The sequence below is a fragment of the Gouania willdenowi genome, chromosome 16 (assembly GCF_900634775.1).
Source record: "Gouania willdenowi chromosome 16, fGouWil2.1, whole genome shotgun sequence".
Classification (NCBI taxonomy): Eukaryota; Metazoa; Chordata; class Actinopteri; order Blenniiformes; family Gobiesocidae; genus Gouania; species Gouania willdenowi.
In genome coordinates, this window is record NC_041059.1 from 18798350 (window position 1) to 18870438 (window position 72089).

The window sequence follows — 72089 nt, forward strand, 5'->3', positions numbered from 1 at the left end:
GTGGTGGTAAGCTACTAATGTAGCCACAGCTACCCTTGGGCAAGCTGGCGGAAGCAAGGCTGCCTCAGGGCAGTTATGGCTACAATTGTTATTTATTTATTTATTTATATCATTCAGTGTGTGTGTGTGTGTGTGTGTGTGTGTGTGTGTGTGTGTGTGTGCGCGTGTGTGTGTGCAAGTACAAAGATAAAGCATTAAAAAATATACTGAATGATATAAGTAAATTAAATAAATAAATAAACTCGATGGGAAGCTGAGCCATACACCGTTATGTGCTTCCCATACCCCAACTATGATGCATGCTGGGTAGTGGAGTCCTCAAACAAAAGGAGGATCCTCGTGTGTAGCATCCACCGAGCCCCTGCAGCTTCCGCCGGGAACTACCAGTTCCAAGATGCCCAGCTCGAAATGGTTTCCGGTAAACGGTTTAGGCTGGTGGGCGCTGGGAGAGAGGGAAGTGTGAGGTGAGGCTCACGGTAATATTACGTACGGCCAGAGACTGGACTAACGGGAGGCTGACAGACACGGACCGTGTGTGTGTATGTGCTGAGTCTGACCCCGGGAGAGAGCGGACACTAGCCGCGGTGAGTGAGGACAGCTCGGCTCTTTCACAACACAATGCCTGCAAGTTGTGCTCCAACTTGGGACCAAAAAAATATATATCCGCAAATTCAAGTGTGTGTGTTGTGTGTGTGTGTGTGTGTGTGTGTGTGTGTGTGTGTGTGTGTGTGTGTGTGTGTGTGTGTGTGTGTGTGTGTGTGTGTGTGTGTGTGCAGAACTCCTTTGTTGGAGGAACTGTGTTTATACTGAAACATTCTGCTGCTGATGATGATTCTCCGCCCAAAACTCCGCGGTTTAGTGATGCTCAACAACAAAGGATGCAGCGTGATCGACAGGCTGTGTGTGTGTGTGTGTGTGTGTGTGTGTGTGTGTGTGTGTGTGTGTGTGTGTGTGTGTGTGTGTGTGTGTGTGTGTTGCACACCTCGACCCCATGGATGCTGCACAGCGCAGCCTCAGCATGTTGATCATGTATATTATATACAGGCTGTTGGTGTTGGTGTGGAACTAACAAATTAGTCAGATACAGAAATACATAGACACTGAAATAATGTACATAATCACACCTCTTTAAACTGCAAGATTAGTTTAAAGTGAAATATTATAATAAACTGGGACGCACATAACTTTGTTGGTCTGGGGCTCAAGGGAGAATTGTAGTTTACTTTTTAAACACATTTTTTGCTACTCACCTTAAAGGAAGAACAGAATAAAGCAGGAGTTTCAAACTCAAGGCCCACCATAGCTTCCACTTCGGCCCACGGGAGGATTTTGTTTGTATTTTCATAAACTATGTTTTGTCGATCGTGACATGGGATTTTTTATTTTAATTTTAACTTAAAATGAAGAGAAGCAGCATAACAACATACATGTTAAAACCTGAGAATATGAAGCTTTGTAATTAAATGATTGAAAACTAATTGTACAAATATCTGAAAACCAAACGAAATGAAAGCTTTTGAAACACTTCCAACAGTTACTATTTTAAAGCGCTGAATGTTCTTTTATCCAACAGAAAGTCACCATCACCACCACCAACCTCCTCCTGACTGTTTTCCTTTTATTTCCTAAACAGTAGATGTGGATGTACAAGGCCTTTCTCCTCTGATTAGCTGTCTCCTTTGCGTGTATTATAGAGCGCTCTGCAGTGCACATGCATTTCAAAAGATGGACCAGGTTTTGAAGCTGTCTGTAGTCCCTCCCGTCTCCACACCTCAGTTCAGAGCAGACGTCACACTCTACATATTGAACAATCAAAGCTGAAAATCAGAAACTAATCAGCTTCCAATCAGGAGCTGGCTCCTGTATTTCACTATTATCATCCCCAAAACACGCGTAACAACAGTTCATCGGCCATAAATCTTACCTTTTGGTAACATGCACCTGCACACCGCTTTTGTGCTGTCTTGATTATACTTAGGCTTTGAATGTAAACTTTTATCTTTAAATCAAGGTTTTGACATTGAAATCGCAATTAAGACGTCACAGGGTTACCATCAAAAGTGAATAAATGTTTTTTTTGGCCAAATACAGATCTTACACCATGGAAGATTCCATTAAACTTTGGAGGGGATCCAGATCAATATACTGATTCTGGATCAGTTTTAGAAATAGAAAAAGGCAGTGGCTATCCGTACGGTTGCCGTATCATTATACCAACATTCTGTCCATACGCAAAACCCATCATTGGCCACTTAGATTAAACCTAATCCTAAAACGCTACGTATGTGTACTTCAGTAAACGTACCAATAGCTACGGGGGTTGTCCGTATGGCAACCGTACAAATAGACAGTTTCATAGAAAAATCTCTATCTGTCATCATTGGCCAAATTACAACTAGGGGTGGGAACCTCTGGGTACCTCACGATACGATACACCGCTCGCGATAACGATTATCTCACGATATGACGATACTGTGATTATTGATATATTGGTCAGAAATCAATCTACGATAATTTTTGACATGACAAGAAAAAAAAGATTAAGTGAAAAAAATAAAATTTTTATTTTCTCTGAAAGACAATAAATTGAAAAAGTGTCCTATGAGTAGTGACACTATTTTAGTGCAACATTTCTGTAAATAAATGTCAACATACCAATGTAAACAAATAAGTATCTCCAATAGTGCTTTTTGTAAACGAAAAATAGGGTCTTTCTTACCAGTGACACCATTATAGTGCAATATTCCAGTAAACAAAATATTGGTTCCTTCAACAAACGTTTCTGTGAAGACGTATCTGCACATTTTAGTGAAAAATTAGAAAAGGTTTTTGAAAGAAAAAAAAAAATCGACAGCACGAGCATATCGTCACACTACTAATTACAACAACAAAAAATAATAATATCTCAGTTCATCATTGATGGATCTTTATGAAATCTGACTCAGTTACAGTATGTCGGGTTGGTTCCTCAATTACCACTCTGAGTTTCATCCTGTTCGGATCCTGATTGTGCATTGCATTGCGATTATTTTTGAAAAAATGGGGGTGTACATTGGGGAATTGTTTTTTTTCCCATGCCTTTAAAATGTGAATAATCACTGATCCAGGTAACTACCGATATCTGGCAAAGAGAAGATTTGGTTCTTGCCGACGGTTTGATTTCTCTGAGTGCTCTTGTTGGATTAATAAATCTAATAAAATAATAATGTTTGTGCGTCCCACACTCCCACAGTAGTTCCTCCCAGCCGACCATATATTGTGGCGCAACTCTGCTAGAGTTTACATTTGTTTTTTTTTTTTTATTATTATTATTATTTCTTATTCATCAGGTTGCTCTTGCATGTTAAGTAAGAGTAACAAATGATTTGACCCATATATTTATGTAATGCTGATTTGATTTGATTATTATTATTTTTTTAGCACTTTGCCCTTCCCTTTTATTACATCCTCTCAGTGACACACACCACATTATAGTTTACTATTTGGACTAGTAATTGTTTAATGTGTGTAAAATTTGTATACAGTGTTATAAATTGGCTATATAGTTAGTTACTTATTATCTAAATTGATAACTTAACTGCTTACCCTGCACTTCATTACGGTTGCATGTACCCGTGGTTCGGTTTTTACCTCAAACTGTTTTTCCCAAACGTGTCATGTCCCAAGTTAGATTTCAAACAAAGATACAAATAAATATTGCAGAATGCAGGCGTGTCTCACCCGTGGGGGATGCGACACCCACACTTTCATAAAAGCAAAAATTTGTCCCCCTTACTTTTGACACTGGGATTCTTTGTTGAAAACGTATTGGTCCAGTTAGATTGACTGAATGATGATCAAGCCAATCACAGGCAGCCATTGGAACAAAGAGTTAACAGCAGTGAGTCAAGTGTAAGTGAAGTGACAAAACATGACAGGTGGCAAAAATGGTCCCAAAGTGAGCAAAAAAGAGGAAATGGGTGGTATGTAATGGCAAAAGGAAGCTTATATGAGCAAAATGTGGCAAACAATGGTGAAAAAGGAGAAAAATGTGGAACAAAAAGAGGCAAAATGCAGGGGAAAAGGAAACAAGTGTTATTGATTGGGCAAAATGTAGCTTATTTGGATGAGAAATGGCAAAAAATGGTTAAAGAATCGACAAAAAATGGATAAAAGTGTTAAAAAGAACTTGCAAAAATTGACAAAAATAAGAAAAAAGGAATATTTATTGGCAAAAGGAAGCTAAAATGGGAAAAGAGGCAAAAATGGGACTAAGGAAGTTGCAAAATGGGCAAAGAAAAAGGTACCAGCCTGTCATTGCCTGATCTCATTAGATCTCAAAAGCTAAGCAGGTCTGGGCCTGGTTAGTAGTTGGATGGGAAACCACTGAATTCCAGGTGCCACAGTGGGCGACAGTCGCTCCTGTGGTATCTGTCATGTATCCTTGGGCAAGGCACTTCACCCACATTGCCGAGCATGAATGTAGTGTATGAGTGAGTGTTGGTGGTGGTTGGAGGGGCCGATGGCGCACTATGGCAGCCTCGCTTCCGTCAGTCTGCCCCAGGGCAGCTGTGGCTACAATAGTAGCTTACCACCACTAAGTTTATTTGTTTATTAGGGGATCCCCATTAGCTAGTGCCATGGCAACCAGCTAGTCTTCCTGGGGTCCAAATAGCAAACATGCCACAGAAACCATTTACGAATACAAAATTTGATTCAAATGGCAAAAAAATTTGATTAAAATGGCATTACTCAATCACAAAATCATACATATTACAATACATTACATTTGCAAGGATAAAACATAGCTAAACATAGCTAATAATACAAAGCATCTCACAGTATCAAATGGAGTTTTAGATTCTTTTTAAAAGTAAATTTACTGTCAATGCAGCAGAGGCTTGGAGGCAGGTTATTCCAAAGTGACAATGACCTGTAAATAAAAGATCTCTTTAAAGCATTGGTTTTTGGGCAAGGTAAAGCAAGCTGGCCATTACTGGAACCTCTAGTGTTGTGTTCATGAACAGTATTACTAAAAACTATTTGTGTATGTATAGAAACTGGAGATTTACTGCTCATGACTGACTTGAACAGCATAAGTGTATTAAAAGACAACCTATTGGCAACAGTAAGCCATGAGAGGCAGGCATGCATATGGATCACATTAGATCTTAGTGGGCAACCCAGTACTAACAGTGCTGCCCTGTTCTGGACAACCTGGAGCTTCCAGAGTTCACCACTGACAGCAGATGACCACACCGTATGAGCAATAGTCCAGATGACATAAGGCTAAGCTTTGAGCTATTTGACATAAAAGGTGACGAGCCACAAAAGAGCAACATTTCCTCGCAATACCAATTGCTCTTCCCATTTTCAAAACAATATAATTAATGTGGTTACACCAAGACAGAGAGCGGTCCACCATTACGCCAAGGAGTTTAGTACTTTCAACTTGTTGAACTACTGAATTGCACAAGTTTAACTCAAGCTTTGGGCTTTTGGATAACCTGCGCCTTGTACCAAGCACCATGCATTTAGTCTTGGAAATGTTGAGAGCAAGTCTATTACATAAAACCCAGTCATGCACAATTTTTAGTTCTCTGCTCAAGACCTTGTTTAATACATTGCATGACGGTGCAGCATAATACAATGTCGAATCATCTGCATAGAGAACCGTTTTAGCCACTTTTGTAGCCCAAGATAGATCATTTGTAAAGATTGAGAAGAGTAAGGGTCCTAAGCAGCTACCCTGTTGAACTCCACAGTCCAGACCTCTGCTACTGGACAGGCTGCCATTCAAATACACCTTCTGTGATCTGGAGGACAGGTAGCTTTTGATCCACTTTAATGCTGAATAATTAAAACCATAACATTTAAGTTTCTCAACCAGTAAAGAATGGTCAAGAACATCAAAAGCAGCACTAAAATCCAAAAACACAGCACCCACCATCATAGAATTATCAATGACTTTTAGCCAATCATCAGTCATTTGTATCATTGCAGTAGAGGTAGAGTGGGCAGCTCTGAAGGCATGTTGTGAGTTTGATAAAAGCTTGTTAGTAACAAAATAATCCTGAACTTGTGCATACACCAATTTTTCCATGATTTTGCTCAAAACAGGTAGAATACTTATAGGTCTAGAGTTCACCTCGTCAAAAGCACATTTAGTATCCTTAGGTAAAGGAATAACTTCAGCCTCCTTCCAGGTCCTTGGACATAGGCCCAAATGCAAACATTAAAAATGTGACAGATAGGAGATGCTATAACACCAGCAGTCATTCTCAGCCGTTTACTGTCCAGGTTTATCTAGTCCAGCTAATTTACTATAAGGGAGAGATTGGAGCAAGCACTCCACCTCATTCACTTCAACTTGATGAAATATAAATTCACGACTTTTGTCATTCATTATAACATTCTTAATACAGTCATTTGATTTAATATTGTCTGAAGTATACATAGCCTGCCTCAGTTTAGATACTTTACCCACATAATAGTCGTTAAAGTGATTTGCAATATCACCTGGCTTAGTGATAACCAGTGAAAGAAGTGAAAGAATAATGCCTCAATTCTGTAAAGCGCTTAGAGTGTGTATGATAAAACGCTATATAAAATCCAATGCATTATTATTCTTATTATTATAAAAAGGGGTTAAAAAATGTCCCCCCTTTAATTTTTTCTTGGGGAATATTAATTATAATTAAGACATAAAGAGCCACATGTTGAGTATCACTGACTTAATAACAGCTTTATCATGGCTTTAGTAAATTCATTTCATAAACTAAAGTAGGAGTGGACGGTTGCCCTGCCCTTAGAACACCATAACTTTTAAAATTGCTGCTCCACTCCTGGCAGAATATTGGCCAAATAATAAAAACGTGGCAGTGCTGAGATGCATTATGTATCTTTAATCTTCCAGCACACTTTGGACTCGTTGCGCACTGAGCGTCTCTCCGTGTATTAACCGTGCTCTTACTTTGAAGTGTCCGTCAGGAGCCTTCGGTGCTCACTGCCTCCGCTTTGCCTCCACTCTCTCCATCACTCGGTGCTCTGGTGACGGAGTCGTGATGGAGGCGGAGGCAGGTCCAGGACGGACACATGCACAGGACTCCGGTCTCTGCTCCTGCCCGCGGTAACGGCTCCAACTGTGGATGGATTTTACGCGACGAACCGCTGGCTGGTCCTCTCAGCAGGTAACCAGCAGCTGTACGGTCCTTTACTGGAACACTCAGCGCTCCGTTCCCAGTGACTCCCATCATACGGTGGGAACGAGATATGTGGCCTGAGAATGCGTTTTTAATCCTTTATGGCCATTTTAGACACTAATATCACTTAATGGACCAGTGAATTAGTCAGATTACCAGTGCAGGCGTTCACACTTCCCTCTCCTGTGTGTGTGTGTGTGTGTGTGTGTGTGTGTGTGCGCGCGCGCGCGCGTGTGTGTGTTAATATTTGCCTGCACCTTGTGGTCTGATTCTTGGGCTACATCTGCCATGACTTCTTGAAGTTGATTTTTTTTTTTTCTTCTTCTGAGAATATTGCTGCCTCATAGTGTTGTACTTCGTTTCACATCCCATTGAAGCCTCCCCCCTCCCACCACCTCTCCCACTTAATGGGCCATTAAAAGGAAACCACAATAGTTAAGCTGTCATCCAGGTCTGATTGATTTGGTTAGACCACAGATGCTGTGAGATTCCTCCACAGCTCTCTGCTGACTAGAGCTGGATATCATGGCCAATTTCCTGAATCGATTCGATTAATATGGTTTTGAATCATCGATTAATCACGATTTGATTTCAATTCAGCATTGATCTTTCAGATTTTACTTGGATATTATTAAGATGGTTCTTTAACCAACCAAGCTTCTTGTTATGTTTGCACTGAAATGAATGCAGGCGCAGTAGTCGACTTTGCTAACACCAGACGATAGTGCAAGACTGCTGGGGTTTTGGTTAAAAAAATTAAAAAAAAAATGATTTCAGCACCTATGAATTGATTTTGGAAAATGTTAATGAAATTGATTTAAGATCGATTAAATCTATTTTTTCCACTCGGCTCTACTGCTGTCTGTCCTCACTCTACTGTAAAGCAGCAGCAGAGGTGAGGGCTCAGCTTCTATAGCCTGAGTGTGTGTAGGAGGCATGGTCCTCCAGCTGTAGTGCAACCTATAGACAAGTGGAGGAAGACTGAGAACACAGAAGTTTAGTAAAACCATGGGGCGTTCAGTGCTCCTTGTAAAAGTAGGCCACCAGTCCCTGTGGTGAGTGGTGCTTTTTTTGAAGCAGCCTTGGTGATGACGTTCAATCATGTCAGATAAGGAGCCTGTCCATGCTTGGCAGCAGAAGGGTGCAAGAGGAACGATTGGATCAAAGTGACTTTTAGACTCTTTACTTCAGTCATTATTAGGTATGCTTCCTTTTTCCTATTTCCGTCTTATTCTTCTTGTCCTTCTTCTTCGTGCTTTTGCTAAATTTTTTGCCCTGCGTTGTTTGCCTGTGGTGTTTTTCTCCTCAAAGTCTGAGGCTTTTTGTACCCCAAAAAGCACTTGGGTGAGAAGCAAACAGCCATTTAAAGAAGGCTCAACCCATCCAGCTGCTTCCATTTCCGCTCACATCATAATTGAATCAGTTATTGTAGAGTGCGCCTGAGGGTGTGTGCACTCCATGGAAGATTACATGGTCAGGACCTCTAGGCTGTCTGTAAAAACGGATGCTCGCACATACCTGATTGTGTGAAAGGGAAGACGTTTCCACAGATTTTTGGTTTGGTTTGTTTGTGAAGGTAAGTTAGCATCATTTCTCTACCCCATAATGAGGCTGTAAGTCAAAGTTTGTCTTTAATTTGTCTAGTTTGATCTCCTAAAGACTCTGGAGTGTATCTTTAATGAGAGGGCAGATTTTTCACTCTCTTTGGATCCGTTCTCAATGACTGAGAGCATGGATAGAGTTAACAACTCAAAAAGGGAAGTAGGCCAACGTTAGCATCCCTTTTTTTTAATTTGGAAACTGAGCCTGAGAGGAAGAGTGACTGAAACGGTGTTTGATCAAGGATGCATCACTTCAACCCTCCTTTGTGTTTGTGTTGACACTATTACGCAACCATTTATGAAAAACTGTGCTTGATTGCAAGGATAGTGTCTGTATATTATTCCCCTTTAATTTATCTTCACTATTGCAGAGAAGTTTCTGCTCAGTTATTCTCAGTTCTTTAGCTAAGTATAAAACGTATCTTTGACCACGAATACATCTGTGTCATCTCAGCAGTGCATGACATGTGATGATTATCGGTAATGAATCCGAGAGGATTCTGCTTTTGAATGAGGCTCACTTTTCACCCTCAAGGTAAATTAGCAGGAAGAGGAATTAAGAGGGAGAAAAATTGTGGTCGTTACAGTGTTAAAGTCCATTTTTAATTAGTGTTCAATATTGACCCGATGGAGTCTACTGTGTACTCTGCATTTATTTCATCACAACCTTTGCACATTTTTAGAAAGCTATTTACAAAAACCAAATGAAGTAATACCACTTGTAGACATAGGAGGCAGTGTGGTTCACTCTATGATTAGGTTTTGTGACGGGGAACCTTTTAAAGAAAGGTTGTGTGAACTCTTTAGAAACTTGTATCATCTTGATTCTTTATGTTTGTGGCCTTAAACTGTTTTAAAAAAAAAAGAAATATTCGTTAACGTGTTTTATGTTGGCTGGTTTCCATAAACTCCAGACTTCAAACCAGGTTTGGGGTCAATTACATTTTTCAGTTACAATTATGTTTTCAATTACCCGCGTTCAATTACAATTACAATAAAAGTTAATCTTCTTGTTTTAGCTTTCTGTTAGCATTACTTATGATAACGGGTCCTAAATCAGCTGTAAAATACACTAAAAACAAATATCCATTATCGAATTTCTTTCTCATCTATTGGCTACCTTGTAAAGCCTGGTTTGTGCTTGACGGGCGCAGGACGTTGCAAGGTGCGCGAGCCAAAAAGGATGTCACCGCGCACCCCACGCTATAAGCGGGCTGTCGCGTTGCCTTGTCGCGCACCTCCAGTATTTTGAAACTTGTCGCGTGCGGTGCTCAGTCATTTTAAAAAATTGACCCAGTTCAGATTCTTGAGGTGCAGTTTCAAGTGCACAGGGTGCTTTTAGAGTAGGGGTGTGAAAAAAAAATTGATTTCATAATATGTCGCAATTTTTTGGGTGCCGATTTTAAATCGATTCTTTTTTAATTTAAAAAATCAATTTAAAAAAAAAATAAAAAATTCTGATATTTAATCAATATTTTTATGTAATTGTGCAATATTTCAGTGGTGGTTACAATGCTTTCAATATGTTGCAATGGTTATTTGATGCACTTCATTTTATGATGGCAGTGTGTAATGCCTGCAATATTAATGTATGCACAGACATTTTATTTTCATATAATCTGTTCAGATCAGTGTTTAATCTGATACAATAAGTATTATCAGTAACTCAGGGTGATTTATCCTTAATGTTCTCACTTACAGTTGTTACAATGCCGTCATTATGTTGTCATGATTACTTTGAGACTTCTACACAGTAGTTTCAGTGAAAAGAAACTTGTTGCACTTTAGTTTATGATGGCAGTGTGTAACAATTTTTTCAGTGAAAATGTGCAAAAACACTAATAATAAATATGATGTTTTGAAGCAAATAGTTTTGACTCAATTTGTCCTCTGAATGATCAATATCTTCTGATGAACATATACAGCAACTTGATTTTTCATCTCTTCGTTTAATTTTGATATTAACTGGGTAGAATATCGCAATCATATCATATCGTGATACGTATCGTATTACAACATCCTTGCCAATGCTCATCCCTATTTTAGAGGCACTCAAAACACATTCAAAGAACTCCTAAATAGTTACTGTTTGTAACATGATGCTTGTTTTTTTTATTGCTTTCTTTTTTTATTGACTTTGCTTGTTTCTTAGTTTTGTAGTTGTGTGCTGTGCTGTTTGTATTTTATTAAAAAAGAAAGAAAAAAAAAATCAATCGAAACAGTGTACTCAAGTTTGGTGATTCTATTAATCATTTGACCTTCTGAGCAGGACGTTAGTTTAGTTTCAACACCCTCTCCTAATCACTGTGTCCTGCCAGGGAACAAAACCCCTCGATGTCATGAAATAAGTTTTCAGGTCATGTCTCACAGCACGAGCAGCCCGGATCGCTCTTGCTGTTGATAGTCATCCAGCTGGCTGTGCTCTCCATGCAGATGCCTCTTTGCATGGAACCAGCACACAAACCATCTTCTTTTACGAGGGGGCTTTTGTCTGGTCAATAACCATAAACATAGCAATTCCTGCTCCCTCCTGACTTGCTGCTGCCATCCTTGTTGTTTGTTTACTTTTTTCCGCGGGATTTTCTTCTTTAGTACAGAGCTGCACTGCTACTACTCCCTGTAGAATCTTCTCTACCGCCCCCTGTCTTGACTGTGGGTATTGTATCGCGCGGTCCGCAAAAATTTAACCAGTCCTTTAGGCGTCCTAATCAATGAAAATATAGGTATTAATATTTTTGGTGTGGGCGTCTGAGCCTTTATTCTGTCAGTATACCCCTAGATTTTTTTAATGTGGGAAAGCTTGATATGAAATGTATTTTAATAATTGTTAATTACGTATGTGTAGAACTGTAACATGGTTCCCCAGTTTTGCATTAAATTATAAGTGACAATTTTTTGAGTTTTCATGACAATTACAAAGTAAATTATCTGAACTTGATTACAGTTTAATTACGATTAAGACAGAAAAATATTTTAAAATTAACTTTAAAATTATAATTATGCCATAATTGTAATTAATTCTCAATTACGCAATTACAGTTATTATTGACCTCAACCCTGCTTCAAGCTGCCCCAATATGTCTAAGTTGTCTAAGATTTATGCCAATGTAAAGAACATACTCTATGTGTCATGGTGGCTTAGTATGAATGATTATTTGAGCGTCTGCAATCCTTGGCTACTCTTGGCTTTCAGTTTAAAGTAAACTCCTAGACTAAAATCCATGGCTTGAAACGCAGCTATGCAGAGAATCAATTTGGTTTTTATCCTCCACTGTGTAATTGTAGACCTCGCTCAGTAAAATGCAGAGTGTGTGCCTTGTGATTTAAAGCCAACATCCTTTATTTGACTGGAATGTGCAGTTATTTAGAATAGGTGACGTAGAGATGGAGCAGTTTTTATCATGCTGCTAAAATCCCCACCTACTTTAAGCGCACTAAGGGGTTCATCTGGTTTGTTGTGTAGCATTCAGTTGGTTAATGTGTTTATTTGCATAACTAATGTGTTTGGACTTTTTTTATTACACATGATTTGGGCAGAGTACATGAATAAGCATGACATAGAGATAAAAAAAGAATGCTCATTTTAGTCAACTGGTCTGAGAATATGTGCAGTATTTATTCCATCTGACTGGAGTCAGTGGAGGTCATCCGCATTAGGATTGGCTACGATGTGTGTTTTGGACGTGTCGAGAGTTTATGCAGTTGTTCTGCTTCCCCTTTTCTCTATGACACACTCTACATAATAAATGTTTCTTTAACTGTAAGGATGAATCAGATTGTTTCATAATTCTCTTTCCTTTTATGGACTTGCACATATATCTTCTCTGAGGAAATGTTCAATGCCACTTGCCTGAATTTGAAGCAAGCACACATCATGTTTTTGGAAAAGCAGACTCTTGTCCTTGCCTTTTGTTGTGTTGGCACAGCCAGAGATTACGTTCAGTAATACATTAGTGATGTGGGTGAGACATGCGTAAGTTTCTGGGAATTCACTAGGCTCCATTAAACTTTAATCTCCTTTCTTTCTCGGTTTTACATCTTATTGGCAGTATTGATGTCATTTGTTTTGTTTTCAGAGGGGTTCAAAGATGGATGAAGCAGACAAAGTCATCATCCTGGAGACTTAAAGACGTTCTTAGGATCTGCTGTGAGGATCTCCACCACCCCAACCCCACCCATGACTTTCTACAGTGTATGTCTGCATCATAGTCACACTAATATTAATGCATTGAAGGGTGTTATTAATCTTAAAAAGTAGTGTTGTTGTCTTTGTGAAGGCATTACCTGCAGTGTGTTTGCTAGCTCATCTGTAGAAGTTCAGTACAGTGTGTTATGCATTGATTTAAACCATAAAGTGTAGAAAATTAGCTTTTGACATTTTTGTTTTCTAAATGTATGAAAATGAAAATACAGTGCAATATTTTAGCAACTAGTAGACTGCTAAGTTTATCCCATCCCATTCTATCACGATACTTTCTTAAAGCTGCAGTTTGTAGAATCCTCTCTCCGCTCCGTTTGAAACCGAAACTCAACCTCCCTTACTGAATCTTTTGAATCTCTTTTAGCAACTTTTTTCTTAATTTTATGATCCCATCTTTGTGGGGAAAAGTTTGGGTGTCCAAAGCAAGGGCCACAAATAAATACTATGTTGAGGGAGTTTAGGGAAAATTATTGTTAAAAAATTCAATGACCACAATCCTAAAACTTGTGGAAAGCTTTCCAACTTATACCTGATAAGCAGTGGAACAACTTTACAGTAAACTCCACAAAATAAAATTAAGTTTATGTGTACATAAGAGCGGACAATCTTCTAACTTTTGCATTTTCATGTGAATTGGATCTATTCGGAAAGTCAACCTAGCAGTTATGGACAAACTATAACTGCTTGTGATGATGTTAACTAGAAATGAAAGAAAAAGCAGAACTATTGCTGCACAAGCATGTTTCTATGTGAAATGGTCTCTGCTCCTATTTTAAACTATATCGTTGATGCTCAAACTGTTGTTTTTCAGGAACCAGTGATTGGTGTGCCTCAAACCTTGTAATGGAAAATCGTGGTGAGTACCAAGTAACTCTCTGTGGTCTGTTAAGTGCAGTGTTAATGCTGCGGCAAGAGCTGTACATCCAGTGTGTTTACGGGGCCTGTCTAGCCTCTGAGCAGTTTATGAGCCACGCAGGACTGCGGCCGCAAGGCTTCACAACATCAAGGCCTGAACGATGGTTTGCGTCTCCTCCCAGAACTTGTTTTTTTTTTTTTATTTTAACAATGGCATTAAATGACAGATAATCGGGAGAGAGATTCTTATTTAAGTCTATTTTCATTAAAACAAGATTGTGTAAACTGTTTTAAATTTACAAAGGAGCAAGACACGCATGCTCCGGATATGAGTTTTTATTACATCTCATTCTCTGTGTAACATCAGCTTTTTGGGTGTCTAGTTATTTTTGTTTCAAGGAAAGAATTTAATAGTGAAACTATTCAAACACAGTCAATGAAGACCATTGGAGATAACTCACAATAGAAACCACAGGCAAATCTCTTCACTCTGGAACATTAAAACGGTCTAGTGCTGCTTTATTAATGCTAAATCTTTAGTCAAGATCAAAACCATCAACTTTAAAGTGCACTTTACCATTGTCATAATAATTGCCTCACATTATGTAACTGATGAACAAAAAAGACTGAATAATAGAAGATAAATATAGAAAGTACCCCATCAGGGAAAACAGCATTTCATAAAGTAGTTAAAAATACAATAGTCAGTTTTAAAAAATGCATTAGGATAAGATGAATAGACAGACGTACTGGCCTCCTGTCCAGTTTGTGCTGTAATTTAAACTGGGATTGGCAAAACGATTAGGGATGCAATGAAATGAAAATTCTTGGCCAAATCCGAAAACAGAAAATATGGAAACTAAGGCTAAAAATCAAAACACTGAACTAAATAATTTTGTCAATTAATGTTACCATTACATTTGTGGCTCTGACTGTGTACTAACCTTACTAAAATAAAGGTATTGTAATTGCATAATTTAATACAAATGCTTCAAAAAACAAATCAATTTAAAAAAAATTACAACAGAAGTTGTACAATATAACATAACTACTTAATAAAATGTTTAACTTGACTCCACTCATGTCTACATTAATTAGTAATGTACAGTATAACTGACTGAAAAATGTTCATTTAATTTAAGTAGTTTCGTGTTCCTTTTCTCATGAACTGCAGCACTGAACAGTGTCATATTGTCAGCACTCTGCTCTCCTCCTCCTGTGCTGTGTGCATCTGTGTCTCCAAGCAGATTAATCTGAAAAGATAAACCATTATTTTGGTGACAGGGTCACATTTCCCTGTAAGATCATGTTAGTTCTTTGCATCCATTGCAGCGTGGATCATTTCTTGTTTGCACCACTTTATTCACATGTTCAGGTAATTGTCTTTATGCAGCAGTTAAAGTAGAACGTGGACAGTTTAAGAGACACGTTGGCCTGTGTCATCATCACAACATCCTGTTTCGGCCTTGTTGTTGCATTGATAAGTCTTACGACCAAATTTTCAGTGCTATATAAGATGAATGAACGAATAACTGGAGTTCCTAAAGAACCTGTAGGAGTGAGTGTTGATCTGAGTGGCCTGCCAGACTGGGTGTGAATGAGCAGACCTGACCCAGTCCATAGCCCGTCCTCGTCCATTATTTAGGTCAGGCCCACGGGTTCTGAGCGCTTGAAGGTTGGCTCAGTTTGCTCTGGTAGGCAGTGTGGTGCAGAAGCTTTATGTGTGTGTCACGTACACTGCTGAGCACACGAGTTGTTCGTCGTTAGAAATAGCAGCAAAACACATCTTAGCAGACACAGTGACAGCTCAGTGTTCTCAGAAGCACAGAAATCAAAGCTCTGTTCCTCTGTGTTGGAGAAAGTCATCTCTCGTTTTTCTTAATTTTACCGTGTTTCTCTATTTCAAGCACAACGGGACAGCAGTCTTTGGCATACATGTTTCAAAATCATGATAATTCCTCTAAGTGGGTGCAAACATTAGTGACCAAGTGAAGCGTGTAAATGAGTGTCTGTGGGTGGTCAAATGGGTGCAGTGCATGATAAATACTATCAGCAAAGATCAACAGCAGCCATACATTAAGAGAATTGTTTTCTTTTGTGTACCATCATATAGACAGCATTCATGTTCTTTATTATGTTCATATTTATATATGCTGTTAATGTTCAGATGCTGAGAGGAATCCCAGGCATGTGATTTGATTTGACGCACAGATTTACACCTTCTATCTATTGTATGCAAACAAAAACACAAAGAACTACAGTAGTTTTTGCACATGGAGAAGTCTGGAAGTCAAAAACACGACCATCAGTGGAAGTTTTTAAAAATAACGAAGTTATATTTTTCCTTTCCTTTGATCCACTATGGCACACAGCTCGCCTTACAATGTATATGCATTACAGGATGCACTCATTATTCTACATACCACAACACACAAGTCAATTTGAAAACGCAACTCGTCTTTCTCCCAGGAATGGTCGGCATCTCCCACTGATAGTTGAACTGTGCTGTGAGAGCCAAAGAGGGAGGGTCAGTGAGTGAGGGGAGAGCCAGTCCAGCTCCTTGAGGGAGGGAAGGTCTTAAGTCTGTGAGGGGGAGGGACACAGGAGGAAGTGAAGTGAAGTGAAAGCCTAAAGAAGAGGTAGTAGTAGAAGGATAACTTAGAGAAAGGAGATAGAAGGAGAAAGGGCTGGGACTATGACAGTCACAGGGGGAACGTGTGTGCTGATTGGTCCAGCGTGGTACACGGGCTTCTGAAGGCAGGACAGGTAGAGGCCCCTCAGGGGCTGGATCATGGGACAGAGCCTCCGTGGAGAGATCCAGGCTCAGGACCCACAACAACCCAACAATGGCGGTGAGTTTCTGGACTCACTCGTAAACTCTGTAGAATATACACAGCTTTGTTCCTCAAATGTTTTGGTATTTGATTTTTCTTTCGGAGCGATAAGGACCAGGTTCAGATTGTGCCATTGACGTTGCACAGGCTCTTTTGCTTTGCCCCTCCTTCTCTTTCATCACTACTAGGAATGTTAAACCACTGGAATCACATGACCCTCTACAGTGGTGTGTGCACTTATTCTCTTAGTTTTCACTTAGTCCAAATCATTTCATCAATTTAATCCCAAAAATTAACCCCGATTCATGTAGATTTTTCCTCTTTCTTGTACTTTCCTGTACTTCATAAACAATCTGATATTTTATTCAGACTTAAACAGAGTAGGAACAGCATTAACATATTTTAATGTAAGATCCTAATTATACCTATTGTTTGTATTTTCTTGGATCTTAAAATTTGAAATTAGTGTAGGTTATGTAGTGTAACTTTTGCAAAGGAGGCAACCATTGTGACTCTTCTGCAGTGCCAGTTAAGTGGATTAAACTTTGTAACCAGGAGCCGTTGTGGAGATTTCAATGGTATTGCCCAATAGTTAAACTTGCTTATTTCTTACATGATTGCTCAGGAAGGGTAAGATTTTGAAAACATCTGATTTTACAAACTATTATTTGTCTACAGAGTGAAAAAATATTTTGTCAGAATCAGTCTTTGAATAAATGAAAAGGAACTTGTTATTGACAATCTTTACTTGATTTGGTGTCCATTCGTGTTGTTTTCTTTAATTCCCAATACTTTTTGGCTAAAATAAACCTTGACACCTCCTGCAGTAGAGTAGAAAGTATGTCAGGGGGCATTTGTGCTTTGTCACATTAGTCTCCTTTAATTCCAAGTTCTCCAGACCAGTCCTAATGTGACTCATGGAATCATGAGGTCAGAGGAAAGTCTGCCTTTCTGGGGGTGTTTGGGGGGCATGGATTCAGTGTGAGGAGACATGCACTCGCTCTCACGCCCCCATGTTTCCTGACTGCTATGCCTTATCTTGGCAGAGGCCTTTGTTACAGAACAGATACTGCCATACAGTTTTGGTGTCAGCCTCGATATGAATAAAGGTTTTTTTTATTATATATACAAGCATTCAATCGTTTTGCAGCTGTTAGGATTTCTTAAAGCTTTTGGTTTCCATGAACTGTAGCACAGTGTAAGGGGAATTGGCCGTCTTTGTTCTCTGGGAGGAAACAACGCTCCACCCTGACTCTGTCTGTGTTTCCAGCCCACTACAACCATCACATAATGTCTCTGCTTTTTCCCTTGCTTTGTTGCCTTTTGTCACCCTTTAGTCGCATTTCCAATAATCCCACAGTCACAGCAGCTGTAGTGCCTCCACACATCAGGCGTCCTATCTCTCTACAGCAGAAACAACAGAGGTTTTCTTTGGATGGAGGAGAACTTTACTTTAAGGGAAGCTGCAGCTCTTGTCAATGTAATGTAGGAGTAGTTTCCCTCCAAGTGGATTGATTGATATATTAGCTTCATTTTCCAACATCAAAAGGTTCTGGTCAGTAATTAAACCTGCTGCATGGGCTGAAACTCTGTGAGCGTCATCTCTGCAGTGCCCAGGAGTGTGCAGGCCTGGCACAGCCAGCTCTTATTCTGCTTCACTGGCTTCAGCTGAGCCACAGCGTCGGTGGCTTGTCAGGAATCTCAGTTCTGGATCACTAAGAAGCTGCTTTAAGCAATGCTTAATCTGGATGTTATGGCAGCTGGTCCGCATCCTCACATTTTTACCTCACCAAGATAAGCAGGATTTCCTCGGAGCAGCCATGTCCTTTGAACCTGGACCCCGCTGCTGTAGTTTGGGAAAGCTTTCTGCAACGTGCTCCTCTTCACTTTCTTTGGTTGCAATTGCTGGGAAACACACTGCATGCAATTGGATTCTAGGATTATTGAATAGTTCCTTTATCCATGGCATGCTGTTTTAAGTCCCACTACCATGCAAGTTGGACACTTAAGCCCCCTCTTTCAGGTAAGGCAAGGCAAGGTAAATGTATTTGTACAGTGCATTTCATACACAAGGCTACTTCAATGTGCTTTACATTATCAAAAAGTGCAACAGAAAACATTCAACAGCTTACAAATAAATAAGAACAATGAAATTAGCAACAAAAACATTTAAAATCAACAACAATCACATTACATCAACAACAACATAACCAAAAATCTCCCTCTCAGTTATATGCAGTGGAGAAAAAGAGTGCTTTTTATCTTTGATTTAAAAATGTTCACATTGGATGCTGACTTCAGCTCTGCTGACAGTTTGTTCTACTTTTTTGCAGCATAACAACTAAAAGCAGCATCACCATGTGAGCTTTTGGGCTCCACTATTTGACCTTTATCCATAGATCTGAGAGACCTGCTAGGTTCATACCTGACTAACATCTCGAATGTGTTCTGGACCAAACCCATTCACAGATTTATACACCAGCAGCAGAACTTTAAAGTCTATTCTGAGGCTTGAATACACTTTCTTTCTGTCTTTTAAAATATTACATTGGGGAATTAATTTGTTCATTTATATGATCTGACCTTTGAAGGCTATTACGGCCTGTGAAGATTTGATGTCTGACATAAGCATTCAGTTCAAATTGTACCTTGCCAGCACTGTGGCTGTATTGTCTCTGTTCTACAGCTGCAAAAAATGAGTCCTATGTCAGAAACCACTAAACCATGTGAAAATGCCTGATTTGCTGCCAGTTTTTAGGGTGCTGCTCCAGAGCAAGCTGTACCCCAACATGCACTGGTTTGATCAAATCAAGTATGTTAACCTCAGTACTGATAAAATTGCTGTTGTTGTTTCTCTTATTTTTATTAAACTTGCGGTTAATGAGCATTGTGTGTCAGGGGTATTGTTGCGGAAATCAGACTGCTGGGTAGTGCTGTAGCCACGACATCCTGTGTGTGTGTGTGTGGGAGGATATTGTAAACTGGAGTCTGTTCTACGTCAACTGATGAATATCATGTCTGTTGAATACGGCAACTGCATCATTTGCAAAACTTTAACACTGTTCCAGAGTTTAGCATGCAGCCATAATGCTGAACCATCAGCTGCTACTGCAAGAAGTCTCAGTGGCATCACATGGTTATTCTTTAAAAAATGTTGCATGTTGATTGTTGGGTGCATGTGTGTGCGCGTGTGAGTGCTGAGTTTTGGCTGATGCCATGTGTTCTCCTTTTGCACTAGTGTGGCAGCTTGGCCTGAAAGGCTGATAAGGCACTTGTTTTCATCCAGCTAAGGAATGTGAGTACTTGACAGTGAGGAATCCTGGCTGAGTGCCAGTGTTGAACCTCTCCTGTTTAGCTGTGGATATGTGGAGGAGTCCGCAAGCTCTCAGCATCACCATGCCAAAGCACACGCAGTCCCTGAGAACTCACAGCTAAAGATAATACCCGCCATAATGAGCCTGATCCTCTTTAGAAATGATGAGCTCAGTTAGTGGGGAAAAATGATCTGCTTTCAGATTATTCTTCCACCTGGTTGCTTTAATTTCTTCTTGTCGATGTTTTATAACTGAAAATAAAACTCTTGTCCCCTTTAAACTGTTTTTAGATGATGATGCTGAGCAGCACCACAGCACAATGGTGGGAGAGGGGGGCACGACACCTCTCCCAAAGCGCAAAGGCAAGCTGTCCACTCTTGGCAAGATCTTTAAACCATGGAAGTGGCATAAGAAGAAAAGCAGCGAGAAATTTAAAGAAACCTCCGAAGGTTTGTACTGTATGTTTCCCGTTTTCCGTTTTCTTTCCTCACAGATTGGTTGCACGCTTTCTCAGATTTCAGATTTGTATTACTGTGACGCTATTGTCACAATATCTTGTAAAAATGCCCATCTCTGAGTTTGCGTTTATGTTTTGGTGTGTTTCTGTTGGTTGTCAGCAGAGCTGGAGAGAAAGATGTCGACGAGGCGTACGCGGCAGGAGCTCATAGAGCAAGGCGTACTGAAGGAGGTCCCGGACAGCGGTAGGACAGATTTACATTTGGATGTTTGTGACAGACGCAGCCCTAAGGGGCATCACGCCCACATAGACAGTTACAGTCAAGTCATCAGTACATCATGAACCACGTCAGCCCATCCAGAAGATGTCTGGGATATCACTTTACAGAGGCACTTCCACTTTCACCTTGCCGTTTCTCACATCACTGCAATTGTGGTTTAAAGTTACATGATTGTCTCTCTCCAGAGGAGAGTGAAACTAGAACAAACCAGGTCCTGCAGCAAAACAGCTTGTGGGAAGTGTGTCTATGTGTGTGCGCGCGTGCACACATGCTAATTATTAAACGTACATCTGCTGCTTCCTCACACCAACAAACAAAGGCTCAGCTAAGGACATCTACCTTGTTCTACTGATGCATGTAACCATAATTCAAATCCTCCTCAATTTCCTACATATTTAACTTAAAGACAGAATTGATTAATTTCATTTCAACAGTAAACTCTTTGTGTAGAAAGAGAAATACACAATATTTTGAATTGTTTCATTCTTGCGTTCAGTTGCCTGAACCTTGAGGTTGCCCAAATGGGAGCTTTGGGGCTTTTTCTCACATCATTACCTTAATACTACAAATGAAACATTTTAACAATATATCTGTTTTAACAGTTGCAAAAATAGTTGAATACATTTTTCTAAAATCCTGTCACTATCATTTACTTTATTAGAACTAAGGACGTCATTTTCCGATCAGTAGTATTTGCCCTTAGTTGGTTTTTTTCTTTCTAAAAAACTTTAGTAAATGATGTCCAAGGAAAATGTTTTTTTCTGCATAAACGCTCTATGGGAGTGGAAATACAAAGGAGTGATAAGCCTTTTGTACACAAATTATTAACAAAGTTGTATTATTTAGCTTTAGACCAATGGTCTTAAGTGCATTCATGTGATGGGTTGCGAATGGCTTTAAAGTTGAACCCTTTATAAATGTTTGTTCAACAAAGATTGTCATACAGCAGTCTGAGAGAACTCATGGCCTCATTTACACTTATATATTTAGAAATTTGACCTGAGCATATACAGCCTAACTTAATAATGATAATAATACTAATATTGCATTGGATTTTATATAGCACTTTTTCATAGACACTCAAAGTGCTTTACATTGATATGCATTATTTTTTCACTCCACACACGGTGGTGGTAAGCTACTATTGTAGCCACAGCTGCCCTGGGGCAGACTGACAGAGACAAGGCTGCCATAGTGCGCCATCGGACCCTCCGACCACCACCAACACTCACTCACACACCACATTCATACTAGGCAATGAATTGGATAGAGCGGGATTCAATCCCCCAACCCTTCGGTTATTAGACGACCCACTCTACCGCTGAGCCATGATCGCCCTCTGACTTGTGTAGGATTAAACATACGAATATTTGTGTGTTAACCCTAAGATAAATTGGCGTCCTGTTGTGAGTGTTCCACATTTCCTCCAAATTAGACGAGCATTGGCTCCAGTCCTTTACAACAGGGTAATGCCTATAGAAGCAATACTGTCCATGTGTGACAAAGTGGAAACGGTTTGTTTTAAGTTTGTCTAAACACAAATCTTCTAACATACTGTATATATGATGTTTGTCATAGTGCCTTTGTTTTGGTTTGATTTTTATGCTTAAATCAGTGGTGAATATTAAGTATGTTGGACTATATTTGTTACCAATACAGTCATGCACCTGTGGGTCAACGCAGCATTAGATCATCTCATTGTTCTGTTGTCTATTCTCAAAGGAACCTTGATTTTAACCACCAGATTCAGCTGCTGAGGTACACACTGTGAAGCAGTCCTACGTGAAGAATGGCCACACTTTGCCTGTTGGGGGAGGAGGAGGAGGTGGAGGAGGTGACTATGGCAGGAGCCCATGCAGCCAGGGCAAACTCCCCTCAGAGTCGGACTATCGGCTGAACCCTGTGTGGCTCACCCAGCCAGACGACCGCATGAGTCGCCCTCCATCGGACAGAGACCGCCGTGGAGCTCAGTGCTCCAGAGGCACAGGACAGTTTGAGGATGGATGGAGAGGTGGAGGAAAGGGGCCACTTGCACATGGGGAGGGCGAGTGGAAGCCTAACTTGGCCTGGCAAGGCCAGGTTCATGGGCAGATGGTGGAGAGCAGACGTGGAGGTAGGCTTCGCCCAGAGGACGGCCAGAAGAGGCCAGGGCTGCAGAAGGCCCCCTCAGAGGACGGCAGGAGGAGCCGAACCGCAGAAACGGACTGGAAACCAACCCTCCCTCGACATGCATCTGCTGAGGAGGGAAGGGCTTGCAGAGGTGAGTTACTCTCAGTTGTTATTCACCCTTTCATCAGAAGTTATTCACCCATTTTCACTATTTGTTTTCCCCTTTGAGACAAAGCTTCATTTTCCTTCATGTAACTTTACCCTGTGTGTTTCTTATCCTCTCTTTTACTATTACTTCAGTAAATGTGTGCTGTCCTCCCACATATAGACAGGATCCTGTGGGCTCCCAGGAGACCTGCTCCAGCTAAGTGGCCTATTCAGGAACATGAGGGAATAGCTTGTCCTCTCTTCTCGTCTCCTAATTATCACAGCACCGTCACCATTTCTATTAACACGGTTTAACACTAACCGTTAGGGCTGCTCGATTATAGAAAAATGAAATAAATCACGGTTATTTTAGTTATAATTGAAATCACGATTATTCAAACAATTATTTGTCAACCAAAAAGTTTTTTTACTTTTTGTACAAAAAAACATCAAATATATTCTGTAAACATAAATAAAATCCTTCAAACACTAAAATCAAGTATGTTCACTATTGCACAAAACAATGTGTCTTTGCTCTAGGTCTTCATCGTCAAACCCAAAGTGTTTGACTTGCCTTGCTTGTTTACCAAGAGTTTACCAAGAGTTTTTGTTGCATTTCTCCTGCCATGTTTCAAGACCACCTTTCCTCGTGTTAGCCTGCAGGCTAGCTTTGGCTTTGATAGGGGCAGGGCGGAGGGGAGGAGCTTGCCTGTGCGTGGATTAAATAACTCAAAGTTAGTATTAATAACGTGTGTGCCATGCTTTATTAATTGTAGATGTCCGAAATAGTGGGTTTGTTTTATTTAGCGAATAAAACATATGTACGAAAAATAATATTTATTTCTTTTTTAATAATTGTTTTTTCTCGATTATGTTATTTTTGTAATTGTGGGGTGTAATATTCGAAATCGTAATTTCGATTAATTGAGCAGCCCTACTAACCGTGCCACATCAGTGATAGTTGGTGAAGAGTTGCAACTTATACCTGTAAAACATCTATTTGACTATTTTATGGTACTTTTGCATCCTTGATGAATAGCATTGGCAGTCAGTGCAAAGGTCTTAGACATTGACATTAAGTGTTAATACTACTGCAAGAACCAGCTGAGATGATACTGCATGTTCTCCAACTTTCCTTTTTAGGAAACCAGTTCCACTCTCTCCTCACTCACCTTGTATTTCCCTTTGTTCTTCCTCTCTGATACCACTTTTCCTCTCTCTCCCACTCCTTTTCTATCTTTATCACATCTCCTGCTTTCTGTCCTCCTTTTACATCCCTCTATCCTCCACTTGCTCCTCCTCTTGCTCTCGATTTTTCTACTCCTGTTCTTCTGCTGTTATCATTCACTCTTTGCTTTGATGGCGTCACACTGACAAAGGTTTGCTTGTAAGTACGTAACCCTGAACTTGTGAGCCTCGGAGCCGTGGCGTGGGAGCAGCAGCAGCAGCAGCAGGGCTATCAGAGCTGCTGGGCTGTGCAGTAGGAAGAGGGAAGCTGTTTTTTTGGAACTAATTTCAGCCACCCACGCTGTTTATCTTCCCAGCTGATCCCCAGATAATGTGATTCTCAAACAAGTGCACACAGAGAGCACTTGGAGCATCTAAACTAAAACATTTACATCAATATTTAAAAGGCAGCCTCTGTAAGTTTGTTCATAGCTTAACAATGTGGAAGCTTTTTGGAGTTCAATTTTATTCAATTATGTTTAAAAACACTTTCAACACCAATAAGTGTTGTTTTTTTCACTTTGTACTCAGAGTCTGACAGTCACTTTGTCCCTGACTCGGAGGCCCTACGTGACACCCTACGTGACACCCTACATGAACCCCTGCCACCCAAACAGTCGTTCAATGCTCCCAAATGGCTGGTGAGCCACACCCCTGAGCCCGGCAGTGACGGGCCAGCTCGGACTCTATCCAACCACCTCAGCAACCAGTACACATCCCCCCCACCTGTGTCCACCAAACCTATTCGGACGGTGTCGTCTGCGGGTACCAACACTCATCAACCTCCACCCCTGAACTCTACCCCTCAGGCCACCAAGCAGCCACCCGTGCCTCCACCCAAGCCCGTCAACAGAGGCAATGGCACCATGCTGGGTAAGTTCTGTTAAATGGTGCCCACTTATGATCACAGATGATAGAATCAAAAAGACCCATCCTATATGTCCATTTCCTACAACCATTTCAATAGTTTTTAGGTCAATAAATGAAGGTTGGGAGTGATGTTATCAGGGCAGATTAAGCAGATCCTCCTCAGCTAATTACTTTCTATGCCTGAGCTGCTTTAGCTGTAACTTTTCTATTATTTCACACTTTGAAGATAACGAAGACTCTCATGGCTGGTGCCGCTACCTCCCACATGCACATTAGTTGTTGTCTTTTTCTGTTTGTTGTGGGTCTGTATATCCAGGATTGCGGCTGATTCCTCTCACCATTTGCACATTATGGGAATTTATTATTAAAATGTGGACCTACGTAGCCGATGTGATAATGCCATTGTGATGAGTTAAGATGTTTTATTTTTTTGCGAGGATATCAATTTTGTCTATTAAGGATAATAGAATTATGTTGACTTTTCTATTGACAATATAATTATTAGGGGTGAGTATTGGCAAGGATGTTGCAATACAATACATATCACGATACTTGGGTCACGATACGATATATCGCAATATTCTACTCGGTTAATAACAAAATTAAATGTAGAGATGAAAAATCAAGTTTCTGTATATGTTCATCAGAAGATATTGATCATTCAGAGGACAAATTGAGTCAAAACTATTTGCTTCAAAACATCCTATTTATTATTTATTTTTAGTGTTTTTGCACATTTTCACTGAAAAAAAGAAAACGCAGTGTTACACACTGCCATCATAAAATAAAGTGCAACAAGTTTCTTTTCACTGAAACTACTGTGTAGAAGTCTCAAAGTAACCATGACAACATAATGACGGCATTGTAACAACTGTAAGTGAGAGCATTAAGGATAAATCACCCTGAGTTACTGACAATGCACAAAAATAAGACAAAATCATTTATCCTATTGTGTCAGATTAAACACTGATCTGAACAGATTATATGAAAATAAAATGTCTGCGCATGCATAAATATTGCAGGCGTTACACACTGCCATCATAAAATCAAGTGCATCAAGTAACCATTGCAACATAATGAAAGCATTGTAACCACCACTGAAATATTGCACAATTACACAAAAATATTGATTAAATATAAAAAAAACAATTAAAAAATTAAAAATAAAAACATTTTTAAATAAAAATAAAAATCAATTTTTTAAATAAAAAACTTGATTTAAAATCAGCACCCAAAATATTGCAACATATCGTGAAATCGATTTTTTTCACACCTCTAATAATTATATAATGGATTTTGACCATCAGTAGTTTAGTTTCCTTTTTGACAATTTAAGTTTTTCTTGAAAAAAAAAAAAGGCTGCTGCATTTGTCATGTTGGCTCATGACTAAGATGTTGCTCTGAAGTCACAGGTTTATAAACCCGGAAATGACATGATTTAAAAACGATTTACAAAAGTAAATGTAATATTGAGGCATATTTACTTTTAAAGACAGCAGCTCCTAGCACACTCTCCGTTTTCTAAAGAATACAGACCTCTATTTTAAGCATTCAAGACCTTGTCTTTGCAAGTTAAAGCCTCTTATGTGTGGCTCTCTGAAATCTGGCCAAAGGGAAGAAACCGGGTCCTTGGGGGTACCGAACAACTTGTTTCAGAGAAGGAACCAATTAAAGGGATAGTCAACCCACATTACAAAGACAGCTCAAATAAAAGACTATTATTTGTAAACTTTACTCGTAGGAATGAGATTTAATTTGGAAGCTGCATATGTAAAAAAAATAAGATAAAAAAAGCACTTTAAACGCTAGGCTTGGGTAATACCTCAAGACGTATTGAGATTTCTGTTTTGGCGATATACAAAATTGCATTATTGCCTTATAACGATATATTTCTATTTCAGAACCGCATGAAAAGGACAAAAGTGGCACATATTGTGCATCCTGTGAGACGTTTTGCATCAGCAAATTTAACCCAGAATCGTATATTTCCATTTGGAGAAAAAATATCAAGATATGAGCTTTGGTCCATATCACCCAGCCCTATTGAATGCACGCTTGTTTTCGATAATGTTGGACAAACTGTGACATAGTGATGAATCAAGAAAGTGCACCACTGATGTAGCCGAAATTGGTTTTTGGAGGTTAAAGGTATCCGATGGTTCAGATCATAGCTTAGATTTACCCTTTTTAGGGTGTTGTCTTTGTTTAGCTGGATGGCATGCATAGATCTGTAGTTGTCTGTGTATGTCTGCTTGTGAAACGATTTTGTGGTGATACAGGGGTAGTCCTATGACAATAAAGCGTGGTTTAAGGTTCAGAGTCAGAACCTACGCCTGGGGCATGCCGTCAATGTGACACACCCCTTTTACTTCTGCATGGAGGGAACGCCATGCCGCTAGGGGGTTGTGGCTGTGTTGTTGTTGTTAGAAATGAACATTAAAAAGCTCTTGTTTATCTTCCGGTCACAGAAAAATATGTTTTATGTTTTTAAGCATTTTAAAATGTAATGTATTTCTGGATTATTACTTATCTACTGTACTTAACCACGTGTGTTTTGTTGGACACAAACATTAAAACAACGGTTTCAAAACGTGCACTTTATTTGTCAATATAAATATACGTAACTCGTAAACAAAGTGTAAACATGTATCAAGCGGACTGTCCACTGCTCCGGTGAGGGGACCCTGACCCCGCCGTAGAGCGGAGAGGGAGCAGGGAGGTAACTGGGTCCACGGCCCCAGGTAGCGGGCAGTGGGGGACAGCGCTGTAAGGATCACTTTAAACATAACGTCCTGTCTGCTCCTCTGGCAGCCTCCACAGCATGTCAGTCATTGTTTACCGTTAGTGAACACACACATTAACACACTGTGGTACAGAGATGAGGCAGTAGTAGCGATAATAACAGTAAACACACACCTTTTGTCCGTGATTGACTCCATTTGGTGGCGTTTCGCGTGCTGCAGCCATGAAAGGAAATAATCAAACTCTGGCACTTTTAGTCTGTCTCGGTTCTCTCTGTGACTCAATCCATTGTAGAAACAACTCTCGTATCGCTCCGCAAAAAGTTGAAACATGGCGGTGTGACTGGAAGAGAGAGTGACCAATCACAGCCCTAGCTGACAACACCTTGACGGGTAGTCCAGATTTTTGTGAGGCACACGTAAGGTCTACGAGGGAGGGGGTCTATGCCGGCGTGCGCTAGGTGCGTCTACAGCGGGGGATTTTATGCAGAACCTTCAATCAGGCTTAAGTGACAATAATAACCATATAAAGCTGTTCAGTTTTACTCGTTGACTCAAAGATGGATGTTTGCATTTGCTATTCTTGTTCTGATAATTAATATGTTACGGTTTCATTTATTCAGACAACTTTTTTCAGGAAATTTACTTCGATCTCCTGTCGCCCAATGGTCTCTTCTCCAGAGACCACCGGGGGGGCAGGGGGTGTGGCCAGCCTGACAGAACTGTCAAGTGGGCCACGTCCAGAAAGAACTCTTAAGGACACATTGAAGTGATCAGCTGACGCCTCTGAGGAAGACTGACAGTTGAGAGTCGAAACATGTCAGGAGATCCAAGTAAATTTCCTGAAAAAAGTTGAATAAATGAAACCATAACATATTAATTTAAAAAAGAAAACAAAAATGAACTTGCTGGAATTATTGAGTGAGATTATCTAGTGAGTGTTATTACCATGCAATGGTAATAAAGAATATTTGTTCCATCTCAGTAGATGACAGTAAACAATAGCATTATAAGGCTCCTGTGTAATAATTGTTAGATAATATGCTACAGGTGTGATTGGATATTGTTTGGGAACAGTAATTAAATCCGATGAGTTTTTTTTTTTTATAGTGAGCATTAACAGCCACAACCCACTTCCATACATCTACAAATCAATAATTTGTGTAGTTTGACGATATAGCTGTCGTAATCAACTACTCACCTTGAAAGCCTCCCTGTTAGTCTCCGCCCTGCAGGGGGGAGAAAATGCTCAGCTTCCTCTCTACTGGTCCTGTTGGAAGCGAGAGTGTGACTACGATGTCTACCTGTCCCTGCCTGTGTACCTGTGCCGGCGGGCTGGAGGCCTGCGCTCAGGTAAAAGGATGGTCTGTGGTCCCACTCTGACCAGTGTTCGTTGTCAGAGTGCATCTTCTTCCAGAGTCTTCATCATGTTGCATCTTATTAAGCTGCAGACATACTGTACGTCCTTTCTTGTGTGTTGAACGTGTTGGTTCACTTCACCCTGTATGTGGTACATAAGAGGTGCATGATTATATTGAACTGAGAAAACGTATGCTTTGTGCCTAAAAAAAAAAAGGCAGCATCTGTTTGATTGTGCTCGCTCGTTTGGCATGTGAGTAAGAGTAAGGCTTTAGTGAGATCCAGCTGTGGCCTGCAACGCATCAAATGAAATGTATAGCTCTAATCCTTTCGGCCTTTTATCGTTCAGCTGGAATGAATGAATGAATGGGTGAATGAATGAATGATTTGCACAATGTAAACTGCAGGCGTCTAACCCTAAGGATGGAGTTAGGTTATTGAGGTGGATTTATGCTATTCCAGTTAGCTGCATGTTTAGATCTGCAGGCTGTTGCTTTACTACGCTTTTGTACTTGAATATGGCTTTTATACACTGTTGCTTCAAAGCTGGTCCACACAGTTTGAAGAACCATTGCTAGGAACACCACTGTGCATGAAACTAATACAAAGCTTTGTGTCACTGTACCATCCTAATATTTGAGTCCTACTGAAAAATGACACATTTGGGATTTTGACTGTGGAGAACACACAGGGCTCCGGGACCCCTTTTTTTCTGTGTCCGTGGTCACATGCTTAACACACTTGTGCCATTATGGCCCATTCATCTGATTCAACCTCCCCGTATGTGTGCAATGATGCTTATTTAAACATTTAATCCCAACAACCGCTCACGTGTATGCCATCTTTCAGGGTTGACAGCAAAGTGGCACGCGCTCACTTGCTTCCTTTTCATTAACACAGCTTAGCTCAGACCAGGGTTGGGTTCAATTATAATTGTAATTGCGCAATTGATCATTAGTTACAATTATGACATATATAGAATTAGAATTTTAAAAATCTGTTGTGGTGTAATCATAATTTAATTGCAAGTGATTTTGGACCATTGACTTTGTAATTGTACTGGTCATGACAATTATATAAAAACTGTCAATTACAATTTAATTAGAAGAATCATGTTACAGTTCTATGGCTTATACATGCGTAGTTAACAATCAGTAGCTAATATTTCATATCAAGTTTTCCCACTACGTCAATTCTCGAGTATCATTTTATTTTTATTTTTTTTTAAAATTGAAATCAAGGGGTATACTGACAGAAAAAAGGCTCAGACACCCACACCAAAAACATAAATACCAATATTTTCATGGATAAGGAAGCATAAAAATGTAACCAAGAGGTTAAAAACAAATTGGATGAAGGATAATATTTAGTTTTACAGCTGACTTACGTCAAGGGGCAAAACCTACCCATTGTCATAAGAGATGCTAACAGAAAGCTAACAAATGTGTTATAAGGTTTTTTATTTCAGGCTCTGTAATTATAATAAATACAATTTGAACTTTAGTAATGGAGAACGTTATTGTAATTGACTTTTCAGAGGAAAAAATGCCGGTCACCGTAATTGAGTTGTAATTGAACATGGATAATTGAAGACTTAATTGTAACTGAAAAATGTAGTTGACCCCAACCCTGGCTCAGATTATACACATGAATCAATAGGATGATTATCTGTTCCATTTTGTATTTTTTTGCAGGTGATTTCGGCCATGTCACTGGTGGGGTCAGCCATGTGCCAGCTAAGCCCTCCCCTCCCATGCCCCCTAAAAGGACGACCCCCGTTACCAAACGCACCAGTGAAGACTCAGGCCATCCCATCAACCCTTCACCTCATTCCTCTGAGGACCACAGCAACCTATCTGTGTGCTTCCAGCTGCCCCCACCTCCTCCCTCACCACCCCTGCCAACTCACAAACCACCATCTCCGCCACGGCAACACATGCACGCCCACCACCTACACCATCAGCACTCCTATCCTCACCCACTCCCCCAACCCATCCCGATACTGTTCGACCCGCCGAGTCCGCCCACTGAGTCTCCGCAGCGCCCCACCCCAGTACCGCTCCACATCATGATCCAGAGAGCGCTGTCTAGCCCCGGCCCCGCCAAGCCACATCCAGATGGGTTACAGCGTGCACACACACTGCTGTTTGAAACCCCACCAGAGTACCAAGGAGAGCGTGGTCGCCCCCTACCTGTCAGCATCCAGCCACTGAAATTGTGAGTTTGTCGTGGTGCAGAATGTTTGATTTAAGTTGACATCAATCAATCAATGTTTATTTATAAAAAGCGCTTTTCGTACATAGAGATGCAGCTCAAAGTGCTTTTACAAAGTGAAGAATACACCCACCTCGTACAAACCCCATCCACCACACACAGACACACAAGTTAAAATAAGGACAATGGTACATGGCTGGGTACAGAGGAACTAGGTAGTCAGTAGTAAGCTGAAGAGTATTTATGTACATGAGATTAATCTTATGCAATTATTTGCTTTTGTTTTTTTTTTTTGTTTTTTTTTTTTGCATAAAATCCAGGATTAGACACTTTTTAAAGAGTCCTGTATGGTTTTTCGTTGTTTTTTTCCTATATCTGACAAGCGAATCAGGTAATCTGGTTAAAACATGAAGCAGTTCATAAATTATTTATCTATAATTTCTCTTAAAAATTGCATGCTTTCCTTATAACTGATTACTTTTGTGCCCTACTTTAATTTGCATTCCTCTCGTAACATTTAAGTAGCCTGCTGTTGCATTTGTAGCTGGCAAAGCTTGCACTGACTGTTGCACTCGGCAATAGTGCTGAACACAATTGGGTTTATATTTTTATTAGTTGGGTCAGTGGTTCTCAACCTTGGGGGTGAGGACCCCATTTGGGGTCGCGATACACTGGGAGGGGGTCGCCAGATCCCTCCAAGAAACTATTTTTCTTAACAATTTGAGCCCCTTTTTGCTTATTTTTACCATTTTTCTGCAGCTGCACCAAACTTGCCGTAATTTCACCTATTTGCAACACTTTTTCTTGTAACATTTTTGCTCCTTTTAATGCATTTTTGCTACATTATTCCAATTTCTGCCACTTTCCAAGATGTTTTAGACACTTATAAACCCTTTCCACCACTTTTCTCTTTTAATTTCTTTTCATCATATTTCATGCTTACTTTTTGCCAATTTAACCACATTTACAATTTATCATCCCCATTACTTGACAATTTGAACTGATTGTTCCTACCTTTTATATTACAAATTGCCCCAAAAAGCTCTCCCATTTATTCCACCATATAGATGGCCCTATCTCCACATGACTGTTCTTCAATGTTCATATCTGTGTTTAACCACCTTCAGGTACAGTGGGGATCCCCGCTCTCTGGCACCTTTGTTTTGGGGGTCGCGGACTTAAAAGGTTGAGAACCATTGAGTTATGTAACCAGTGTTCAGGGCTAATTTGTACAATGTTTGAACTATTGTAGCCACTGATTAATAATAGTTGGGACATCTTCACTTGCTTCAGACATTATAGCCTTTCCTTATAGCAAATCAAATTGGTGAATGTGTTTTACTTAGACTTTAATCATGGTTGGATGCATACTGTATATAGAGTAAAAGTAATTTTCTTTAATCTGACATTGAACTGCTGCTGCTTCATGTGCAATTGAAAGTCTGATTCATTGTTTATTTGCTCTCTGCATTAGATCTGAAGATGATTACTCAGAAGAAGAAGAGGATGAAGACGATGAGGAAGATGATGAATACGACGGGGAGATCCCTCAGCCTGAGCTGGAGCCCCGAACTCGCCGGTGTTTAGTGGGTGACGTTGGAATTTGTGTCATCCCGGGTGAAAACAGCAGTGAGGAGGAGGAAGAGAACGAGGATGAGGACGGGGAGCTTAACATGCGTGGGGAAGACAGTGACTCAGATGATCCTGCGCTTCATAAAAATGAAGACTCCGATGAGGATGAAGAAGATGAGCCTCCACTCAGTAAGCAGAAGATTTTGTCCGTGTAAAGCATGGTTATAGACAGGTGTGCACGTAGGGCTGGACCAAAATTCATATCTCAATATTTTTTCTCAAAATGGCGATATACGATATAAATCTTGATATTTTTTAATTCAAATAAATTTTTACCAGAAAGACAATTCAGGGTAAAAATAACATCACGGTGCTTTAAGATTGGTTAAAATATTTTTTACATGTGCGTGTATCACAACTATGGGCAACTAGTGGCCCTAAGCGGAATGCACAAAGTGACAGCAGAAATACACAAAAGGAATAAAAAGAGAAAGAAATGCATGATGGGACAACAGAGAATGCAAATAAAAGGACAACAAAAGAAAAGTAAATACTCAATGGGGCTGGGACATTTACATTAACACACAGAACTGTACAATATGTGCCACTTCAGGCTTATTCTCCTCTGAGGGACAGCACGTGTGAGTGAGTTGTTCTGTGTTTGGACTCAGTGATCATCTAAAGGAGCTATTTATGCTGTTCTGAGAAATAGTGAAAGCAGCGACTCATAAAACAAGTGTTTTATTACAAAATAAGCTATAAAATATTTATATATTGATATAGACGATATTATAATTTTTTATATCCCCAAAATAGAAAACTTCATATCTTGAATCCTGATACAGCTCTAGGTGCACGTATAGAGGCTTATTAACTGTGTGCATGCAAGTTAATTTTGCTTTTATTTGTTTTTGAAAAACTTTTTTCATACGCAAAGTTAGGTTATCATTTTTTGTTTGGTTGCATATTGCATACAAACACAATTGAAATTCCGTATGTGAATAAGAATAACAAGCTCAACCGACAGTGTTTCATCTCACTGTCAGTTCTATGCAGAGATTGGTCAAACCTTTAATCCACTGGGCCTTTGTTCTCAGGTGCCCTGGCCAGCAGAGTCAAGAGGAAGGACACTTTGGCTCTGAAGCTGAGCGGTCGATCCTCCATCCCAGACCGGGACAGGTACTGTCACGACAGGAGCAGCAGAGACAACGCACCTCCAGGACAGACGGGCCTCACATGGCAGAGCAGGGAACAGTGGGAGGCCATTCGCACACAGATTGGAACTGCACTCACCAGGTACAGGCCCACTTTATGAACTCATTAAAACTGAAGACATGTATATTCTGCAGAAGAAAAAAAAACGAGTGTTTCTTAGATCTTTGTCCTACTTACTGTAAGATTGACAAAGTGATGAAGCTGTAAAAATAGAGCTCTTGTCTTTTTTTTTCACTGCAGGCGCCTTAGCCAGAGACCCACTGCTGAGGAGCTCGAGCAAAGAAACATCCTTCAACGTAAGTATGATGTTGATTAAGTCAATGATGCTGCAGTTCATCTAATACATTAATATCAATCAAAACACTCCCTCTTCCTTGTCTGTGGATTAGTGTCATTTGTAAAAACAAGCCCACGCATAAGCAGCTTCCACTTGAAGCGGTGATTTTCAAGCTCTGAACAAAGTTTCCATATCTAATTTTAGGATAGACAAAAACCTTTCAGGTTCTTCAAAACCAAGCTGTCAAATCTGAGCACGCTCTGTTGTTTTCATTTCCCATCATTTGTTTGTCTCTGCAGCTAAGAATCAGGCTGACAGACAAGCGGAAGTTAGAGAGATCAAGAGGCGGCTGACCAGAAAGGTCAGGCTACATCTTTGACATGCATCAAATACAAAACTTGTTTTATGAGTGAAACTGATTTTAAAACTCTTTGCTTCCTGTAGTTAAGTCAAAGACCTACAGTTGCAGAGTTGCAGGCAAGGAAAATCTTACGATTTCACGAATACGTGGAGGTCACAGACGCCCAGGACTATGACAGGAGGGCGGACAAACCATGGACCAAACTGACCCCAGCTGACAAGGTACTGCTGTCAATTCTCATGTTTGCACATACAGTGCAGCTCATGCACAGGCAGTCCCAACAGGTTTATGTTTCCAAAATTCACTAAATACTAAAAAAATACAATACCATGTTTTGTTTTTTTTCTCCTGAGTGAAGTAAAAGAATGTTTTTTTTTTTCTAATCATTTCTATCATTTAACTAAAATGTTGTTTTGTGTAGGCCGCCATCCGGAAGGAGCTCAATGACTATAAGAGCACAGAAATGGAGGTTCATGAGGACAGCAGAATATATACAAGGTACTGGTTTATCAAATGGATAACAATACTCTAGTCCTTTATATTACAAACCTGGTTAGTTTGCTCACAGTCCCAATAAGCATGTGGAACACAGAACACAGGTGCTCAAAAACTGCATCCAGTCATTCAATCATGTAAAGGGCACATGACAACAGTTTTGACATCTTATGGGGTTTTTTGCACCTTATCCTGACATCCGGTGATACAAGTGCCAAACGATATCTTGTTTTTTTTCTGCAATTTTTATTTATTGTACAATTCACTTCCTCTGGGATTTCAGCAGCACTGTAACGTCAGCAGAGGAATTCTCAGCTACCAATCGATATGTCCAAAGCAAACGAATGTTCAATTTCTAGAGAAGTTCACTTAGAAAATGTTTACTTTTCATGTTCAGATGCAAGTGAATCCGAAAATTTATTCAGCCTTATCAATATGAAATAGGATTAGGAAGTACATTTATACGCTACTTTTAAGTAAACATTAATCTGGAAAGGAAATCAATTCACTTCCACAAATATTTTATACTTTGTTTAGTTTTGCTTCTACTCAGAGAGGGTCCTGGCTAGTTCTACACCCTGGGCAAGAAGCTCCATTATGCCCCCATCTAGTCCAGACTAAACCATTTTGCATTATCAATAATTCAACATTCAATCAACAATTTATCAACAACTCTGCTAGTGACTGCAAAAAACTCATTTCCCCTTGTTTCAAAACCTTTTCCCTGCCTTGGACTAACTTGTCAGAATTGGATGAGGTTCTGGTCAGAAAAAAGATGCGTTACCCATGTGACTGGTTCTCAAAGCTCTTTGTCACTATGGACTGGGTTATAACTGAGTAAAATTGTGCCACTGCATTTGTGAAATGGGGGTCGTACAGCAGACGGCAGTGCACAAGGTTACAGGAGGTGGGAATCTAAGCACGGCTAGTCACAAGCTGCCACCTGGTACCCTTGGCTTAAATTGCATTTATCTCTTGGTTTCTTCATTTTATCCTGGTTTGATCAGGGGTGTCTCGATCTGGTATTGCATATTGGTCTAAAATCTATACCTACATTGTTTTTATTAGCTGTATTGAGGTTGTTTTTTTTTTTTTTTTGGATCTTCTAATTGTTGTTTTTTTTTGCATTTCATTCAATTGTAGAATATTCTTATGTTTAAGGTTGAAATGTATGTAACCCTTTGGTTAATTAAAAGATGGGTCAGTTTTTCTCATACTAAATTTTGCTTATTATTGTCCTCTGTTTGAATAATAATAACAACTTAAAGTTTAACTTGACCCCTTGTTTTTCCCTTGAGCTGTGGGATAAACTCGTACTGGGCTCCCAAATACCAGTTTTAGGTATTACCACTCACTCCTTCCACCATTAAGCTGGGTGCTGTGTCACCACCTTCAACTTCTCCACACTTGTCACCAGACTGGCTGAACTGATTACAGAACACAATATGCACAACTAACACCACATCTCACTTTCACTTTAAAATAATCAACTCTTTCCCACCCTTCCATTTTCTACCCTGACTCGCTCTTCCTTGTTCCCTTCCCCCTCATCTAGGTGTAACACTTCCCTCTCTTTTTATATCCTCCCTTTAATAAACTGTTTCTTACACTTCCTTTGGGAGGGCTGGTGATGGTCAAAATCAAGCAACCAAGCAGCCTTTTCATACCCAAAATACATTTGTTTTCAGCAGATTAACAAGTTTTGGGGGTTTAGTTACTCTTTAATCAAGCTATTCTAACATTCCACACTAAAAAACGAGGAAAATAAAAGTGTGTGTGATCCATGCTGATATCCTAGCGGATCAAAATCCGGCAATTGTCAAGATAGCAATATCAGTATCGTATTGGAAGTGAAAAGAGGTTGAATCTGTACACCCCTATTTTAAATCATTTAACCTTTATCAATATTTAATTTAGTTTTTTGTTTAAATTCTGTTAAGGACCATTTTAGTTGTTGAAGTCAAGCAGATATGGATGGTGTCTCCTAACATTTGAACCTTTATGTCTAACATCTTTGAGTCATAACATTGTAAGAAAATAACTTGGTCATGGTCTTTTTTCCCCTGGTAATCCCTTTTGTGTCTGTTTGTGAGAGAATGTTTGTATAAACATGTAATGTTTATGGATGTGATAATGGATATATTGTGTTAAAATATCAGGCACCATATAGAGCTTTCAAATGAGCTTCATCTAAATAAATACTTCAGAATGAAGAATCTGCCTGCATGCTGAATGATTTCTCTTTGTTGTGCACAGGTTTCATCGGCCTTAACGCCCCCGCATGTGGATAATCAAGCACTTACAATGTTTTTGGCAAGTCGAACAGATGGCCCTGTGACATTTCAAGAACGTACTGTCCACTTGACCAGAAAAAAACCCGCTTTGGATTGGCTCAAAGCAAGAATGCTTCTCGTTTGCCTTCCATCGCCCTTTAATTACTTGGCTTTCACTTTCCCCGTCGTGGCTGTGGTGGGTGTGGACCATGTGCAGTGTTTCCGTACGACAGTGGGAACTACGTGCCAATGAAATGAAGAAGTGTCAGAGGACCTACAGGGCTGATTCTCACTCTGTGTTTGTGTGGAACCCCTCAGGTACTCTGAGCTAGGGACTAACTTAAATGCGGCCTCATTCTGTGTTGCCTTTTCTCTTCTTTATTGTATATAGACAAGTTAACTCATGTTGCTAAAATGATAACATAACATAGTGTTGGTAATAATAATACTCTGCTATTCTTCACACAGTAATATTTATTAGAGACAAACAGCTGCACCATAAACAAGTTGGAGGTCGAAGACTGGAATATTCTGATTTAGGACTGGAGCACTCTGGGATATTTTGTGTTTTATACTGTTTGTGTAAAGACTGCTATTGTGATATATTTGAATGGAACTTGGAAAGATTTAAGTGCAAAATATTCTGTGATGCACAAGACATTTTATATTGTCCTTTTTGAGTATTGAGAGCTTTTATTCTAGCCATTTTAGTTGACCTGCCTGTATTTGTGGTTGTGATGTGAGGTGGCCATTTAAGCTCCAAAATAGTCATAGGAGCCAGGTGTGTGCGTGCGTGTGTGCGCGTGCTCGCGCGCGCGTGTGTGTGTGTGTGCCAACATACCCTGATGCCTAAAGGTCCATAGAAAACTGGTTTTCATGTGTCACTTATTTCTGCATGAGCCAACCCTAAATTCAGTGCCATTGAAAAAATGAGCTTCTAATACTTTTTTTTTTTCCCAAACATTTATTTTTACTTCCCTTTAAACATGAAACATGCAATGCATTCTGTAGCCAATTTGTCAATATTAGGATTTAAATGTAGGTTGCTGTAAGTGAGAGTAGAGCAGGAATTTATTTTTTAAAAAGTGTATAAACGGTCAACAGGGAGTCTATTTTAAAGTGTTTTATCTGGTAATGTGATCTGGCCAGTAGCTGACAGGGTTCTCTGAGGTCAATTTAGGTTTAACTAAAGCTTCTGTATGTCGTGTCTTCCTTTTGTTTGAAAGTCATTTTTAAGATTAAAATTGATTAGGTTGCTATTTTTTTAAAGGCAGAGTATCAGTTCTTGATTAACTACTCAAAGAATGGGACTATGAAAGTGTACCTCTTCTGTAAAGCTAAGTTCATTTTTAAATGGAGAAATGTGGAAATGTATTAGATGACTGACTTTCTTTCTACTTGTAAATAGCAACAACTGGATCTAATTAAAGAATTAAATGATTCCCTGAATGTGCGGTGGAGTGAATCAATGCACATGTCTTGGTTTATCATGAAGTTCAGACAGAATAAGTGTGATAGTATTTGCTTTGCAGCAGCCCCTGGTGGTTGTTGAAATTATGTCAACAATAAGATCAAAAGTTGATATTTTTTGTTGCTTTATTTATGCTGCTACATTAAAATATTAACATGGATAAAGCACTTGTCTGTCACATGAGGTTTCTATGGTTTGGAAGTTGTATCTTTCTCCTCAGGGGAAATGTAAAATATAGAAGAGATCAACACATTAAAAGGAGAATAAACAGATCCTGAATTTAACCATGTGTTGAGTTCATCAAGCTGTGTCCATGGAGGAGTTGATGAAAACATGATGTCACCAGTGGGAACAGAATCCTAGAACTGTTGTGTTTTGGTCTGCAGCCAGATGTTTACCTCTGCACTTCTACATAGTATTTTCTATTCTTCATTAACAAATGTCTTGGTTCAAATTGTAAAAGATTGCTTCAGCAGGGTACCTTATATAATCACTTTGATTGGCTCCACCAGACATCTCCATGCCTGTACAGGTTATAGCAAGTGTAGAGAATTAATAAATGACTATATTTAGCAATGTTTTACTGGAATCCGTGAGATTATGCATCTAAAAAAATATGCAAACGTGTCATTAGAACCCTATATTCCATGTAGCTGAAAGAAAGTCTGAGCTCAATTCAATGCCTTTATTGTCATTATACAAAGTATAACGAGATCGGGAACTTCTTTTATTTACAGTGCAGAATATGTTTAAAAAATACAAACATTACAGTTAGCTAAAAAAAAAAGTGCAAGTTGTACATTAACAATATGGGGATAAAAAAGATAAATAAGATCCAGCTTAACCGGCAGTTCCTTCAATTAATCCTGATATGTTGAGCCTGAGTGAGGCGTGTGCATGTGAAACTGTAAAAGCCACCATCACTAGAATGACAGGAAGTAGAGAAAAACACAATTTCACTGTGGTTACATTAGCTGTTAATATGAATTGATATATTTTGTGATCATGTTTTAGTCTCTGCTGTAAAAGGGGGAATGGCAATGGAGAACATGAGATTATATTGTTCATGTGAATCTTTAAGATAATCTAAAATGCATTAATGATTGTGCTAAACTATAGCATTGTGGGTAGAAGTGTAGACAGTTGATTCAGTTGTTCATTTTAGAAGTGTCTTACTTTCTAACAGGGCCTTTGAGCTCAAACCTAAAACACCTCTAATAATTAGTATATTTGATTGACTACTTGAATAACTACGTAAACCATATTCGTCTGCAGCTCAGACTGTGATGATTCTCAGACTAAATAAGAACATAACCTTCCAGGGAGCATTTTTTATTCACGGAACAAGTTACCATGGAAACACATATCTCGATGTTGGTCATCTCATCAATGTGCTCTTATAAGAACCAGGTAGGCTCATAGGATAAACCTGGTTAATCTAAACCATCTCTGATTTTATGGAACTCATCTTAAAGAGCAGCAGCTCAGCCACGACAGTATTTATCCAGGTTCTGTATTCAGCTTAAGTGCAACAGCCAATAGAAATCAATGCTGAGACCAACAGGACGTGACATCATCCGTTACTGAGCAGAAGAGGAAAAAAGGACACGCACATGATTAAGAAGTTTTTTTGTGGTTTCAACATTTTAAAAGTATAGTAAAGGGTTAAAGTTGCCGTTATTTAGTTATTTTATCACAAATAACAACTAAAGCATGTATGATCAGAAAATGATCCATGTGAGTTTGATGAATCACTGTATTTTTTATTTGTGTGTGTGTGTGTGTTTTTATTTCACCCGTCAGCATTTAAAAAAGATGATGCAGTAACTCACAATTAATTAAAATGTAATTCATGAGACTTAAGTGTTTTGGTTAAGAGTTTTTTTTTTTTTAACTTAGCACTAAACAATAAATAGTGGGAGATGGATGGTTTGAAACACAGACTGCAATAATTTCATTCAATATACGATACACACAAACACGTAATAAAACAATGATTTTCAAAATTTTAAATCATAATTGAACCTTTAAATACTGCATTTAAGCCCTGGATAGTGAGAAAAATGTATAACAGAAATCGTTTTTGACTCCTTTTACCATTTGCTTTCATATGAGTGCGTCTGCAGGTAAACCAAGCCTGGTCAGGAGCAGGTTTGCAGCACAGACTGTTTCCATAGCAACTAAGGTGTTTACTTTTGATGAATCGGCCTTTCGATTCCAGTTTAACTGAGCTGGACTCTCAGGTTAAACCTGGAAATAACCCTCAGCTGTTTTTTTTATGAAATACACCCCAGGAGTTCCAGTAATCCAAGTAGTTGGAATAGGGAAATAAGAAGCATGGATACAAACCTGAAACATTTTGAGATTTTTTTTTTCTTCCGTCCCTTCAGATAATCAGACTTTGACTTTGTTGTATCTATAGAATACAATATGAAATATTGTGTTGCAAAATAGAGTGTTGGGGTTATCTCATTCAGTGAGAAAAACATGGCATAAATAAATACTCCTAATATTATCCTGTTAAAACTTAAAACACTAGAGGAGCCAAACATTTTTTCTATTTTATTAATTTATTTTTGGCAATTCTGTATTTGTTTAATTTTTCTTTTCTTTTTTTTTTTTTCTTTTTTTTGTTTTGGAAAAGGTTTTTCTTTCCTTCTTTGATTTTGTTTTTCAATTTATTAAACACATCATGTACTTTTACTTTATTGAGGATTTGTTATTGTCATATTACTTTCTAGTTTCCATTATAATGTGTTCAATTTATTCTACGTTAAATTTCTAATAAAGTATTACAAATTGCTTATTTTGGGGATTTATATGTAGTTTTTTTATTTTATTTGTAAAATTGTTGCGGTCAATGGTGTTGCTGTCTTTTTAAGGGGGTGGAGCTTTCAGGCTCCCAAATGATGTGACGTAACACGTGCGTCGCTCGCCTGAAGACCGGGAATAGCTCGCGCACGTTTGTGGCGTGTGGATTTACAAACTTCTACGTTTTACAGGTTTGTGTACTTTTATCACTGAAACATCTGCTCAAACCTCTGGATTATATCTAATTTATGGTTCTCCGTGTACCTTCGTACACTTTTAATGACAACTCCGGCTTTTTTATTCTGGAGTCCATTGCCAACTCATTGGGTTAGCTAACTGCAGCTAGCCACCAACATTATCGGTAGCTGTATTTCAATATGCGTAAACATCACAGAGGAAGTTTAACTGTATATCCTGTTGTGGTTGCTGTATTTACTGTTTATAGATTTGATCACTACCCATTAATGAACCGCTGTCCTTTTTATTTATTTATTTCTTTTTTACAGCTGTTAGCACAGCTAACATTAAACGTGACTAAGAACACATGGGGTCTGTGTGTGTGTGTGTGTGTGTGTGTGTACGTAGTCCCACGAATATATGCCTTCAATAAAGTTTTGCTGCAAGTCTTTAGTTTATTAATGTGTTCATAGTTGAGTTAGAGCCCAATGTTAGTCTGTGCTGGCCGTGGGTAATGCAGCTGTGTGGAGAACAGCTGGAGAACACTGAAGCTCCTTGTTAATCTGCGGGTAAATGATGCTGTTAGTTCCACAGACCGCAAAGCTTCTCACGTTTTTGGAAAGGGTGGAAAATAAAAGTCTAAGAAATGCATTGTGAAAAATAACCATGGTCTTATTAGCAGAGGTGTAAAGAGTTCTGATATATTCTACTCAAAGTAGACGCACAGTTATTTGATTGGTATTGTACTCAGTTACAAGTTATCCATACATAAAATACTCAAGTACAAGTTAAAAAGTATCTCAATTAAATAGTACTTAAAGTAAAAATTACTAGCCCACCCCCACATCCGTTTATTTCTGGTAATAAATCTTGCCACGGTTCCCTGGCATACAGTAAATATCTCATGTGTAAACTTAAAAAGGAAGAAACCAAATCTTGCACAATTGGATTTATTTTACACAGAGGCATCTGCATGAAATAAAAGGTTTGTCAAAATATACAATTATTTTCCTTAAATAATAAGACTTAGTCATCAACATCCCCCACCTAAAAAAAAAATGTAACAAGGGCAATGACTCCGGAAAAAATGATTGTGCGCTTCTCATTTTCGAACTCCATTAAGGTATTGATACCGTGAAGCATCACACCGAATTTAACTAGGAAGGACGGACGGAGCTCAAACTCATATCCCCCTTTCACACTTTGTGGCGAAGGATAATAACACCAATAAATTCAGTTTAATAAAAAATAATAATAATCTCAGGTTTTAAGTATATCTACATTTATGCCAAATGTGCCATGTGAGTAACAACATAATAGGTAGGTTAGCTGGTCGTTTCATATTTTTTTTTTTTTTTTTTTTTTTTTTTTTTTTGTAGTTTTACAATGTCCGTTGATCATTTTAAAATAAAAAGTAATAGTTTACTCAGTAACAGTTGCGTGTTATGTAATTAATTACTTTACTTATTTTGAAAACGTATATATGCACAAGTAAAATTACTGATTTAGAAATATACTCAAAAAAGTACAAGTATCCATTACAGCAACTCAGTTATAGTAATGAGTAGTAATCCATTACTTTCACCTCAGCTTATGAGCCTAACTCTGGTTGTAGTTACATACTCACTCTGGGTTTAAACTCAAGTCAATATTCAATAAACACTGACTTCTTTTTTTCAAAACAGACTGATCATTAATACCAGTGTAAAACAAACCAAATCATGTCGTCATTTATGATTTCCTTTGAAAATATATTCCCATCTGTGCATGAACTTTGCGTAGTTGCAAGTTTTCATAACATCAAACAAAAGCTGTGTACACACAAACAGCCCAGATTTAAGATATACTGTATACGTGTTCTTTTTCATTATTATTGGCACGTTTACATGTTCTGGCAGCAATTGAGACCTTTGACATTGTCTCCTGCAGTTAAAAAGAAACGCATGCTTTAGTTGAGACAGATGTAGCAGAGATGGAAAGGGATGCTTTAAGTTAAAATGACAGTAAATACATTCATACATTTTGTTTGCAGTTATGATGTTTCTAATGACCAGATGAGCTGCTCAAAATAAAATGTCATTGGTTGGTAAATTTTGGTCATTTGACCTTTACACAACCTTACACCTTTTCTTTGAAATGTTTGTGTTTAAATATGTAATGATACCATGGCTTAGTATTCCCAACTTGTACATTTACCAAGTATGTATTCATGTAATTGTGCAAACTTTTTTTATGCCACCATCACTTTATTCATTTTCACTGTTTATTTGCTTTAGCAACCATCGTGTCCATTTTTTCTGCCTCAGCATTTTAGTCCCAAAGTGTTGCCGTCATGCCTGCCAAAAAAACCACCACCAAGAGGAAGTCTGAGGCCATTGTAGAGGATGAAACCGACACCAAGAAAATAAAAGGTACAGTGAATGTTGCTTTTTAAATAAAATAAGCTTACACAGCAGTTTTGGAATAGCCAAATCGTCAGCGTTACTGGAGTCGTGCGTTAAAACAGTTGGAACGTGTGTTTTTTTGTGTCAGTTTCCCACAGGAGTCACTGTAAAGAGGCTGGTATGGTGCTGGTGCTGGGCCAGGGGGACGTGGGACAGTTGGGTTTGGGCGAGGACATTATGGAGAGGAAGAAACCAGCTCTTGTGTCACTGCCTGAGAAGATTGTTCAAGTAGTGGCTGGTGGTATGCATACTGTGTGCCTCAGTGAAAGTGGCCAGGTAAGCAAAGACTCCTTACAAGATTATGTTGGGTCTAAAAATATTAGGACTCACTTCAATTGTGCTTTATTATTCTTTCTGGCAGATTTACACTTTTGGCTGTAACGATGAAGGAGCTCTGGGCCGGGATGGATCTGAGATGGATCCAGAGAAGGTGACGCTTGATGAGAAAGTGGTCCAGGTGTCAGCAGGGGACAGCCACACAGCAGCACTCACAGAGGATGGAGTCGTGTACATATGGGGCTGCTTCAGGGTGAGTTCACTAGTTTGAACACTTTTACCAAGAGCCCAAACTGCCTTCAGGAAGTATATAAACATGAATGTTTGAGGTTCTAAAAGTTCTGTGGTCCTCACAAGTGGAGGCTTCCTCAGAACAAAGCTTAATATCAGTCATTACTCTGTATTTTAACTGAAATAAATGACAGAAATCTGTTCCTAATTTTCACAATTAATGTGAAGAGAATAAGGTTAAAACAAAAAGCTGAACTTTTTGTTTTTTAACAAATAGAAAAGTGATGCAACATCTGGCTGATTTTAACACTTGTGAAAAAGACCAATTTTAAATACTTTCTCTATAATCTTGTTTTAGGACAACAGTGGTGTCATCGGTCTCTTGGAACCAATGAAATTATCTCCTGTTCCCATTAAAGTCCCCATAACGGAGCTCGTGGTGAAAATTGCTTCAGGTAAAACCATCTTTTTAATGTAATGATTTAATCTTTGGGGTTTTTTTTATGAAAACTTCTAACATTGTTTGTGTTGTGTGTCTAAAATGCAACAATAGGCAACAATCACCTGGTGGTTTTGACTGTGGAGGGAAGTCTTTACACAGCCGGTACAGCAGAGCAGGGACAGCTAGGAAGAGTGCCAGAAAGATTTGCAGACAGAGGAGGGAGGAAAGGTCTTGGTGAGTGACACAAGCTTCTTTAAACTCCAAAATGTTTGTTTTAATATAAACGCTGGCATGTTTTAAGCTTTTTTTTTTTCTTTTTTCTTAGAGCGACTGCTCACACCACAGCAAGTAAAAGTCAAAGGGAAAGTTCACTTCATTGATGCTTTCTGTGGAGAGTACTTGACCTTTGCTGTGACTAAAGAAGGCCACATGTATGGATTTGGACTCTCCAACTATCACCAGCTCGGTCAGTTTATGATCATTGTTTATTTGTTTTGTTCTCATTATTATTGCTATTATATTTGTTGTTGTTTCTGTGTCTTTATTTCATATTTCTTGTTCTGATATTGTGTGCAGGCACTAAGAGCATAGCGACATGTTTTATCCCTGTGAAACTGACCTGTTTTAAAAACTCCACCACTTCCTGGGTCGACTTTTCCGGAGGACAACATCACACACTGTGTCTCGATGCAGAAGGTGAGCACACGTTATGATCCAGACATTTCTGACCTTGTCGCTACGTCCTCTGAACTTAAATTAATTAACTTTTTCCTCTTTGTCATTAAGGGCAAGTGTATAGCCTGGGCAGAGCAGACAATGGTCGCCTTGGTTTAGGCCACGGAGCAGAAGTGAAGAGCGAACCCACAGCTGTGATGGACATGGGCCCAGTCAGAAGAGTCGCATGTGGATCATCCGTCAGCTACGCAGTGACCAGAGAAGGTGAGACATTCACACAATGATTGTGATTTTAACATGGAATATCAATTTTCATTTTTATTTAATGCATACTAATTTTTTAAATAAATGGTTGTGGTTAGGGCTGGGCATTATACCGTTATTTCAGATGTATCGAGTTTTGCATTTTGGCGATATAGAAAATAACAATATCACCTCTGTCAAGATGTATCGATATTTTTTCTTTTTTTGTTTTATTCATACAATCACACAGTACAAATCACATCATATAAATATTTAATATTATTCATAGAGTACATTCAGATAGTGTTCCTCTTTACAATGTTCCCATATATATATATAGGTAGATAGATATATAATAGCTTATTTTGTATTAAAATACTTGTTTCAGGAGTTGCTGCTTCACAGAACAGCATGAAAAACAGTTAATTGATTTCAGAGTGTGTCCTAACTCAGACCTTCCCCTAAACAAGCCACACTACAGAACTCACTCACACATGCTGTCCCTTCATGGTGAAAAAGCCAAAAGCGGACAGTAACAGATTGGCTGGGGCACGCCGTGGCTCACGCCGTGGCTGCAGCCCTCCTCTTATTACTGTGTAATATCATCATCAGCACCTATAGAAGTAGTATTTACAATAGTTATCTTTATTCTTTTCATTGACAGTTGCATTCCTACACTTAAAAAATGTGTAAGTAATCAGATTACAGTACTTAGATTGAGTAATGTAAGGGATTACCTTACATATTATATTTTTGGGCATGTAATCTGTAACTGATTACATTTTGGCACATATTGTGCAACTGTTTGTTCATAAATGTTCCTATGTGGCATTTTTCATCAGCTAATGTGACTCAGAATTGTCTTTCTGGTCAGACTTTATTGAGTTGAAATTATAGATATTTATATCATAGATCGTTATTTTGAGAAAAATATCAAGATATGAGTTTTGGTCCATATTGTCCAGCCCTAGTTGTGGCGCTTAATACAAAAAAAATCTATACATTTCTATTTGGGATTTTTGGATTGTTAAGTTGATGCATTTATAAAGAAGATGATGGTTGTTTTACTTCTGCTTGGCTTATTCAGAGCAGAGCAAATAAAGGCTCCTTCAGTGATGCACTACATCAAACACTAACACATAGAGCTGGTCTGATTAAATGTTGTGTTGTCCTGCCTCATGTTATTCTCTAGCTATGGACAGTGTGAGTAAGACGGTTGTCGACTGGCCTGTCTTTCAGGGTCCGTCTTTGCTTGGGGAATGGGAACCAACTTGCAGCTCAGCACTGGAGATGAAAGTGATGAGTGGAGCCCGTTAAAGATGACGGGCCAGCAGCTGGAGAACCGAGCAGTGTTAATGGCGTCCAGCGGAGGGCAGCACACGGTCCTTTTAGCGAGGGACAAACAGGAGAGCTCATGATGGAAGAAATCATTTTTTTTTTAGAGAAGTTTTGATGCTTTTTGGTCACTTTCATGGTGGGACTTGTTTCTTGGTGCCTAAATCCATGGAGGGCTGAGCTTTCTGTGCAGGATGTGGATGGAGGTCCAGCCTTTTTCTTAAAAGGGGAAAAAGTAGAACATTTATGGCAAATGAGAGACTATTTTTTTAAATTGGTTTATGACATAGATTTGAATTCTTTCTGTCAGTCATTTCTATGACTGTCGGGTTGGGTCAGTGATGTAAAGTGAATAAGAAGTATCTATTTGAACAGGAGTAGACAGAGTGGGAGCTGCGCAAGTCTTTTAATGATTTCTTTAAAGCAATAACTAGATGTACCTAAGTTTAGACAGAACGATCGGTATTCACCAAGTTTAACATGTGCAACTACTGTTCATCATACTTCGTGTTCTTAAAGGCCATTGTGTCTATTTGAACGTTTGGTAATGCATTGTACTGTATGCTGCAGTGTGTTGTGTGGATTTTCTGTCTGAAAATAAAGATTCTTTTAAGCATTATGTTGCCTTTTATGTACATGGTAACTTCAGAAGACTCTTTCATCTTAGATGTGAAACTTGGCTCTGTTATGTTTTTATTAGGGCTAAACAGAGCTAGTTACAGGTCAGAACCTGTTACTGATGTAGTTGTTTTAGTTTCAATAATCTTAATATCTGTCAAATCTTTTTTTATCTAGTAGTGATGCACGATATTTTGTTTGTTTGGCTGTTGTTCAGTCATGGCCCTGGTAAATCACATATGCTGCTACCACTGTCACCGATGGCTCTTTGCTATTTTTTGCAGATACACCCTGACGTTACACATCCATGCACTTGGTCAGTGTGGCCTCCAAATTAGAATAGAATAGAATCCTTTTATTGTCATTGTACAAAATAGCACATGCCCCTCCCACAACATTCAAGTACACTTCAAAGATTCAAACAGAAACAGTTATAATAAAGACAACATAAGGTACTGTAAAAGTCTGTCGGAATAAGTTCATTTTAAAGTTTATCCAAATAAAATTGCATGAGTATAAAAGGTACATCAGTATAAAAGTACATGGTGTAAAATATTAGAAAATAGGCAGTATTTAATTTTCATTATATTAGTAGTGATGCTACTATTAACCAAAGTTAAAAAATATGAGCTGTTTGGTGAATGGGCATTCTGTCGACGATGTCATTTTTAAATAAGCCAAAGAAGAATCTCCCACTACAGATATACAAACAACATTGTCCAAGTTTAGAAAATAAATGGATTTCCAACAGGCATTTTAAATGTATTATCCTCATGTTAGCTTCCCATTCATCCTTTCTGCTCCAGGTTCACTCTAGTAGCTTTATGTTCATTATAAATGCAAACATGGTTGAAGAGTCACAAATGTTATTCAGGGAAACACTAAGAATGCAAATGATGTTTCAAGGAGGTTCATCAAAGCCCAGCCCTTTGTTTTTTATTCTCGGTGAAATCCTTTCTGGTCTCATCTGTTTTGAATCTGATCAAAAGGTACAATAAGGCCTGAGTCCTCCTGGCAAGAAGCTGCTGGAAACACTTTAAAGTGTTAAACTATCTTTCATAAGCAGTTTATTTATGAAAAAGCTCTGGTTTGTCACTCGCTTCTTTAACACATTATTTTAACTGCTGCAGTATATTTTTAGACTGAATAGGAAAAGAGTCCTTCTGGGTCCAGAGTTTGTTCTCCAAGACACAAGGATCACAGATGATTCAAACCAGTTTTCTGAGTAGGTTCACCAACACATGCAGCTATATTTAAAAAAGGATTTCACAAATGTTGGATAAGCCCTAATGTTACCATTCTGATTTAAGGAAGTGATGATGTCGTATGCTCTACGTCTCCTAGACGTTCTATGGATGGATGTCAGCAGCGAGAGGAACAAACTGTTAACAGTCGGATGCTTTTGTCAGCCTTGCTGCTTCACTCACTCTGATAATGTTCTAAATAGTTCTCCAAAGAGTCACAGGATCCCCGTCCTGCTGTTAGATCCTTTTAGCCCCAGAATGTGAAGCCATGTTTTTCATATTGCATGTGCACTCCAATCTTCCTCTAATTAAACCAATCACAGAGAAGCGCTGTTGGAGACGACCAAATCAGCGGAGGCAATCACTGACGCTGTTGGCCTACATTTATAGTTTCTCACCCACCATCAGCACAACACTCTCCAATCTCCCTACCTCAGAATGAATGGCCTTATGTACACCAGTAACCCTAGTTACTAAATGGACTCTACTAAATGCACAGGTGACATGTAGTCTTCTAATAAAACTATTATTTTTAACTTTTACCCTCTCTAACAATAAATACATACAATTCTAGTCAAATTGAATCACATCCCCTAAGTAATTAAAGGAATATTTACTTTATTTTACATAAATAAAACTCCCCTTTTTGTCTCCCAACTGGAACTATTAGAGTAAACCATGAGGTTTTAGCTGGAAATATTAAAAAAAAAATGCATTGATTCTGTGCAGGCCTCCAGGAGCAGTTAGGACACGCCCAGTCTATATCATCATATATATTATTCCATGAACTAAAATGAGTTCAGGGGCCAAATAGGAAGTAGTTTGATCTTAAGTGGGCCGCAGATTTTAGGCAGGAAAACGAGCACTTTCAACATTAATGTCCTAAAGTTTGTAATTTACACCAGGGGTTCTCAACTGGTCTCACCCTGGGACCCACATTTTGCCACGGCCATTAAATCGTGACCCACTTTTCTTTTTTTTTTTAGAATTGAACCAACTAAATTTAGTTTTAAAAAAAATAACTGTTGAAAACACACTTATGTGATCTTTTTAAAAACATAAATCTATACATTTTCCTCTGCAACATGCATTTCACAGCATACCAAAATAAGTTCCTTTCAAAATAAAAGAGAAGTCAAACATGAGAGACATTAAGTATTTATTTATTTTTTACCTGCTGTAAAATATAAGCTCTCTATATTAACCTGTAACCACTTTTGGTCCCGACCCCAGGATTTTTCTTTTAAATCTCATTGATTTTTGTGATTTTTATTTAATTTGCGTAAATTATGTGACGTAGAAAAATGACAACTTCCATTATATTGTGAAGTTTTATTGAATTCATGTATTAAGAGACATCTGAGATATCTGAGCTGATTCATCTACAACTAAATTATTTGGTAATTTGGACAAAAATGTATGTTTTTTTTCCTGTCTTTTTAACTTATTTCTGCAGGCCGAATTTAATGATCTGGAGGGCCGAATTTGGCTCCCGGACCTTGAGTTTGACACGTGATTTATGCTATGCTAACCACCTTCTCAATACACACTATACCTTTCTATTCACAATTTTCTCAATCTAACCTGTTCGCCACAGATTACAGAGTGACATGTGCTAGTTTTTATAGGAGGGGCGGGGCCAACAGCTGTGGTTGATGATGTAATAAACCACCAAAACATCACAAACTACCATCATTCTCAGCCAATCGCAAAATTAGATTTTAATAGCCGGATTTCAAAGGGCAGTCACTCTTGTATGATAAAGGTAAATTTTAATTAGCTTTTATTTCTCAGATGAAACCAGAAGAAGAAGAAACTGAGCCGTGTACTTCTACATCAGATATCTACAGCTAAATAACGGCCTTAAATAAAGAAAATAAATTAACCAGCCATAACTAAATGTGTGTGTTGAACTCCTTCATCATACCGTTCACACTGTACAACTGCAATTTACCATTTTAATGACAAGGGTTATTAGTAACGATGCCTCTTTGTTACAAGCACATGGAGTCCCTGCAGGCACCTGCACCGTGACACTTTAATAACGGAGAGAGCGTTATTGATCCCAGTGACTGATGATGCTCCACTGGTGTCTCATTCATGTTACTGCATGTACTTGTTTGACAGTTATATTTATGCGCAGTGCCAACATCAAGCTGTTATGACATTCTAGGATGAGGGGGATTAGAGACTTTAATGGACTTAATTAAATTGTCATTTTCAATTGTTTTGAGGTTTTCTAACTGATTATATCCAAATGAAAAAATCCAGATTTTGATTACTTGAGAGCTTCAGAAGAGCTTTTCTTTTAGGTTTTTTAATCAAGAGCTTTATCTTAAAAAAAAAAAAAAAAAAAAAAAACGTGTCTGAATTATAAAGCCACTTACAGCCCAGTTTGATCTTAGTTGGACCGAACCAGAAAAGTATGGATTTGTTTGAGGAAAAAAGTGCAATCAGATCATTATTGTGCCCTAAGTCGCTCTTCACTTTGAGAAATGTATGTGATGAATTTTTTATAACATCCTTAAGCAAAATGCAATAATATTCATGTCTAGTATTTGACCTAAAGGATTGTTGAATTTACATCATTTGAAAATAAATTGTTAATTTGCATTTTGAACAAAATCCTCCCGCGGGCCAAATAGAAAGCTCTGGTGAGCCGGATTTGGCCCGTGGGCCTTGAGTTTGACACCCCTGATTTAAATCCAATGAATGAGTAAATGAGTGACCTGGTCTGTTACTACCATTATCTTTTCAAATTTTGGGAAAATATTTGGCAAGCGCAACAAAGAAAAGTCATGTATAGCAGCAACTTTAGACCAATCAGGACAACTCACACAGGGACCAACCAACTTCTTTCACTCTTTAACACGAACACATAAATAACCTATAAAGCAATCATTTCCAGATTAGAAAAGGTCGTCCAGTCAATAATCTCCCATGACCAAACAGATTTATTAAAAACAGAAACTCTATAATCAATGTAAGGCTCTTAAATGTAGTTAACGTGGCACAGAACAGCAACAGGTAAAACTCTAATTTGGTGACTAGATGCAGAAAAGTTTTCAGTTTTTCCTTATTGCTGCCATTAGTAAATTCAGAATTGGAGAATAATTTATTCACTAAGTCTCCACCCTGTTTAACAAACCTCTGGCCTCATCAGCTATATGAATAAATTAACATCTTATAGATTTACACAGCAAAGGGGAACCAGACAACACTGTCCACTCTCGCCCTTTTACTTTCTGCAACATTTATTAAACCTCTAGCAGCAACTATTGACCCTTTGATTGTGACACATTTTGTTGGGCGGGGCTTAGCCTGGAGGCAAAACCACAACTGTCTTTGTTTTTTCTGAGCACGAGTGTCCTCTGGAATCCTGTAACACTTTAATTTACGTCCACTAACGTTATTCCTCCTATTCTGGCACCCAAACACACAACAAAGCTGTTACATTACTAGCCTCTGCAGTCTTTAGCCAGCGGCGTTTCCTGTTTTTGACTCCAGCCACGTCACTCGTGGCGTGGGCCATGAAGGGGTCTATATGTCAGAACTCCATTATTAAATGAAGTTACTCCTCCATCTGAGAGCAAATGGGTCAGATGTGTGCAAGTTAGACTTTGTTACTTTTGCTCAAAACTCATCAAGTTGGGGTTTTATTCAATAACAGGACTTTGTCTTAGGAACACGTCCAGTTAAATAATGAAAACTAAACACAGCACCAAACACAACAAAGATGGGGTGGGGGGCTTAAAAAAAGGAAGTAGGTAGAAGCATCAGTTTATCCTATCCTGGCATGTCTTAAAGGGACCCTTCACTGTTTTTACAAGTTTGACCTAAAAGCTTCTAAATATACTTGTTAGAATATGTGTTTATGAATATCCCCTTATTATGGATAATGTTCATTTTATTGTTATTTAAAGACAGGCTTTACGGAGTCTGGAATCCATCATGAATTGCTGCAGAGCGTCATGAGTTGATAAGGTGTACATGGACAGCAGCTGCTATCATTGCCATTACGTTTGCTTTGTTTATGTTGGAAATCAGGATTAGAAAAGATTCTATACCGGTTTGTGTGTCGAAGTGTCCTTGGGCAAGACACTGAACCCCAAGTTGCTTCAAGTGGTTGACTAGCGCTTTGTATGGCAGCTCTGTTCTGTCCCATTGGTGTGTGAATGTGAGTGTGAATGGGTGGATATGTAAAGCACTTTGTGACCGCTGTCTGTGAAAGGTGCTATATAAATAAACATTACTCACTGACAGATCCTCCTGTTAAATCTACACTTATACAAAATCACTGTTAATAATGGTAGACAGTTTTTCCAAATAGTTGGACTCATAGAGTCACAGGCTTGAGACACTGCGTGTAAACTGGGGGGGCAGTGTTTTTACAGGTTGAAATATTGCTGCATTGTACGTTCTGGAGGAGGAAATAGACTGATGCTTGCAGAGGCTCTAACACTTTTATTGGTTGTATGTTGAAACATTCTTTTTGCTGTTCCTTAATGAGGGATTGATGCTCATCAGCATTGGATTAAAACGATCAAATCCTCCCACTGTTATTGCCTGAAGAAAACATGCGCCTCTGTGAGTGTGTGCACAGGAAACCTAACAGGTTATTACCAGAACATGAGAATCTCTCTTGCTGTTGTGATACGGTTACGGTGCTCCACTGGCTGAGATCACTTCTTGTTATTACTTGTGATTGCTTTGATGGATTGGACTACTGGGTAGACCTTATTTAAGGCTTCATACTGGGAGACCAACAGCTGCAGTGAAGCTTCTACTGGGTAAGAGGGGCTGATCCCATGACTTGATGCGTTTGCAAATATGATGCAATGACGAGAAATAAGTCAGCATTAAAGCCTGATATATATATATATATATATAATATAATAAACCACTGCTGTATGTGGTTAGCATTGTTATGTTGACTGTGTAATGATAGCATTTAGCTGCCCAATGGTGAATATAAATCCTCTTTATTGATGAGCTGAAATAAAGTTGCGTCATACTGAGAGATACGGTTGATGTTTACATTCAGACAAACAATTGCCAAGTTTTTGAAAACACTGTGACAGCAGCAGGTAATGATGTGGTGTTTTTAAGTTATGGTCCTTTTATGTTTCTGGTATTTTCAAAGGTGATTTTTTTTAAAAGTCAGATCATTTGTTTAAAGGTGCAGTCTGCAACTCTTATAAAAGTGACTTTTTGCTCACAGTCCCCGCCCCTTTCCCAGAGTTATAACAACCCTGGAACTAAACACATAACAACGCTGGATCAATCTGTCACTGAGAATGTTCATGTACATACTATTCAATTTAAATGTTCACCTGCACTACTGCACTATTATTATTATTATTATTATTATTATTATTATATTATTATTATTATTATTATTATTTTATTATTATTATTATTATTATTATTATTATTATTATCTTGTTATTGTTATATTATTTTGTTTAGTTTTGCACATTAGTCTAACTACTGTTTATATTTCTGTTTATATTTTTTTCTAGTTAATTGTTATTATTTAATGTTTACACTATTGGAGGAGTAGAAGATGGAATTGTTGACTTTTCTGCTTGAAAGGTAATTACTGCTGCTTGATTTACATTATGTTTGATTTGTAATTGTTACACTAGAACTCTGTGTTGTTTGTGTGCACGCAGCAGCCTCCGTTTGGCTGCTGTCAGTGACACTGTGTTGTTGCTGCTGCTAGAATCTGGTGTGTGCACGTAGAGAGAGAGAAGCGCTGCAGTAATATGCTTTTAACAGAGCATGTTATATTACTGTGATGTGTTGCTGTCTGACTAACGTTAGCTTGTTAGCTCCTTTGAGGGAGGGACTTTAGAAAGTTTGGAGGCAGGGCAAGAGAGCAGCAGGGAGGGAGGGGGAGACAGGGATCTGAGAGTTGCAGACGGCACCTTTACACAGTGTTATGCCTCAGTAAACCATGTAGACCAGACATGGGAATAAACTGCTGGGCGATATACGGCCCTCAGATTTTGGACACAAAATTAACCAAAAAAACAGAACACAAAAATAACAGAGAAATTAAAAAATAATAATAATACACAGAATGACAACAGACATACACAAAATTAACCAAAAAATAGAAATTACAGAATGTCAACAAAAAAATGTAAAATAAAAAAATATATACAATGACTACAGAAAAACACAATCAACATCAAATTACTCCAAAAACAAAGATAACAGAAAAATAAATACAGCCACAGCCCAAATACAGTATATTAAAACGGCTCCATAAACTCACAAACCCTTGTTTCTTACCTGTATTATTGCTGAGCTCAGTAGAACAATAGTTAGAATCAATCTGCAATAAATATTTGTCAACACATGTTTAAGTCTTAAACAATTTTACACATAATACTGTAATAAATGTCAAACCCAGGAGTCAGTTAAAACAAGGGTGGAAATCCAAAGGAACTGAAAACCAGGCTCAGTGAAGAAATGAGACAATCAAGAATGACATTTTAACAGTGAAATTCTTCATTAAAAAATCTCTAATTAAAATGTGTAAGTGAGTTTTTATGTCACATCCCCCCCATAAATATAACTATCCAATCCCACTTTCAAAAGCCAGAGGCAATTAGTCTGTTTTAATTTGAAAAAAATCAAACACAAAATAATGTTAATGACTTGTAATTTAGCAATGAGAAGTCATTAACATTTAGGATAAATGCTTTACTTGTTTTTTGGCTGTCACTGTAGTCATTCATAATCTAGTATTGCTCCCTTTGGGTACATGAACCAAAATGACTGATGTACTTGGTAGTCTACCCACCAACAAGTTTCTTGATAAAGAGACAACCAGCTCTCTTCTCCTCACTTCACATAGGTCACAGTGCTTTAGCTGATTATCATACCATTAAACTGAATATTAATATAAGGCATAAGTGATTTTTTTTATCACTTGGGAACTTAAATCTGATGATCTGATGGTGATCCTATGTTGCAAAAAGCTTGACATTATTCCAATCCATCCTTTTATTCTAAAGCCTACTGAGCTGTGCATTCTTGGGCATTATGAGTTGTCATTGTGTGAAGGTAAAGCCTGATTTATGACTGAGGGTGTTCTCAGTGAGGCAGCAGTGTAACTGGTATAAATACTCATCATTATCATCTGCCTTGGTCTTATTTTGAGAGTATTGTATTTATTAGACATGGCCAGAGGACAGAAGCTCTTTATGATGTGTGTGTCTCACAGCAGCTGCTGTCCAGCATGTGTCATGTGTGAATGAATCCTGATAGTGATTCGTCATAATGCATCTGTTACAGCAAGAAAGAGACGCTACAGTCCGGTTTGGGTGTTTTATGACATGTAAAACAGCTTTGTTCATCAAAACAACTTTCATTTACATATTAACAAGTCAATCTTACACAGTTGTTGAATAATACGTTTTGTTACTTTGTCTTATGATCATACAGACAGAGAGGTGTCATTCATTAGAGACATGTTAGAAAGAGTTTAAAAATAAACCTTTAGTCAACCACTCTGCTCTTCACACAATAATCACTGTCTTTCCTTTGCTTTGGCTTCTCACATGTGTCATATTTAGGTCAAAATTCTTACCATTTTAATTATTAAAAGTGAGGTTCAACATTCATTTGTCTTTAATCCATCAACGCTCATGTAAGAATAACTCTATGACGGGTATACATTTCAATAAATAAAGTCTGGAAATGTTTCACTCTATGTGTCATGAGTATATATACTGTAATATACAGGGTTCACTTTCTGAAATGAGTGACAAAAATTTTGAACTTTTTCCTTATATTCAATTTTTTTTTTTTTTTAGATGTACCTGTCGGTGAGTAATTCACTAAGCACTCTGGTGGCACAGTTTTTCAAATTGTACGTTCATTTTTTCACACCCCTTTACACTCCACGTACGTCATATTTTCCCTCTCTGGGTAATTTAATTTCACATTGGTGTTTAAAAAAATAAAAATGAAAGAAATAGCACAAACCCAAAAAACTAGTTTACAACTTTAGACATTGCAAGATAAAAGCACTAGATAGAGTATTAACTAATATATTGTGATATGTATACATTAACATACAATTTTTTTTTTTCAAAATCATCTCCAAACTATAGAGCAGGGGTCACCAACCTTTCTGAAACTGTGAGCTACTTCATAGGTACTGTATAGTCCAAAGGGCTACCAGTTAGAAAAGCATGTCTTTAATACTATATTTTGTCCCTTTATTAGAGGGTAAGATAATAAGGACGGCCAGCAGTAACTTAAAAATGTAAGAAATCTTAATGTATGCAATCGTTTCATTTTCATGACATTTTGTAGAAAACAAACAACTTTTACCTATTCGTATAACGTAACATTTGTAAAATGTAACAATTGTCATATTTTACGAAAATCCACCTTGCATTTTTTTTAAATAATCTTATATATATCCTATTATATATAACAACACATACACCAAATCTGCAACATGTAAAAGCATTTGTGATGATGTTCCAGTTAAAATAAACATTTAAAGATGGTTTATTTAACACTAAAACCCGCGGGCACCGTGTTGGTGACCCCTGCTTTAGAGAATCCGACTATGTTCACTGTGCTGTAAGGCAATCATATTATTTCTGTACCGTGATGGCAGGAAAAGCTAAATATGAGTCAGAAACAGGAGCTTTTCTCTCCTCGAACAGTTAGAAAACCTACTGTAGCACTTAGTGTTTGTGGTTATGTAACATATACTGTTCACAGGTGAAGCATAAAAGTTCAAGTGCACAACAAAAGCAAAACTATTTACATCATCACCTGAAATGCTTTTACAGAGAACAATTATCTTTACAGTCAAGGTTGTTTGTATAATATGCTTCTCTTTACATTATATAAATGTAACAGTCAAACTGATAACTGTATGTGTCCAGTAATTAGTGGTGTTACAGGGTCATAAGCTTCTTTCTGGGTAATAAATTGCACAGCATGGTAATGCATTTGATCCCATTTAGACCTGGTTTCATTCCTGTGTGAGGTGAAGCGGTTACATAACTGTGAACAGTAACAGCATGGGCACGTCCCCCTATCTCGCTTGCTAAAAGATGGATAACAGAGTCAGCCAAGCATAATTTCTCACCCAAGGCTGCTTGATAACAAAGGCAGAGATTACATGTTTATTTGGCGTTTGTTCTGAAATGCTATGTTTTGAGCCAAAACAGGTCGTTATAATGGAGAAGCAAATCCCATCTGTGTCGCTGGGCCTTCGTGAGCAGACTTTAGTTGCACTATATCGATGATTCCTCCAACAGACGTGTAAAGGGTCCTTGCATCAATCATAACTGTAATATGTGTATGTGAATGTCCATCATTGTCCAGGGTGTACCCTGCCAAATACCCTAAGTAAGCTGTGAAAAGTTCAAGCATCCTCCAACCCTGATCAGAAGAAGAGGGCTTGACAGTGAGAAGATAATACCACACAAAAGATGAATACTTACAGTAAGTGAGAAACACAAATTAAACACCAGTCAAGTGCCTGTTTGAGAGGATCAGTCTGACCTACTTGCATACAGAGATCTGAATGAAGTTTTACATTTCATGATGTATTTTATTCTTCAGACAAACTGCATCTTTCCATCCAAAGTCTATTTCTCAAGCATTTTTTGTTTGTTTGGTTAGCCTCTATAGTAGTTCAAATGAGGCTATTTAGCTTTATGTGAATAGAAACCACATGCTTTTTGAACATTTAGTTACAATGTGCTCTTGGTACCTGCTTAATAAAAGTCACTGTACTTTAGGTTTAATAGCACATCCAGATAAAGCTTGGCACAACCATTGCCAATCCTTGTTAAAAGTCTGAATAAGCCTTATTAGGTTTCTTGTCAAAATAAACATTTCAGATAGGAAAATGCTTTGTCACCTTAGCTCTAAGAATACACAATAATCACACACTTTATATACGATTACATATATTTAAGGGATCAGAAAATTCTACAAAGATCCAAATTCACAACACATAGGTCCAAATAAACAAAGTCTGTGATACTCTGACACGAGCAGACATTAGTGTCTTTGCTTCTGTTTGGAATGTACAGTCACCACCATCAAACTTTCACTCCATCTTTTGGAGTCAGTCTGGTTTTCATCAGCTAAAACTGTTCAAGTTTCTAACTTAGCCAAAACTCAGCCAACAGTCTCTGCTTTGCCATATAAAGAGACACTCACGTCTGTGTGCTCAGGATCAAGGTCAGGTCAGATATGACAATCGAATTATTAAGGGACTGTGTGCTCGCAAGTGTGCGATAGTTCACCTTATATGGATGTGAAAACTGACAGCGTTAAATATGTTTTGTTGTGTTTGAATTAAACAAAATAGGATACGTGCTCGCTGCACTGTAGTGTGTGTGTGTGTGTGTGTGTGTGTGTGTGTGTGTGTGTGTGTGTGTGTGTGTAAATGGTAAATGGTACAGTCTTGAGCACTTGTTCGTGATACAGCTAGCCTTTCTCAATAGTTTGCTGTAAAATAATCAGATACAAATCTGTGGTCTCATTACGTAGGCCACTCGCTGCTTATGTTCAGATGCACACCATAGCTGCAAACATTGCACTTTGCCACTGTTGGAGTTTTAGGTTAGTCAACTCCTCAAGGGGGTCGCTAGGTGGTGCATTATTGAGAAGCACTTGGCAGCAGGCCTCCACTGTGAGGTCACTTCCAGTGCAGGCTCCACTGTCAGGCAGACACCTCCACTGTAATCATACGATATCATCAACATATATAAGATGACATCATATGTTTTCATATGAATATGAGTAATAACTTAAAATAAAATTTGTGCTCTGCCCTCCATTGTTTTCATCGATCAACTATTTGACCTTCTCTTTTCAAGATCCTCAGCTTTTCATTGGTTACAAAGACCATTGAGCCCTGAGTCATATCAGCCACCGTTTGTTTTTCATCATGACTGAGATGTGAAATTATGCAGTGTAGTGTATATTAGTCTACATATGTGGCAATCATTACTGAGAAGTGATTAGTCTTTGTGATTTGTACATCAAATACACAAAGGCTAATGCTTCAATTGTCCAACTCAAGAGCTACAGTATATTTTGTTTTCTTTGAATTAATACAGGTTATGGATGGCTTTTTGTCCTACATTTGGACAGAATAAATCAAAATGCCCACGTTTCGGCTCATGCGCAGCATAAAAGGAAAACATAAAAATGACAAACAAAACAAAAGTTTACAATATGAATAAAAACAAGGAATAGACAAGGAATTTTACGTCTTATTGTTTACTAAACAATGCATTTGTGTGGAAAGCGATTCAACCGGAAGTGCATTCACGATTTTATTTTGAAATATATTCCGTGCATTTCCTGTCCTGACAGTGGAGATGGCCTGAGAGTGGAGCATGCAGCGGTTGCGACCTCATAGTGGAGGTCTACAGGCAGGACCTCTTGGCAATATTTGAGCTGCCTCATCTCAATACAGAGTTTGCTGATTCATTTCTATCTGGTGGTCATCCAACCAGTTTCTGTTAGCCATGCCCTATTCAGGGATGCTTCCTGTCAGCTGGGATTGGACAAGCCTCGAGGACCACAGTGGACAAGGCTAACATGTGTGTACGCACTAGGCAAGTACCAACCTTCTCATGATCACATTGATTAAATGCTTCCAAAAACCAAGATGGAAAATTTGTTATCATGATGTGAAATCCTCAACAAAATCATCCACAGACGGTTGTTCCAAAGTCTTTATCCCTGGACTCAAACTCCTGTGGTGGTAATGTGTGTGGTCTCAGTCTGGAGGTCACATTGAACCGTCCTAATCCCTGGTTCTTCCACCACGTCCATGCCTAGTCATGCAGGCGCTCGGTCTGTGGCTACAGGAGCACACAGTGATGCAGGCTCCCGTGTACTGTTGCGTGCTCTTGAGAAGCTACTCTGCTCCAGCTGGGAGCGATATGGCAGACAGAAATCCCTGAAGCACCTCTTGAAGTTCTCATCCAAGAAAGCGTACAGCACAGGGTTCAGGCTGCTGTTGGCGTAGCCCAGTGCGATGCACAGGTGCCAGGTAGCGCTCACTAAGAGGTTCTTGTTATCGATTTTTATCATGGTTTTGACTATGATGAAGATATGAATCGGGGTCCAGCAGATGATGAAAGCTGCCACTACAACCAGGACCATGCGAGTGATCCGACGTAGGTTCCTGTCCTTCTCTTTAGAGCCAGAGAGTAGCCGGACGCTCTTCAGCCGTAGGATCATCAAACCGTAGCAGATGGTGATAACCAGGACAGGAACCACAAAAGCAAAAATGAACACAAAGATTTTTGTGACTGTGTCCCAGTACCATTCTGGGTGGGGGAATTTAAGTCCACAGCCAGTTCTATCTGAAAGGTTACAAGAATAAGAATCAGAAGACACATGGAGAAGTTGAATGTGACACACTGAAACCTGCATTATACATCAAATACACAAAGGAACTAACGTTAAAGGTTAATTACAAGCATTTAATATAATTTAATTAGAATTTATTCTCAAAAAAATGTAATTCTCTTACTATCTTTCTCCTTTGTGACAGCCATGATCATCACAGGGACTCCAACGACAGAGGAGAGGATCCAGATGCAGACGTTGATGATTTTGGCTTTAGCCGGTGTGCGGAAGTCTAGGGCCTTCACAGGATGACACACAGCAATGTAGCGGTCCACGCTCATCATGGTTAGCGTGAAGATACTTGTGAACATGTTGTAATAGTCGATGGCGATGATGACTTTACAGAGTGGTTCTCCAAATGGCCATGTGCTCATCAGGTACTTGGCACTTTGGAAAGGAAGAGTGCTGGTGGCAAGAGCGTCAGCCATAGCCAGATTGAAGATGTAGATGTTGGTAGCCGTCTTCATCTTGGTGTACCTGGTTGGTTTATGAAGAATAATGAGCATTTTAATGGATTATGGAGGAGATTGATTTTTTTTTTCCCTTTGTTGAGCCACATAGTCGATACCTTTTATGAATGGATCATGATTTCCATTTGAATACCTCAAGGTTTGGTCCCAATTTATTGTGTCATGAAAACCATTTTCTCCATGAATCCAATGATCTGCTATTTCCTTTTTAACCATTTCAACTGAGCATGACAAAGGAGAGTTTTAGATCGATAATCAGTACACTGACTACAGTGTTCATTTTGAGTAAAACCTTTCATCTTAGTTTTTGTCGACTACAATTTTGTAAAGTGACAATAATGAGACTAGGACTATTTGAAAATACATGTTAACAAAAACAATATGTTTTTTTTTTTTTTTTTTAACCAAAATGAAACTATGTTCACACAGGACAAAATTCAATTAGAACTAAGTTTCTTCTTTGGAAGGTATCCAATCTTTAAACTGCTTTTGTTGAATTGAAGGTGTTAGGTGATCCGATAGGAAGTAAGATGTTTGTGTTTATGTATTTATACAGCACAGGGATTAGTGGTTATCGCTTTGTCTGCAAAAACAAGGCCCTGGGTTTAACTTACAAGATGGACATGTTTCAATAATTTGTGATTCTGAATGCATTTGCTCACAGACTTCAAAAGGTGACAGGCTGTATTATGATAAGAGAAGACAATGGTTTTTTTTTTTGCCTTTATCTAATCCCCTTCTGTGAAGAGAATGTTTTGCATTAATCATGGCTTGATTCCACTCTAAGCACTTTTAAAAAGCCAATGATACCTTAATATTCCTTTTGTTGGATTATGCTCAGAATGCCAACAAAACGTACAAAGCCATGGTTCTTTAGATCATCAAACACAGACTCAGGATTCTCTGATGTAGCTTGGTCAGATAACTGACACCAGGGGCCCAAAGATCTCACCATCTCACTCCTTTAATTGAATCATATGTATAAATTGATGTTCCAATATTTGAAACAATAAACAGGGTTCACAGCACACTTTCTAGTGGGGGTACTTGCTGGAAAAATGTAGTTTGAGGGCTTAAGTAGAGATCCTCATCCTCCGCCTCCGCACTGGAGGGTGTGCTGTGTGTATGTGTGTATGTGTGCTGTGTGTATGTGTGTATGTGTGTATGTGTGCTGTGTGTATGTGTGTATGTGGGTGGCTCAGCTGGAAAGTGGCTCTCAACGCCAGTGAAACTTGGAAACACAAATTAATATTGGAAAGGTATTAAATACAGTACATTGTGGCCCCTGCTCAGATGAACGAAATAAATCAGTAAAACAACATTTAATCAACAATCTATTTCAACTACTAAGTCTCATATTTGCTGTGGTTATATTGCGATTATGAAATCAAAGTAATAACTTATTGGCTTGAAACACATAAATGTAGTTGTTGTTTCTCCCCCAACGCTGCTCACCTGACCACCCCGTACATTACGAGGACATTTCCCAGTAGCCCCACCACACAGACCAGAGAGTAGAGAGCAGTGATGCTCACTGCGATGATGAGCTGGGTCGTGTCCCTGGTGCTGCTGCTGCTGTTGTTGGAGGAAGCAGCCAGTGGATCCTCAGTCAAAGTGCTGTTAAAGGGAGTAAAAGACACCGAAAAGTGCTCAACAAAGTCCTCAGGTGGAAAAGTAGAGAACTCCATGGTGGTAGCTCAGGCTGAGGTGAGGTTAGTCTCAGCGCTCAGAGAGGAAACACAGAAACACTCAGCGTGTGGTCGCCAAATTAGAGATGTGGTTCCAGCAGCAGGAGGAGGTTACATCTCTCCCTCTCTCTCTCTCTCCCTCTCTCTCTCTCTCTCTGTCTAGATGTGTGAGCCTGTACGCTCTTACAGATGACATTTTTCACTGTGTCTTTATGAAAACTCATCCCTACTATTTCCTCCTAACAAAGCAGAAGGTCCACATGTCAACATCTCATTAAACAACGCCCCTGTTGTTGTAGTTCAGTTAAACATACCATTCCTCCTAATTGCTACTGGTGACCACCATGGCCTCATTCTGCCATCCTACAGTTTATGTTAAATCCCTTGGTAACATAAGGCAATCTTCTTCAATGAGATTAAATAACCAAAGTGATTGAATTTATCTCAATCTATGTAGTTTAAAATGTGCTGGATTGGAAAGGCGTTTCTACTTGTCTTTCCAAATGGCTCTGTGCAGTAATTGTTGGTATCACTTACATCTGTGAGTGCAAACAAAGTGATGTACACATGTAAACTTTGAGAAGACTGTCATCTGAGAGCTCTGTGTTTGGTTGAAGTTGAACATTTACATTGGGAACTGTGTTTTTCTGAGTATAATACATGCTGTATAAGTCTTTGTTTAGCCCTCTGGATATCCTTATTTTATTTCAATAGTTCTGATTGGGATGGTTTCTTTGATTGTTATCAATAATAATGAGGAGAGAAGAAGAAGAAGAAGAAGAAAGAAGAAGAAGAGATAGAAGAAGAAGAAGAAAAAAGAAGAAAGAAGAAAGAAAAAAGAAGAGAAGAAGAAGAAGAAGAGAGAAGAAGAAGAAAAAGAAGAAGAAGAAGAAAGAAAGAAGAGAGAGAAGACGAAGAGAAGAAGAGAAGAAGAATTGAGAAAAAGAAGAAAGGAAGAAGAAGAAGACAGGAGGAGGAGGCGGAGGAGGATATATTTTTGTCTTAGATATTCTACATCAAAGCCTATGAAGAGATATGGTTTCATTTTTATTAGTCCTCATCTGGTATGTCTTCCACACCCACTTCTTCTGTTAAGGGTCACACGATGCTTACATAATATCTAACAAATTTAATCATCATTCTGTTTTTGGACTGTGTGAGAAAAACAAATTATGCAGAGGAGAGTCAAGGAAAACATGCAACTTACCCTTTTGTTTTTTAGTTAAAAAAGGAACATTAAAAACCATTAATAATAACCATAAGGTGAATTTAACAAGCGTTTTTTTTTTAATTTAGGTTTTAATTGATAGGCAGAAAATAATCAAACAAATGCAGATTTTTTAAATAACATTTAACTGTCCCTCGAAGCATCTTTGTGACCAAAAGTGACATTTCGGGTGTTTTTATTTGTTTGCCTTTAAATATTCTGGTAATTTTTAAGACTAATTGAAAGAAATTTTGCCACTATTGTTTTTTTTTTTTTTTTGTGAGGTCCTGTGTATTGGAAGCATATAGAAAATGAGCAATGCATCATACTAACACTTAGTAACCTCGTAACCACACTTGCCCTATTGACTCCCATTGTAACCACATATTTTTCATATGCTGTAATTGTGACATGTCATAATGCTTCTGCAATTAATACCTTTTAGATCAAAGCCTCCACTTTCAAAATAAAGGAAAAATATGTTATAGGTGTAATGGCCTCCTACCAACCAGAGACCATTGCAAAAAGTTTCAGGGAAATTTCAGTGAAGGCCTGGATTTCATATCTTGCAAAATATACAAAGTGTATTTTCATCTTTAAAACTGTCCTATGTAGTATTATAATTAATTATAATATAATGCTATCAATTAATGACACAGTCAAGACTGTAATATTTTCATCAAAAGTATTTCACTTTGGCCCTAATTTTTGGAAATACTGCATGGTAAGTGGACTTGATTTATATAGCACTTTATCCCCATATCAGCTCATTCACCCAATCACTCTCACATTCACATTCACACACCAATGGGACAGGACTGCCATGCAAGGCGTTGGTCAACCACTGGGAGCAATTTAGGGTTCAGTGTCTTGCCCAATGATACTTCGACACATAATCAGGTACTGGGATCGAACCCCCAACCTCTCGATCAGAAGACAACCCTCTACCACCTGAGCCACGGTCGCCCTATCTTTAGTGTTTCCTGCTGGAAAAATGAGTGGTTCTTGTGATAAAAAGTCCATTCAAACATAAAAAGGGTTTAAAAATCATAATAACTTTTATATCTATTGTTAAGAATTCTTCAAGTTGTAGACTAATGTGTACTGATGCTTTTATTTTGAAATGTGCGCTCTTATTTTGAAAGGTGTCTATGTTGTGTTTCCCCTTTTCTCACTACGTTGGACTGTGGAAATGTTTGCAGTGGTGCAGCAGTCACTGATGATGTAAGTTATGTTCATAGTGATGGGAAATGAATATATACATGTTACTTACTTCTTCTGATAGTGTTGTTTAGTTCCTGGTGTGTATTTTGCATTCTTCAAAATGTGAGTTTTCACTCTTCAGCAGGATTGTGATTTAGCATTGTTTAAGCTAACAGAGTTGGTTGGTGAATGTGTTAGCCTCAGATTGTTTCCAGCTTACATTTATATGCTGTGTGGTTTCATTATATATTATGAGGTTAATATTGACAAATGTAATCTCTACTTATTGTGAGTGTTTATTTACAGCATTTTGATTTATTGTAGTACATAATGTAGTACACAATGTTAATTTAGTCTTTTATTTCTTGTTGTACATTTCTAGAAACTGCTACTCTGTACCAGATGCATCGCTGTGCACATACAGTTCCTCAGTAAACAGTCAATATTCATCTGATGTCTCGTGTGCTCTCTGACCGGAGCCCTGCAGTGGTCAGTTAGGCTAAAATCAGCAATCAGAGGTATCAATCCTCAACAAAGGTCCTTCGAGCCGGATAATTGACTACCGCAGAATATGTCATCAGAAGACGATACAATGTCCATCCCTCATATGGAGGTACGAGAGCGACAAGTGAGACAGCGCCGCACACCTAGGCATCTAGAGCAGTACATCCTTGCCTACAATCCTCGTAGGCCTGCCCCTTCCTCCCACCCTGACAATGGAGAACGTGAGGAGCAGAGAGGAGCAGCGGCCGCAGCAGACAGTGGACAAGCAGATGCAACTTCTCATCTTGGTGCAAGCGGAGCCTCACGTAGCTCTAACTCAGGTGACCCACTGAGCACCACATCACTGAAACAACTCATTGAATCTTTATCCAGGAGTGAGGAGGAGGAAAGAGCGGAGATAGCTGAAGTCACACACAAACTCCGTCAATATGAACATCGACAACGTCGTCGTCAAGAACTACTAGGGCACATCACATCATTCCTGCGAGAAGAAGAGGAGAATGATGAGGCTTGCAACGTGAAGGGTTCCATGCCCACTCAAGTACAAAGTCAGTCTCCACTTCACACCCTTACCTGTGTTCACCCTCTGAGCTACTCCCCTCCAGCAGAGAGGCAGGTTCAAAACATGGAGTCTCACATCGAAAGACATACACCAAATATGATTTCAACATTAGAGGGAGAAGCTGGACCGAGAGACTACACCTCTATCATAACAAGCGAAAGAGCGAGATCTGCATTTACGCCATTGCATCCAGTCCCTCCAGAACACCCACACTCCCCCTATTCAACCATCTCTGCAGGAGCGATAACTCCAACCTCGGCACAAAGACACCTCATAAAGCCAGTCCCTCTACAGCCCCAGATGACGGAGCTGTATCGCTGTGAGGATGGAGTTTCCTACATGCACCAGCCTCAGGTACCACAGCTGTTAACTAAAACAGCCCTGTCTTACAATCCCACACCTCCAGCTTTATATCAGAGACTTCCCCTATCTCAAGCCCCCTCAACTTATAGTCTGCCTCATTATGTACCTGTGCCAGCATCGGTAGTTGCACCCCAGACTCTTCCACCTGCCTCAGGAATGCGTAACATCCCTGCAGCTGTTCAGTCACAGTTTCCAGCCAGCCAGGCCATAGCCCCACATAACTTTAGCACACAACCACGCTCCATATATGGTGTGCCCAAACCCAAAATTCCAGATTTCACTACAGATAGTGAAAGGGAATTTGCCAACCTGAAGTTAGCCTTGGACAACCTGCTCGAACCTTATCCTGAACTGACTGAAAAATACAAATACCATGTGTTACTCGAACACCTCAAGCTCCCTGAGGCACAGATGATTGGTCAGTCGTGTCGACATGCCCCCTTTCCCTACACTGCAGCCATGCAAGCACTACAGCTCCAGTACGGCCAGCCACATCAGTTAGCACAGAGTGAAATAGCAGCTATCCTCACTACACCTAATGTGAAGTCTGGAGATGCACGCACTTTCCAGAGCTTCGCTCTCAGGGTCCATCTCCTAGTTAGTATGCTACTCTCCCTGGAGGGACCTCAAGGGCTGGAGCTCAACTGCTGCTCACATGTTGACCGCCTACTTAGTAAGCTGCCCAAATATCACAGGGATGGGTTCATTGAATACCTTCAGCTACAGGGAAAGCTCAACACCACAAGCCTCAATCCCTACAACCTCCAAGACTTGAATAGTTGGCTTCAAGGTAAAGCTCAGCAGCAGCGTCTATCCAACAGACTAGTGCAGCGCTACCAACTGGAGAAACCTGCAAGCAACGAGAAGGAGAAAATCCCATATAGGGGCAAAAGTCAGAGCGTAGCTGTGTACCATGGAGCAGAGCCCACTCAGTCAAACACACCCAATAAACCCACGTCATTTGGTGGCAAGAAACCTTTCAAAGTGCACTGTCTTTTCTGTGACAGCAAAGAACATTACATCAGTAGATGTCCCAGCATTAAAGTGAAATCAACAACAGAGCTGGACAGATGGATAACAGAAGGGAAACGTTGCTGGAGATGCGCTCGTACTCACACACCTGAGTCTTGCAACCTCAAGAAACCCTGTAGCGACTGCGGTGACATCCATCTCCAAGTGCTTCACAATGTCGCTCAGTGTCGCGCTACCGACCTACAGCCAAGAGCCTCAGAGAGCCGAGTCTACTTGACACCCAGTATAACGACCAGCAAAGTGCTCCTGAAGGTGGTTCCAGTCTTGCTGCACAACAATTCTAATTCAGTGGAAACTTTCGCTGTGTTAGACGATTGGCGCACAGCGCACTATGATCTTACCAGCAGCTGTCCAGCTGCTTCAGCTGAATGGAGAGTCAGAGACCCTCACCCTACGCACAGTACGCACAGACGTCACACATCTTCAGGGCTCAAAGGTCAATTTACAGATCTCCTCCAGAGCCAACCCACGGAAGCAGTACAAAGTTCAGGGAGCATTTACCGCCACAGGTCTAGATTTAGTAGAACAAACCTACCCTGTACAGATGCTTCAAAGACGACACTCCCACCTGCGAGGTATACCGCTGCAGCCTTTCCAAAATATACGGCCACTAGTGTTACTCGGTTCTGATCATGTACACCTCATCACGGCAACGGAACCAATCCGCAGAGGGTCTAATGGTGGACCCATAGCCATCCACACTGTCCTGGGATGGGCCCTGCAAGGTGCAGAGAAGTGCATACCAGAGCAATCACCGGTGCAGCAGTGTCTCTTCACTTCAGTCGTTAGCCCAGACGACCTTCTCTACCGAAACGTCGAAAGATTGTGGCAACTTGATGTTTTGCCCTTCCGAAATGAGAAATTGGTCGTTCGCTCTCGTGAGGACCAGGTCGCCATGAGCCTCCTGGAAACCAAAACACAGCGAATCAAAGAGGGAGGAGTCTGCCGGTACGCAACCCCACTCTTGAGGAAACCAGGATCACCTAAACTCAATGGCTCTGCACACTCAGTCATGGCTCATCTGAGGGCCACAGAGAGACGGCTCAAGAGGGATCCGGAGAAAGCAGCAATCTACTCAGCTGAGATCAACAAACTCATTAAAGCGGGGTATGTAAAGAAGCTCCACCCGAAAGATGTAGGACAGTCTGCAGAAGCATGGTACTTACCCCATCATCTGGTGTGCCACAACAACAAACCACGCCTGGTCTTCGATTGTTCATTTCGGTTCCAAGATGTCTCCCTAAACGAACAGCTCCTACCTGGGCCTACGCTAGGTCCATCACTGGTTGGGGTCCTCCTTCGCTTTAGGCAACACCAAGTAGCAGTAAGCAGCGACATTCGTGCAATGTTTCATCAAATCAGCCTGCTACCTGAGTACAGACCACTCCTCCGGTTCATCTGGAGGGACCTGCGTTGTGAAGACCAACCAGATGTGTATGAGTGGCAGGTGTTGCCATTTGGTACAACAAGCAGCCCATGCTGTGCCATTTTTGCACTTCAGCAACATGCTCGTAATCACCAGGACACCCATCCCGAAGTGCTACAGTCGGTACAGCAGAGCTTCTACGTTGACAATTGCCTGGAGAGTTTTCCCACTATATCGACAGCCAGGCAGAGAGTCGACCAGCTGCGCACCTTACTGGCAGAAGGAGGGTTCGACCTCAGGCAATGGGCCAGTAATCAATCCACGGTGATCACTCACCTTCCAACCGACGCAAGATCCTCAGCTACGGAGCAGTGGCTGAGCCAGAGCCGTACTGACCCGCTTGAACCCACCTTAGGCCTGAGGTGGAACTGTGCAGCTGATACCCTTAGCTATCAGTACAGGATAATTGAACATTCTACGCTGACAATGAGGACAGCGTATCAAGTGTTAGCCAGTCAATATGACCCATTAGGGTTCATGGTGCCATTCACAACCCGAGCCAAGGTGCTTATACAGCAGTTCTGGTCCAAAAAAAGGGGCTGGGATGATCCTGACCTACCGCCTGTCCTCAGAGAAGCCTGGGAAAACTGGGAGAGTGAGCTGAAGCACCTCAGCAGTGTATCCATACCCCGTTGTTACTCACCTGTCCCAGTAGAAGGTACAGATGTCAAGTGCGACCTCCATGTATTTTGTGATGCCTCGGAGCAAGCATATGGAGCAGTCGCATACCTTACAGTCTATGCAGGTGACACTATTCACACCTCCTTCGTGATGGCAAGATCCAGAGTTGCTCCGAAAAGGCAACAGTCTATTCCCCGCTTGGAGCTCTGCGCAGCACTAGCCGGAGCTCAACTCGCCAAGCTCATAGAAACTGAGATGTCACTCCCTCTCCGACAAACAGTCCTGTGGTCTGACTCTACCACAGTATTGGAGTGGCTACAATCCGATTCCTGTCGTTATAAGGTGTTCGTCGGAACTCGGGTGTCAGAAATACAGGAGCTGACTGATCGAAGGTCCTGGCGCTACGTGGACAGTCTAAACAATCCGGCCGATGACATAACCAGGGGAAAGCCACTGTTGGATCTTGCAGAACCTGGTCGCTGGAGTCAAGGCCCCCTGTACCTCAAGCAAAGCACAGAACACTGGCCGACGAAGCCTAAGCAAACTACGACAGGAGGCTTGTCTGAACTTAAAGGTATCACCCTTTGTTGCTTCACGACCGTGGAGCCCAATAACAGCATTCCTGATTCTAGTCAGCATAGCTCATGGGAGAAGCTGGTGGAGGCAACTCAACAAGCTCACGGGGCGGCCACAGATCAAGAACATGATCAGCCCCTCAGTCGTAGAGATGCAGAGGTACTGTTGTTGAGAGGGTGTCAAGCTCATAGCTTCTCTGAGGAAGTTGCAGCGCTTAAAGCACAGAAACCTGTCCCAACTCACAGTCGTCTCATCAACCTTGCTCCAGAGTGGGATGATGAAACTGGTCTCATTCGTGTGGGGGGAAGGTTGCGAAGACTGCAGAATCTAAGTATCGGTGAGATTCATCCAGTTGTGCTGGATTCAAGGCATCCTGCAGTGAAACTCCTCATCAAGGACATGGATGAACATCTCTTACACCCCGGTACAGAACGAGTCTATGCGGAGTTGAGGAGACAGTATTG

At 39.5% G+C, this 72089-nt stretch overlaps 3 protein-coding genes across 13 annotated transcripts; 2 read left to right on the forward strand and 1 right to left on the reverse strand.

The window, feature by feature from the left end:
- The first annotated feature begins 329 nt into the window (after positions 1-329).
- phactr4b (phosphatase and actin regulator 4b) lies at positions 330-39032 on the forward strand. 11 transcript variants are annotated; one of them, XM_028470461.1, is made up of 17 exons: positions 330-584; positions 12859-12974; positions 13795-13839; positions 18010-18130; positions 20277-20435; positions 20604-20687; positions 22468-22983; positions 24738-25079; positions 29039-29170; positions 30871-31393; positions 32865-33151; positions 34060-34258; positions 34418-34473; positions 34754-34815; positions 34899-35036; positions 35237-35313; positions 37567-39032. In XM_028470461.1, the coding sequence occupies exons 5-17, from the start codon at positions 20306-20308 to the stop codon at positions 37580-37582; spliced, it is 2562 nt and encodes an 853-aa protein (XP_028326262.1). In that variant the 5' UTR covers positions 330-584; positions 12859-12974; positions 13795-13839; positions 18010-18130; positions 20277-20305; the 3' UTR covers positions 37583-39032. The 11 variants fall into 11 exon arrangements, with proteins under 11 accessions (XP_028326262.1, XP_028326258.1, XP_028326261.1 ...); XM_028470457.1 differs by lacking the exon at positions 18010-18130; XM_028470460.1 differs by lacking the exon at positions 18010-18130 and having other exon boundaries at positions 20607-20687.
- Positions 39033-41958: 2926 nt separating this feature from the next.
- rcc1 (regulator of chromosome condensation 1) lies at positions 41959-48305 on the forward strand. Its single transcript, XM_028470786.1, has 10 exons — positions 41959-42056; positions 44349-44453; positions 44575-44762; positions 44848-45015; positions 45352-45448; positions 45547-45669; positions 45761-45901; positions 46012-46131; positions 46222-46374; positions 47593-48305. Exons 2-10 carry the CDS (start codon positions 44375-44377, stop codon positions 47769-47771), a joined length of 1248 nt encoding a protein of 415 aa, XP_028326587.1. The 5' UTR covers positions 41959-42056; positions 44349-44374; the 3' UTR covers positions 47772-48305.
- Positions 48306-61397: 13092 nt separating this feature from the next.
- oprd1b (opioid receptor, delta 1b) lies at positions 61398-64150 on the reverse strand. Its single transcript, XM_028470692.1, has 3 exons — positions 63899-64150; positions 62098-62450; positions 61398-61927 (listed from the first exon to the last, which is right to left on the reverse strand). Exons 1-3 carry the CDS (start codon positions 64129-64131, stop codon positions 61398-61400), a joined length of 1116 nt encoding a protein of 371 aa, XP_028326493.1. The 5' UTR covers positions 64132-64150.
- Between the last annotated feature and the right edge of the window lie 7939 nt (positions 64151-72089).

Coding starts and splice junctions, on each gene's coding strand:
- phactr4b (XM_028470452.1), top strand. CDS start 16,630: ATGGGACAGAGCCTCCGTGGAGAGATCCAGGCTCAGGACCCACAACAA. Junction 22,984..24,737: donor GGAGGGAAGGGCTTGCAGAG/GTGAGTTACTCT, acceptor CTTTGTACTCAG/AGTCTGACAGTCACTTTGTC. Junction 29,171..30,870: donor GGCTGGAGGCCTGCGCTCAG/GTAAAAGGATGG, acceptor ATTTTTTTGCAG/GTGATTTCGGCCATGTCACT.
- rcc1 (XM_028470786.1), top strand. CDS start 44,375: ATGCCTGCCAAAAAAACCACCACCAAGAGGAAGTCTGAGGCCATTGTA. Junction 44,454..44,574: donor CGACACCAAGAAAATAAAAG/GTACAGTGAATG, acceptor TTTTTGTGTCAG/TTTCCCACAGGAGTCACTGT. Junction 45,016..45,351: donor ACATATGGGGCTGCTTCAGG/GTGAGTTCACTA, acceptor ATCTTGTTTTAG/GACAACAGTGGTGTCATCGG.
- oprd1b (XM_028470692.1), bottom strand. CDS start 64,131: ATGGAGTTCTCTACTTTTCCACCTGAGGACTTTGTTGAGCACTTTTCG. Junction 62,451..63,898: donor GTAATGTACGGGGTGGTCAG/GTGAGCAGCGTT, acceptor TAAACCAACCAG/GTACACCAAGATGAAGACGG. Junction 61,928..62,097: donor TGTCACAAAGGAGAAAGATA/GTAAGAGAATTA, acceptor GTAACCTTTCAG/ATAGAACTGGCTGTGGACTT.